Source organism: Phocoena sinus, chromosome 7 (genome assembly GCF_008692025.1).
Source record: "Phocoena sinus isolate mPhoSin1 chromosome 7, mPhoSin1.pri, whole genome shotgun sequence".
Taxonomy (NCBI): Eukaryota; Metazoa; Chordata; class Mammalia; order Artiodactyla; family Phocoenidae; genus Phocoena; species Phocoena sinus.
In genome coordinates this window covers 26,729,631-26,801,719 of record NC_045769.1, presented here as the reverse complement: position 1 = coordinate 26,801,719, position 72,089 = coordinate 26,729,631, and the positions used below count along the sequence as shown (strand labels likewise).

Below are 72,089 nucleotides of genomic sequence, written 5' to 3'. Positions count from 1 at the left end.
GCTAAACAATAAGTTACTAAATCCAAGAGTTCACTGAAGAAATCAAAGAGGAAATCAAAAAATACCAAGAGACAAATGACAATGAAAACACGACGATCCAAAACCTTTGGGATGCAGCAAAAGCATTTCTAAGAGGGAAGTTTATAGCAATAAAATCCTACCTTGAGAAACAACAAACATCTCAAATAAAAAATCTAACCTTACACCTAAAAAAACTAGAGAAAGAAGAAGAAATTAAACCAAAAGTTAGTTGAAGAAAAAAATCACAAAGACCAGAGCAAAAATAAATGAAGTAGAAATAAAGGAAACCATAGCAAAGATCAATAAAACTAAAAGCTGGTTCTTTGAGAATATAAACAAAATTGATAAACCATTAGCCAGACTCATCAAGAAAAAGAGGGAGAGGACTCAAATCAATAAAATTAGAAATGAAAAAGGAGAAGTTACAACAGACACCGCAGAAGTACAAAGCATCCTAAGAGATTACTACAAGTAACTGTATGCCAATAAAATGGACAACCTGGAAGAAATGGACAAATTCTTAGAAAGGTATAACTTTCCAAGCCTGAACCAGGAAGAAATAGAAAATATGAATAGACCAATCACAAGTAATGAATTTGAAACTGTGAATAAAATTCTTCCAACAAACAAAAGTCCAGGACCAGATGGCTTCACAGATGAATTCTATCCAACATTTAGAGAAGAGCTAACACCCTTCCAAGAAATTGTGGAGGAAGATACACTCCCAAACTCATTCTATGAGGCCACCATCACCCTGATACCAATACCAGACAAAGATACTACAAAAAAAGAAAATTACAGACCAATATCACTGATGAATATAGATGCAAAAATCCTCAACAAAATACTAGCAAACAGAATCCAACGATACATTAAAAGGATCATACACCATGATCAAGTGGGATTTATCCCAGGGATGAAAGGATTCTTCAATATATGCAAATTAATCAATGTGATACACCATATTAATAAACTGAAGAATAAAAACCATATGATCATCTCAATAGATTCAGAAAAACCTTATGACAAAATTCAACAGAATTTATGATAAAAACTCTCCAGAAAGTGGGCCTAAAGGGAACCTACCTCAACGTAATAAAGGCCATCTATGACAAACACACAGCAAACGTCATTCTCAATGGTGAAAAATTGAAAGCATTTCCTGTAAGATCAGGAACAAGACAAGGATGTCCACTCTCACCACTTTTATTCAACATAGTTTTGGAAGTCCTAGCCATGGGAATCAGAGAAGAGAAAGAAATAAAATAAATACAAATTATAAAAGAAGTAGTAAAACTGTCACTGTTTGCAGATGACATGATACTATACATAGAGAATCCTAAATAAGTCACCAAAAACTACTAGTGCTAATCAATGAAGTTGGTAAAGTAGCAGGATAGAAAATTAATGCACAGAAATCTCTTGCATTCCTATACACTAATGATGAAAAATCTGAAAGAGAAGTAAAGGAAACACTCCCATATACCATTGCAACAAAAAGAATAAAATACCTAGGAATAAACCTACCTAGGGAGACAAAAGGCCTGTATGCAGAAAACTATAAGACATTGATGAAAGAAATTAAACTTGATACAAACAGATGGAGAGATATACCATGTTCTGGGTTGGAAGAATCAATATTGTGAAAATGACTATACAACCCAAAGCAATCTACAGATTCAATGCAATCCCTATCAAATTACCAATGGCATTTTTTATAGAACTAGAACAAAATATCTTAAAATTTGTATGGAGACAGAAAAGACCCCGAATAGCCGAAGTGGTCTTGAAGGAAAAAAACGTAGCTGGAGCAATCAGGCTCCCTGACTTCAGACTATACTACAAAGTTACAATAATCAAGACAATATGGTACTGGCACAGAAACAGAAATATAGATCAGTAGTACAGGATAGAAAGCCCAGAGATAAACCCCTGCACCTATGGTCAACTAATCTGTGATGAAGGAGGCAAGGATATACAATGGAGAAAAGACAGTCCCTTCAATAAGTGGTGCTGGGAAAACTGGACAGCTACATGGAAAGGAATGAAATTAGAACACTCCCTAACACCATAAACAAAAATAAACTCAAAATCGATTAGAGATCTAAATGTAAGCCCAGACACTATAAAACTCTTAGAGGAAAACATAGGAAAAACACTCTTTGACATAAATCACAGCAAGATATTTTTTTCGTTCATCTCCTAGAGTAATGGAAATAAAAACAAAAATAAACAAATGGGACCTAATGAAACTTAAAAGCTTTTGCACAGCAAAGGAAACTACAAATGACGAAAAGACAACCCTCAGAATGGGAGAAAATATTTGCAAATGAATCAACGGACAAAGGATTAATTTCCAAAATATATAAACAGCTCATGCAGCTCAGTATTAAAAAACAATCAACCCAATCCAAAGATGGGCAGAACACCTAAACAGACATTTCTCCAAAGAAGACATACAGATGGCCAAGAAGCACATGAAAAGCTGCTCAACATCACAAATTATTAGAGAAATGCAAATCAAAACTACAATAAGGTATCACCTCACACCAGTTAGAATGGGCATCATCAGAAAATCTACAAACAACAAATGCTGGAGAGGGTGTAGAGAAAAGGGAACCCTCTTGCACTGTTGGTGGGAATGTAAATCGATACAGCCACTATGGAGAACAGTATGGAGGTTCCTTAAAAAACTAAAAATAGAATTACCATATGACCCAGCAATGCCACTACTGGGCATATACCCAGAGAAAACTATAAGTCAAAAAGACACATGCACCCCAATGTTCATTGCAGCACTATTTACAATAGCCAGGACATGGAAGCAACCTAAATGCCCATTGACAGACGAATGGATAAAGAAGATGTGGTCCATATATACAATGGAATATTACTCAGCCATAAAAAAGAACGAAATTGGGGCATTTGTAGAGACGTGGATGGATCTAGAGACTATCACACAGAGTAAAGTAAGTCGGAAAGAGAAGAACAATTATCGTACATTAACACATGTATGTGGAACCTAGAAAAATGGTACAGATGAACCGGTTTGCGGGCAGAAATTGAGACACAGATGTAGAGAACAAACCTATGGACTCCAAGGGGGAAAGTGGTGGTGGTGGGGTGGTGGTGGGATGAATTGGGCGATTGGGATTGACATATATACACTAATATGTATAAAATGGATAACTAGTAAGAAAAATAAATAAATAAAATACATTTATCTTGAAGCAATTCCACTCCTTAGTATAGATTGTAAAGGAGAGCTGCTCAAAGTGACCAGCAGCTTCAGTGTGACTGCAGGAACTGTTAGAAATGGAAATTATCAGTCCCCATCTCTTAGCAGAAACCCTGTGGGTGGGCCCCATCAACATTTTTTTAACCAGCCCTCCACGTAATTCTGATGGCACACTAACGTTGGAGATCACTACCCTAGAGAAAAATCACTTATGCCTATAAAGAGACTTCTACAAGAATGTTTATTGCAGAATTCTGTATAATAGTAGAAAAATTAGAAGTATCCTAAATGTTCATTATTATAAAATAATGAATAAATAATGTAACATTTTAAAGGATAAATAATGTAAGAGTATATAAATATTCTGTCATAGTCCTACAGTAGAATACAATGCTAGAGTTAAAAGGATGAACTATTATTACATATATTTGTATGTCTTAATATTATATTGAAGAGAGAATAATTTTATATATAAAATGGATTATATGGGGAGATATGGTAGCGACTGAGGCAAACTGGGAATCCATTCCTATCCAAATGGGACAGCCTCTACTCAAGCCTAGCTCCTTGTTACCATGCAGTAACATACACCCCATTGCAGATCTTCCAATTTTTCAAACATTGTTAAAAATTAGAATTTTTATATGAAATGTCCTAATATTTGAATATTTGTAAGTAATTGAAAAGAAACCCACTCTACATATCTAACAAAGTAGGACTGTATTTAGTGGGTTATTAATTTACTTCCTCTTCTATAGTATACATATGCTAACTCTAAGGCATTAAAAGTTTTGATTTCAGATTTGTCTTGTTACTCTATATATACATTCAAGTATATTAGATGGCATTATAGCCATAGTTTTCAGTATGTTTTAAGTGTGATAATGGACAGTGTTCTCCAGCTGTGTGCAGCTGACTATGTTGTTTCAGTAGTGCTGGGCATTAAGTTCAAAGGGAAGAATGGTGGCTATAAGAGTGGAAGGGTGTAGACAAGGGCAAGATGTTGTTTTCATGTATTGCTTTTATGTGACTATTCAAAGAGTACTGAAGTGCTTCACATAACATGTATACATTTATCTTGTGATGTTAAACTCTGGCTACCATATGTCTGTGGAACATCTGGGTGACTTTGAATAAGTCTTTTACTTTCATTAAGGCTCTAGTTTTCCCTGATGGAATGAACCATATCTTGGCCATCCCTATCACAGAGTCCCAGATTCGTTAAATATTTCTTTAATTCATAAATGCTTTAACAAATAAGTAAACTAGGAAATAAAAATGAAGAGCTTAGTCTAAAGTTATGCTGTCTGTTGCAACCTTCAGAATTCATATTCTGTGATACATAATGCTATAAAAATATTTCTCACCTATCTGCACAACAGATTAACATTTATGAATGCATTTTAGAACAAAACCAGAAGATGGCAATAGAGTAACATAAAATCTAAACACTAGAGGCACTTTATGTAGTTTCATGTAACTTTTGGTCCTTCAATATACCTTGTATTGACTACTTCTTAAACCTTTTGTCTCATAATTACTACAAATAAGCTTGTTATGCAAGTGGGCTGGAATGCATACTTTAAAAAAAATTTTCAAAAGTCAACAACAACAAAATCCCACATAGTATCCAGCATTCTCCTTGCTCTGTACAAAAGAATATCCAGAACTCTTTCTCAGCAAGACTGTCCAGAGAAAGAACCACATCCTAGAATAATCAAGAGACTTGCACGTAGTAATTTGCTTTCAGCCTTAATTTCTGAAAGCATCATGGGTAAGTACTTGGGCTTGCTGAAAGATTTGGGTTCAACCCTGATTTTATCATTCACAGGCTCTGTGATCATGGGCAAGTTTTTCTTTCCTGCAACTTATTTCCTCTTCTGTAAAATAGGAATAATAATAGCTGTTACCTTGTGATATTATAAGGAGTAGATGAAATTGTACATTTAGCTCAGTGTCTGACATGTAATAGGAAGCTAAAAATTATTCTTCCCACTAAATGTGGATGAAAGAAATTTGCTTTGTATCAATAATTAGTTTTCAAAGAATACTAACAATTGGATTGTATCAAAATTTTTTTATTGCTTGTTAAGTATGCAATTGAAACAAAATAAAAGAGAAATAAAAATTTCCTTAAACATGTTGGAAGTTTCTATTTATAGTGGACTGACTTCTGCCATTATGTCAGAGCTAAGTAGAGATTGGTGTTTTATTTAGTGTTTCCCTTTTTTTTTTTTTGGCCACAGATACATTATCCTTAACACTACATTCAGTCCTCTTCTAATCAGTAAATACAGGCTCATTTCCATTCACTGATGATGTGAATTAGAGCTTTATCCAGCAGGACTATGTGAAGTGATCTTATTTGTGTCAGTGATGATAGTAAAAAATACAATAATAAACCAAGTTCTTTCCATTGTTCTCTCTGAGCTATCTGGTACTCAACAGGAACATATGATGTTTTTGCATTTTAAGTTGCATAAAATAACAAACTGCATTCAGGCTAGCAGAGGGGCTCCAACCTCTCTCAAGGAGAGAGAGAGACACAGAGATGCCGTCAGGCTTCCCTGGTGGCGTAGTGGTTGAGAGTCCGCCTGCCGATGCAGGGGATACAGATTAGTGCCCCGGTCCGGGAAGATCCCACGTGCCACGGAGTGGCTGGGCCCATGAGCCATGGCCGCTGAGCCTGCGCGACCGGAGTCCAGAGCCTGCGCATCCGGAGCCTGTGCTCCGCAACGGGAGAGGCCACAACAGTGAGAGGCCTGTGTACCACAAAACAAACAAACAAACAAACAAACAAAACATACCACTTTACAAAGTGAAGTGAGCCTGTAGAGAAAAACCAGCACCATAATAGATAATTTCTTTCAAAGTAGTTAGAGCAGAGATGAGAGTCAGTGAACTGTAATATATAGAATTATCCTTCACTGTCTTTATACGACATGCATGTTACCTGTCTACTGTCATTTTTTTTCCCTCTTTGAAATCCAGACAGCACGAATAATTGACGCTCAGCACTTTCTGTTTAAGTACCAAAGTCAGAAATTCTTATTTCACATTAGCAATACATGGGTGTCTTAAAAATGACAAATCCAGGGTCCTCATTCCAGATCTCTTAAATCAAAATTTCTGTAAGCAAGAACATAAATTATGTTTAAATTTTTATTTATTTATTTTTCGGCTGCGCCGTGTGTGTGTGCGGGATCTTAGTTCCCCGACCAGGGATCGAACTCATGCCCTCTGCATTGGCAGCACAGAGTCTTTATTTTTCTCATTTATTTATTTTTGTTTTAACATCTTTATTGGGATATAATTGCTTTACAATGGTGTGTTAGTTTCTGCTTTATAACAAAGTGAATCAGTTATACATATACATATGTTCACGTATCTCTTCCCTTTTGCATCTCCCTCCCTCCCACCCTCCCTATCCCACCCCTCCAGGTGGTCACAGAGCACGGAGCTGATCTCCCTGTGCTATGCAGCTGCTTCCCACTAGCTATCTACCTTACGTTTGGTAGTGTATATATGTCCATGCCTCTCTCTCGCTTTGTCACAGCTCACCCTTCCCCCTCCCCATATCCTCAAGTCCGTTCTCTAGTAGGTCTGCAGAACAGAGTCTTAACCACTGGACCACCAGGGAAGGTCCCCCATAAATTATTATTTTTTAAAATGTTTCCCAGTTGATTCTAATATGCATCCAGGGTTGGGAACAACTGAGGTAAGTATTACGAAGTTAGCACTTCTAGCTTGGCTCTGAACAATTCCCTATCACATCTTTCTCTAACCCTCTGGCAAATGTTTCCTTCCTGCACTGACCTCCTTCTTAACCAGATCTAGTACATCTGACAGGATTTCCTTGGCTTTCCGTCTCTCTACACCCCAATGTGCTTCTACTTCACAGGTCCAGTTTTCATCCCTTGCCTCAAAGGCAGAAGTGTCTTTGTGCTTTGTTTTCAAAGCTTTTTCTCCTCCACCTTAAACTCGCCTACTTCCTTCAGGACCATATGCTCCTTCAATTATCTTCTACTGTCTTGAATTTTCACTTCAAGCTCTACAAACCCTTGAATGTCTCCTATGTGTCAGGTGCTAGGTCTTCAAAGGAGAAAGAGACACTCAAGGAGTTCAGTCAAGAAGGGGAGACAGAAACATAGACCCTAATTATACTGTGGTGTGATTTGGACGATGGGGAACTATGTAAAGAACACGGAAGTAGCAAAAAAGAAGGTGATTGTCAATTTTTCTGTACCCAGTTTCCTCCTATGCCAAAAAAAAAAAGTCAGTTTTTATATATCCTAAATGGCAATGGATTTTCCTTTGTTCTTAAGTTAACTGCCCTTTTTTCCTGTCTTTTCTTACAGTGCCAAGTTTCTTCAAAGGGTAACTGACATTCATGCCACTAGTTCCCGATGCATTTCTTAACCTTTTTCCCATTGTAGCATCGGTTTTTACTGCTAACATTTTCTGGCTCACCAATAACCTGCTTTTCAATAACCTGATTTCTCAACACTATCACATGCACTGATACCTTCACTTCTGCTGGCTTTTGCGACACTACATCCCTCCATTCTCCCCTGACCTCTCTGAGAAATCTTTGCCTATCTCTTATTTAGCTATTCTTCCTCTCATCCATTAATTAGGTGCTCTTAAATAATCTGATATCAAACTTCTGTCTTTTTTCTGTGCACTCCCTCCCTTGAAGATCTAATCAAGGGGCTTCCCTGGTGGCGCAGTAGTTGAGAGTCTGCCTGACGATGCAGGGGACAACGGGTTCGTGCCCCGGTCTGGGAAGATCCCACATGCCGCGGAGCGGCTGGGCCCGTGGGCCATGGCTGCTGAGCCTGCGCCGTCCGGAGGCTATGCTCCGCAACGGGAGAGGCCACAGCAGTGAGAGGCCACAGCAGTGAGAGGTACTTCAAAAATAAATAAATAAATAAGATCTAAATCAAATGATCACTTCCATCTAGAAAAACAATCTAAAAATGAATTTCCAGTCTAATAAACCATTAGCACCTCGAGGGTAGGAACAGTATCTTACTATTCTTTTTTAAAAATCTTGAGTGCTAGTATATTTAAAAAGATCCAATAAGTGTTAGATCAGTTGAAAACAATCTCACAGATTGATTCTCACAATCAATTTGACAATCCCCCAAGGTTCAGGTTCTTTCTTATTGTCTGCTCGTTATCACATTCTCAAAAATTTAATTTGTCCTAAACTGATCTTTTTTTTTTGCGGTACGCGGGCCTCTCACTGTTGTGGCCTCTCCCGCTGCGGAGCACAGGCTCCGGACGTGCAGGCTCAGCGGCCATGGCTCACGGGCCCAGCCGCTCCGCGGCATGTGGGATCTTCCCGGACCGGGGCATGAACCCGTGTCCCCTGCATCGGCAGGCGGACTCTCAACCACTGCGCCACCAGGGAAGCCCTAAACTGATCTTTTAATTCATTATCTGAATCTATTGATTTTTTCAACAAATATGTACTGAATGACCACCAGGTACCATACTAGCCACTAGGGATACATACATTGGTGAACAAAGATGCTGTGGTTCACTTTCTTATCAGATTTCCCTCTAAGGCAGTTCTTAATTACAATATTGTTACCATTTTTTCAATATCTAGGCCTAAAAGGTTAAAATAATAAATGACTTCTCATTCATTGAATAAGTTCTTAATAGTTTACCTTCCCAATGGCTCTAGTACAACTGGATCTCTGTGATATTCTCCCACGTATTTTTCAATTTCTCTTGTTTTAAACATATTCCTAGAGTCCCACTCTAAGCACTGTAAATTTCTGCTGACATATCTTCAGTGTTTTCCATTTCATTTCTCTGCTGGAACACTTTCAGTGTGTTCAGAAACCATAAGCCAATATGCAGGGTCCTTCCCCATCAGGTCCCACGCACCTCTCTTGCCACCATTCTCTTGTGCTGCTCTCTTTCATATACGTTCCCACTCCAACCAGACTGGTTTTCTTGCTGCTCGCTGAGCACACATTTCCCTTTCTTACCTCTGGGGCTTTGCCTTTGCCCTGTGTTCTGGGGAGGTATTCCCTCCTTTTCTTTTCTTATTCATTGGAAGCCAAGCTACCCTTAACACTTAACTCAAATACCTCTTCCTTTCTGAGCCCTTTTATCTCTACTCAGCATAATGTCTTCTACTTGGGAGTTGCTATAAGGACTTGTTATCACTGAAATTTCTTTCCTAGAGCTTTGTGATCATCTCCTGTTATACTTGTTACATATTATCTGTACTTATTTTTTTCTGGTGGCAATATTAATGCATAAGACAAACAGCTCCAATTCAAGTTACCTTTTCTATACAACATATCTTTTTTATTGCCCAAGCTCACCTAGTTATTTTATACTATTAGGTTTTTCTATACACTCTTATGAGAGGAACGATATAAAGAATACAGGTGAGCACATCAAGTAACTGAGTCAGAACTCAGTATATAAAGTCTTTTAATAATATTAATTATTCATAAAGCCAGAAAGAATTGCATTGTGGGCTTATAATGTTCCATGTTAGTCAGCTTATGGCTTTTAAAGTTTACTTATTATTTCCATTTGAAATTGGAAGACAAAGAAGCCAGTATGTACAGAGCACTGTATGCCAGTGTTCAGGAATAAAGGAGCATGATGTCTGCAACTTACTGCCTTGTGTGTGTGCATGAGACAGAATGATAAAGTAAATACAGAAAACGTTAATGGTTATGAGCATAGTGGAGGATAGATGGGAGTTATTTGTACTATTCTTGCAACTTTTCTGTAAGAGTGAAATTGCTTAATGATAAAATTTTTTAAAATTAAAAATCTTTCCTTCCACTCTTTGTGTTGAAAATAACACCTATGGAATTCCCTGGTTGTCTAATGGTTAGGACTCTGTGCTCTCACTGCTGAGGGCCCTGGTTCAATCCCTGGTTGGGGAACTAAGGCGCCACAAGCCGCTTGGTGTGGCAAAAAAAAAAAAATAAAAATATTTATTCATCTTTAAAAGTTATTTGGATAACTAACTATTATATTTTTGTATTAGAAATATTTTCCGACAAATACTGAGAACCTATTTTGTGCTAGGCACTGTTCAAGGTGCTGAACATAGCTCCTGCCCTTATGGAGCTTATAAGCTGTGAGGGAAGGAAAGTGCTGAGAATAGACAAGCGAACATGGGCATATCTGAAGATGATAAGGTCTAACGGGACACATTGAAGCAAAAATGACAGTGGTTAGGGCTGGTATAGCGTTCATCTGAGGAGAGAATCAGGGAAAGTAAATGAGTGAGCAAAGAATGTAGTCAGTGGAAGAGTTGTCTAGGTGGTGGAATAACAGGTTTAAAGGCCTTATGTGCTTATCATGTTTAGGAAGCAGCAAGGGGACTGGAATAGCTAGAAGAGAATGTGAAAGAGGGAGAATGATTAAGGGATAAAGTGAAAGACGTAGTGGATGCCAGATAATATGAGACCTTGTAGGACTTTGTAAGCTTGTTGGCTTTTGCTCCAAGTGAACTAGAAATGGAGGGTTTTGATCAGGGAGTGAGATAATCTCATTTATGAGGATAACTGTGGCTATGTTGTAGAAAACAGATTGTAAGATGGATAAGGCTGAAACCTAGTAGGTGAATTCTGAGGCTATTGCTATAAGCTAGTTGAGTAGCTTGAAAACCAGGTTGCTAGCTGTACAAGTGGAATGAGGAGTGGTTAGAATTTGAGACTCTGCTGAATATAGAGGAGACAGGACTTGTTAATAGACTGCATGTTGGGAGTGAGAAGAAGTGGCAAATCAAGGAAGATTCCAAGGTTTTTCACTGAGATGGGGAATACTGTGTGAGGAAGAGGCATTGGAAAGGGAAATCAGAATTTCATTTTTGGATATGTTATGTTTGAGCTAACTATGAGACATACAAAAGAATAGGTTCACCAGGAACTTAGATATATGAGCTTGGAGTTCAGGGGAGAGAACTATACTACAGAATAGATCTGAGAGTTATCAGTATATAGATGGTATTTAAAGTAATGAGACTGGATGGGATCCTCTAGGAAATGAATGAAGAGAAAAATAGATATCGAAGATTTGGAAAATAAAAGAACTTGCAGGAGATAAAGAAACAACAACAAGAGAATGTAGAGTTCTGAAGAAAGTGTTTGAGGAGAATGTGATCAATTTTGTCAAATGCAACTGATAGGTCAGTTAATTTAAGGACTGAGAATTTAATTGTGAAATGGGGGTGAATTGTTGCTTTGATCAGAGGAGTTTTGGTGGAGTGATGAAAGTGAAAGGCCAGTGGGCTCAAGAAGAAGAATTAGAGGAGAGGAATTGAAGATGGTGAGTGGAAACAATGCTTTCAAAGAGTTTCTCTGAGAAGGAGAGCAGAGGATTGGGGAAGAGCTAGAGGGGGCAGTGAGGTCAAGAGTGTTTTGTTTTGTTTTTTAATACACAGGAGAAACTACAAGTGTGTATATTGATGGAAAGGACCAAGTAGAGAGGGAAAATTAACAGTGCTGGGGGTGGAGGAACTGCAGAAGCTATGTCCTTGAGGAGGCAAGGGGGACTGGAATCCACACACAAGTGAGCAAAGTGGCTACAACCGACTTTTCCATAGTAATTGGAGGGAAGGTGGAGTGTATGAGCACAGAGGCCATGTAAGCCAGTAGAGATGAGGGGAGCATTTATGAAAGCTCTCTTTTAATTTCTTCTATTCTTTCAGTGAAATAGAAAGCAAGGACATCCTCTGAAAGTGAGATAGGCAGGAAGTGTTGGAGATTTGAGAGAAGAAGAGAAAGTGTGAAATAATCATCCACTAGAGTGAAAAAGTAAATGTCTGAGGGAAATGTAATAGTGTACTAGATTAAGGGTGTGTAAGGGCATACATTTAAATTGAGATCAGCCACCGTTTTTTCAGCCACTGTCAGCTGGGCAGGTGTCACACAATAGACTGAACAATGAATTTCACCAAAATTGAGGTTGGCATGTGAGTACTACAGATGATAAAGGGGAAAGGTATAGAGGTGTGATTATCATTATGGACTATGGAAGCTAAGCCAGATAAAGTGTGAAGTAAGGACATGTAAGGGCAGTGGGGAATCAAATGGAACTGGGATCAGAGGTTTGCAGAGATGTCGGATCAAGCTGCTAAAGAGGGTGAGGTAGAAAGTTAGGAAATGCTATGATGTCTGAATTTGAGATTTTGGAGGGTGTGCAGTTACTGAGAATGGCAATGTCCAGGGGCGTGTCTGCGTGAGTAGGTGGCTGGGGTAAGATTAGAGGACATAATCACTGGAGTAGAAAAAGCCATGGTACTGTGAGGTCAGAATGTTGGAAGATCATTTGCATGGATATTTGAATCCTCAGTACTTGTGAGGATGAGTGATCTGGGGATCTGTAGATGATTACAGCAAGGAGAGACAGCAGTTGACATGGCTTGATGGCAGGAAACTTCAAAGCTGGAGTGTTCTAGGGCGGAGGAGAAGAACGTTTCTGGAAGTGACTCAACTCATCTCCAGACCTTGTATATAGGAGGTGGGAAAGTAAACAGGTCCCACTTGCAGGAGAAGCAGAGTTTGCAGGGAGAGGCCAAATTTCACTTAGAGTAAGAAGATGAAGGGAACTTGAAGAGACTGAGGATATACACTTTCTGTTTCTCTGTTCAGTGTATTTTCCTTTAAGAGATTAAGAAGTGTTCCTTCTACCACAAGCTGTCTGTCTTAAGAATGTTGCTGCCCCATCATTGCTATATTAACTGGAGATGAAATGTTTATGAAGTAGTCTGTATTTTCCCTTATGAAGCATCGATTTTTGGTAATAGAAATTGCAGTTGAATGTTCTAATGAACGTAATGTAAGACATGAACTAATTAATCTAGAAGGCTGATATAAGAAGATGATTTTTTTTGGTAGCTAGTCAAATGTTCTCAGCATATTATCTGAACAGATAAGGAACAGTATTACTTAAGATAAGACAGGAACAGTAGGATGACTCTGGATAAATAGTTGCCTTACCTAAAAGTAAATCAGTTATTTTTCTTCCAAATGAGGTTAAGCACTTGTAACTACATGGATTGACTTTTCAAATAAGACTTCTGAAGAATGATGACTTCATTTAGATTTTAAAAAACTCAATTCATACACACAACAACTTGGAGGGATCTCAATGGGAATTATTTTGAGTGAAAAAATATTTTGACTGAAAAATTCCATTTTTATGACATTCTTAAAATAACACAATTACAGAGATGGAGAACAGATTAAGAGTTAGGGGTTGGGGGGAAAGGGTTGAGTATGGCTATAAAGGGTAGCAAGAGGGAAACTTGTGGCTATAAAATAGTTCTCTGTTGATTGTGGTGGTAGTTACATGAAGCTACATATGTGGTAAAATTGCATAGAACCATGCATACACACACACACACACACACGAATGCATGTATAACTGGTGACAGCTGAATAAGCTCTGTGGATTGCACTGATGTCAACTTCCTTGTTTTTGTTATTGTACAGTAGTTATGCAAGATATCAGTATTAGGTGAGGAAGAATGAAGGATTCATGCACTTCCCTGTATATTTATGTGCAACCTCATGTGCAAATACAGAAATTAAAAGTTTACAAAAGTCCTGCTGGCTCTCCAAAAAACACAAAAACAAACAAAAATACTGCAGGAATCAATGGACGCATAATTTAGAAATAAAATAGTGGGTTGTGGGGGAAGAATGGTATGAAATTTGAAAGTAATACTTAAAGAAGACTTCCTATTTTCATGCCTTGTTTTAACACAAACAGTTGACAGGTATTCCAATTGACTTTCCGATATTTAACAGGCTAGGAGATTACTTTTAAAACTGTCCACAATTGTCTTATCAACCCATCATTATCTAGCCTTTTTGCTATGCTCTTAACATGATCTTCCTTAGAAATGGTTTCCATAAATATATGTTTTTATGCAGAAGAATTGCTAATGCTTCTTTTAGCAGATGATGATAGTGATGTGCTCCATTGTTTCTGTTTTTGCCTCGACTCTTTGGAAGTTCAGAGCTAATACATAAGATATACAAAAAGATTTACGCGCAAGAGCAAAAGGAATTACTTTCATACGTAAGTACATAAATAAGATACAGATTTTGAAATGTCATTAGAAGTAAATGAGGAGTACTCTGTCATTTACCCTAACTTTGTTCTTCCGTGGCCCTCTTGGTTAGGTTTTTCAGTAATTAACTTTATCTTTTTACCACCTCCTAATGCGCATTTGACTCGAGTCAGCTTATTTCTGGTTTCCAGAGGAGCCTGCCTCTGCTCAACTCTCTTCCAACTCAGAGTATCTCTTTCATAGAATAATTTCTGTCTCTTTAGTTTCATTAATCACCTAAAGGAAAAATGGGGAAAGATATCTACAGCAGGTCCTAAGAAAGAGCCCAGCTTTTTTTTTTCTTTTTGTTTTGCGGTATGCGGGCCTCTCACTGTTGTGGCCTCTCCCGTTATGGAGCTCCGGAACGCGCAGGCTCAGTGGCCATGGCTCACGGGCCCAGCCGCTCCGCGGCATGTGGGATCTTCCCGGACTGGGGCACGAACCCGTGTCCGCTGCATCAACAGGTGGACTCTCAACCACTGCGCCACCGGGGAAGCCTGAGCCCAGCTTTTCTTAAGGCAATGTATTGCTAATATGTTCACAAGACTACGTGCTAGTGTTTGGGTGAATGTATTTATTTAAATTCTCACAATCATAGGATTCAGAAGGAAAGATCTGAAGAGACAGACTCTGCTCAAATTCGTGCAGCTGGTCAGGAATGGATCCAGGCAGCCAAACCCCTCCTTTAGTGCTTTTTTCAAATATTTCATGAGGTTGGGAGACGAATTGCTCATATACATACACACTGTAAACACTAGCAAGTTGTGTAATTTTTTTTTAATGAAAGGAATAATTATACTTTGAAATTTAATTGTAGTAAAAGTACATCTTGAAAATATGCTGCAATAATGGGGAGATTATATGTAAATCTAAATCTATGTTGTTATCAATATCTATTTTTTTCTATTTGTATACTTTAAAATATCCCATTTAATTAAGCATCACTATATGAAGAATCTTTCACTATAAAATGTTTTCTATGTCCTTGTGGATAGCAGATGATAACAATAATTTACATTATCCAGTGCTTTTATAGTTTCTCAAATATTTTCAATGTTCACAAAAGCCACCTGAAATAAGAAGAATTGGTTTGGCCATCATTTTGTGACTTAGAAAACTGGCCATGGCCAGAACCAGTGGCAATTAGAACCCAAGTTTTCTGATACTGAATTTAGTGCTCCTCTGACTAAATCAAAGTGCTTTTTAAGTCAGCAAATGTTGCTTAACTACCTGTAAAGGAACAGGCTGATCTCCATGCTTTTTGCCACCCCTGCATCAGGACTGGCACATCTTAGGGGTAGGAGACATACAACCCCAAGATGAATGTGGACCCTGGAAGTATATAGTTCATATCTGGCAATATTTATTATTTACTCTTACTTCAATTCTGGAGAAGGGTGTTATTCAAATATAAATTATTATTTCAGAAAGGATATGAAAAATTACCTCAAACATTCAGATACTGCACAGGACTATTAAATGACAGTAGGATTTTAGCTTCTGTCATATCTTAAAGTTAGGTGAGAGGGCTCACCAGAAGCTTCTTTGCATGAAGACCTAGAAGTTTCTGGGGTAACTCATTGAGAAAAATGGGAGTTGTGCACCATACATTTGGCTAAGTAAGAAAAGCCTTGGTTTTTGGTTCAGGGGATGGAGATAAGGATGGTTCTGTATCCTGCATGGTGCCTGTCATTTGATTTGGTTCCTCACTCTAGCCCCATTAAATGAATGAATGTGCCCTAGGGTGCCCTGTGGCACTGTTATGTAACCTAGTACAACTAGGAAAATCACCTCCTTTGGGCAGATGCAGTCCCAGGAGCACAGGGCTTGGTGGCTCAGCAAGATGATGTAGCCTTTGTGGGAAGAAAAAGGCTTTTCCTCCTCCAAGGAGATAAAGTCCCTCACCAATGGGCTGGCCCACAGTGCATGGGCTAACAACTACTCACCTCTTCATTTGGGCACAAATTTTACAGTCAGGCAGTGCCTCATGTGTGCCCTGTTTTGGGGCTGGTATAAAATCATACCTTAACAAAACTTAGTTTCATTTAAACTGTAAAGTATTGACCATATCAGTAGCAGTGTGTAGGAACTCTTCAATAGCATTTAATATAAGGGAAGAATGACACTGACTACTTTTAAAAAGAAAAATGTGTTGCTTTGACAACTTAAGAGACTTCAATGACTCAATAGGGGCAGGAGGTGATGGTGCCCAGCTGACATGGCCAAATGCAGCAGATGCATGGTGACAAACTGTGAGTGTCCACCAGACATGCCGGTGCTTGATGGGTACTTGTGGAAAATGGCAAGTGCACAGCAGATTTGGTAGCATCCAGCAGGTGCCACCAAGCTGAAGTGTAGCGCGGTTTGTACTGGGTGCTCAGTAAGGCCGTTGTGAAGCTCGGCAGGAAGTACATGCATGTGCATCTGAAAAACAACCCTGAGGACCCCCAGAACACTTGCTGAGGGCAGAGTGAGGGGAGTACCCTATGTAGGAGCCTGGAGGTTTTATCTTACGGTGGTGGTAGGGAAACATTTGTGAGATCTGGCTTTTTGCTGTTATTGTCTGTCCATCTGTTCCCACAATCTGGTAGGAAGCCTGGAGTAACTCAGATTACACACATAAAACATTAGAGATACACTACATAATGAAGCCCATTCTTAATATCTGGCTAGAGATAAACATTAAAAAAATTTTAGAAAAAATGTGACTTGGTGTTATTCCTATAGGAATGTTTTAACTTTTTTTCTGAGAAAGAAAATTTGATAGGCTTTTGTACTTTCGTACAAGCCACATCCAAATAATCCTACAATAAATTCTTAATATAAGAAGAAATGATCCTCCACACTCCATAAATAACTTTAATAAAAGTATCCTAGCTGAACAGGTGAAAGTGACAAGGAAGTGATGCGGGGAGGGGTCATTGAGTAAGTGATGCACAAATAGATTTTAGAAATTAACTGGCTGGTCAGTTTCAATGAAGAAGAAAATGACTTTTGAGGAGGTGAGAAAACCCCTTAGAAAAGTTTTTTTGGTATTTGATTTACTGATTAATTTTGCATAAAGATAGTATGCCACAATATAGAGGCAGTGGTATAGCTGCATAGGCATCGTTATCTTTTTACATGATGGAGGCAGGATAACAAGGAATTATAGTCCAAAAATAACTGTGTTTTAAGTGTGCTGGCATTGATGGGATGCAAGCAGGAAACAGCTTGATTCAGTCTCACCACTCTACTTTGGAGAGTCTCTCTGTTGAATATCTTCCTTCCTGGATCAAATCTTCCATCATTTACAATGAATTTTCCAGTCACTCTTATGTGGTAAAAACATTCTTTTTACTTTTAGTCAGCCTATTAAAGCATTTCTTAAAAGCACATACAACATTCTTCCCCAGAAAAGTTCTACTCAATATAGTTTTCTCCATCTCATTACATAAAACACGAGTGGTAGAGTTAAATGGACAGAGAGACTGGAAGTTGTGAAAAATGAGCCTTTAGTTTGTTGACTTTGCCCCCTGTCTGATGGAATATGCATTGGATTAGAGAAGTCTTCCTGACAGAACATCTACAGTAATTAAGTGATTTAATGGCTGTCACTTTGCAAAATAGCACTTATTAAAGGGAAACACCAATGCCTTTGCTTTAGATAATTAGAGCTTGCAAGGTGAGATAATAAGTGTCAGTAATTACGTAAATTGGGGCTTTTTTCTTGGAGGAGCGCTTTTATCCTACTTTTGGAAACACATTAATCCCACTTCCACTCTCCTCCACTTCAAAGGCTTGGGTCATTGCAATGACATTCTCCTCCAGCCGCCTGCTGCTTCCTGCACATCAGCTCTGCTCTCTTTCCACAGGGAGTCACTAGAGACCAACTTGAATTTCTCCTTTGAGGCAGGCCATTTTCACGACTTTCTAGGTATTTGTTAAGAGGCCAATTCTTATATTTTCTTTTCCAGAATCATTTTAGCCCTGTCAATATAGTGACACGCATCTTTAGGATGACAGACAACCAAATAAAAGCCAGGGTCAAAGCTATGATAGTTCACTCCCTAATATCTTTTATATTAGATTCCGAAAGCAAGTTTTAGAAAGAACTCACCACAAATATTTAAAGAAAAGTTAACTGAAGAAATCAGAGATATTTGCTGTCATATATATATATATATATATATATATACACATACATCATAGAAGCTTATATTAATTACTGACAATTATTTGATATATAATTACTGACAATTATTATATATTTCATATACCTATATCTATATATACATCTATCTATCTATCTCTATATACACAGAGAATAACTACTAAATATGGCAAATTCAGGCAAGGCCACCTAGAGTGCAGGCTGTCTAATCCCCACCATACCTGGGAAGGTGTTTTTATTCCCGTTTTTATAGAAAAGGAAAAAGAAATTCAGCAAGATTAAGTGGCTTGCCTATAATCTCATATCTAAATCTTCCTGGCTTTTTAGCCCATAACCTTCTTTCAAAACATTCTGCTCAAAGAGCAAAACAAATGCAAATTACTTTCCTCAGTACTTTATAAAATGGTGAGCCATCATTTATTCAATAAATATTTAATTTATAATTGTATATTCCATCTCATTCCAAAAAGGATGAGGAAGCTTATCAAAACAAATAGAGTAAACTCAACAGGCTATAGAAGAGAAAAGAAAACTTGGTACAGGAAAAATGAAAGCAAAATAGGTGAATCAAGAGAGGTAATACTTTATCGTAATAAAGTATGTAGAAAAGCTGTATTGCAAGTGTGGACCTAAAGACTTACACAATAAGGGGAATCCGTCTCACTTTTTAGTCCCAGTATTTAATTATACATTCCCAGTATTTCATAAATGTTCTTTAATTTTGTTCTTTTACTTCATAATTAAATAGCCAGTCAACCAACACGTGAGTAAAGAATTGAGGCTGATTTGCTGCTTTGGTGTACTTAATAGTTTTCATCCTTGTTGATTTGTTTTGAATTTATGGAAACTATGCTTCTTATCAATATCATAAACACTTTCAGTTCTGAATTCATTTTTATAGAATATGTACAAAATGCAATAAATATTCAAATAATTTTAGAAGGACAGGTGCAATCCATTGCACAAACCCAGATAGTATTGCTGGACAAAGGGGAACTGTTAGTTGGTATGTGTAATGGCACAAAAAGTGTTGGAAGCAGCAATTTGACCGGAGGCCAAAAAAACCCAAAAAGTTTGTATATGAGAATTGGTTAAAGAATGTCACTAAATAGTGTGCAAAAGAATAAGATGTACAAAAGTCAAACCTCAAAGACTCATACATAGACACGCATGTCGTAGAATCCTTCCTACACAGATGCTAGAGGTGGGTTGCAAATGTGTCCAAAAGATCACAGCAAAGAGAAAAAAACATTAGTTATAGGTATTACAATAAGTTGGAAAAGAATATCCATAGTCCAAGACAACTTCTTCTGGTTTGGAGACAGCCTTATTTCAAAGAGAAAACCTATGTGATATGAATACTTAATTTCTCTTCCTTTAAGAATCAAGAGTTTGCCATTTGGAAAAATGTCTTCAATGTGTGTAACTGATCTTTGTTCTCCACAACCTCTCTAATAAAGTACAGAAATTCATCAAATGACAAGATTGACCTCTAAGCCTATCCAAGACTCTGGAAACAAGTTTATGTTAGGTACAAGTTATGTTAGGTTATATTCAAGCTTAGAGAAGTTCAAGAGAAAAATAACATACGTGAGGAAGTGATGGTGCCACAATCAAGGAAAGAAGTGTCATAGGATTTTAATTTCAATTCCGGTTACTTACAGGTTATTATGAAGGAACTTTCAAATGTCAGTTTTTTCTCTGAAGGAAGGAAACTCACAATAAGAGGTCAATTTTATCATCATTACTCCCTTGAGAGTCTTCATATTTTCTATTATATTATTATGACACTTCTCACTTTTGATCTTTTTTTTTCATTTGGAACAGGAAAAAAATGAGAATTTTGACTGTTTAGAAAAGTTTAGCAAATTCTCTTTTTATCTGGGTTTAGCAAACTCAGCAAATAATGAGTTAAACTGTTAGTCTGAAACCATGTGAATTTCAAGGGAAATTAAATCTTTCTGATTTAGTTATATATTACTCATTCAAATATTATTTGGTAGAAAATGCTTGATGTCCAGGACTTCCGGGAAGATGGCGGAAGAGTAAGACGCAGAGATCACCTTCCTCCCCACAGATACACCAGAAATACATCTACGCGTGGAACAACTCCTACGGAGCACCTACTGAATGCTGGCAGAAGACCTCAGACCTCCCAAAAGGCAAGGAACCCCCCACGTACCTGGTTAGGGCAAAAGAAAAAAATAAACAGAGACAAAAGGATAGGGATGGGTCCTGCACCAGCGGGAGGGAGCTGTGAAGGAGGAAAAGTGTCCACACACTAGGAAGCCCCTACGCGGGCAGAGACTGCGGGTGGTGGAGAGGGAAAGCTTTGGAGCCGCGGAGGAGAGCGCAGCAACAGGGGTGCGGAGGGCAAAGAGGAGAGATTCCAGCGCAGAGGATCGGGGCCGACCGGCACTCACCAGCCGAGAGGCTTGTCTCCTTGCCCACCGGGGCGGGCGGGGCTGCGAGCTGAGGCTCCGGCTTCGGTCAGAGCGCCGGGAGAGGACTGGGGTTGATGGCGTGAACATAGCCTGCAGGGCGTTAGTGCACCGCGGCTAGCTGGGTGGGAGTCCGGGGAAAAGTCTGGACCTGATGAAGAGGCAAGAGACTTTTTCTTCCCTCTTTGTTTCCTGGTGCGTGAGGAGAGGGGATTAAGAACGCTGCTTAAGGGAGCTCCAGAGACGGGCGCGAGCCGCGGCTAAAAGTGCGGACCCCAGAGACAGACATGAGACGCTAAGGCCGCTGCTGCCGCCACCAAGAAGCCTGTGTGCGAACACAGGTCACTATCCACACCCCCCCTTCCAGGGAGCCTGTGCAGCCCACCACTGCCAGGGTCCCGGGATCCAGGGACAACTCCCCCGGGAGAACGCACGGCTCACCTCAGGCTGGTGCAATGTCACGTCAGCCTCTGCTGCCGCAGGCCCGCCCCGCACTCCGTGACCCTCCCTACCCCCCCGGCCTGAGTGAGCCAGAGCCTCCAAATCAGCGGCTCCTTTAACCCCGTCCTGTCTGAGCAAAGAACAGACGCCCTCCGGCGACCTACACGCACAGGCGGGGCCAAATCCAAAGCTGAGCCCCTGGGAGCTGTGAGAACAAAGAAGAGAAAGGGAAATCTCTCCCAGCAGCCTCAGAAGCAGCGGATTAAAGCTCGACAATCAACTTGATGTACCCTGCATCTGTGGAATACATGAATAGACAACGAATCATCCCAAATTAAGGAGCCCTGTGGATGAAAGGCTCTTGGTGCTGCAGCCAGGAGTTAGTGCTGTGCCTCTAAGGTGGGAGAGCCAACGTCAGGACACTGGTCCACAAGAGGCCTCCCAGTGCACATAATATCAAACGGCGAAAATCTCCCAGAGATCTCCATCTCAATGCCAGCACCCAGCTTCACTCAACGACCAGCAAGCTATAGTGCTGGACATCCTATGCCAAACAACTAGCAAGACAGGAACACAGCCCCACCATTAGCAGAGAGGCTGCCCAAAATCATAATAAGTCTACAGACACCCCAAAACACACCACCAAACATGCACCTGCCCACCAGAAAGACAAGATCCAGCCTCATCCACCAGAACACAGGCACTAGTACCCTCCACCAGGAAGCCTACACAACCCACTGAACCAACCTTAGCCACTGGAGACAGACACAAAAAACAACAGGAACTACAAACCTTCAGCCTGCAAAAAGGAGACCCCAAACACAGTAAGATAAGCAAAATGAGAAGACAGAAAAACACACAGCAGATGAAGGAGCAAGAAAAAAACCCACCAGACCTAACAAATGAAGAGGAAATAGGCAGTCTACCTGCAAAAGAATTCAGGATAATGATAGTAAAGATGATCCAAAATCTTGGAAATAGAATAGACAAAATGCAAGAAACAGTTAACAAGGACCTAGAAGAACTAAAGATGAAAAACAAACAATGATGAACAACCAATAAATGAAATGAAAAATACTCTAGATGGGATCAATAGCAGAATAACTGAGGCAGAAGAATGGATAAGTGACCTGGAAGATAAAATAGTGGAAATAACTACTGCAGAGCACAATAAAGAAAAAAGAATGAAAAGAACTGAGGACAGTCTCAGAGACCTCTGGGACAACATTAAATGCACCAACATTCGAATTATAGGGGTTCCAGAAGAAGAAGAGAAAAAGAAAGGGACTGAGAAAATATTTGAAGAGATTAGAGTTGAAAACTTCCCTAATATGGGAAAGGAAATAGTTAATCAAGTCCAGGAAGCACAGAGAGTCCCATACAGGATAAATCCAAGGAGAAACACACCAAGACACATATTAATCAAACTGTCAAAAATTAAATACAAAGAAAGCATATTAAAAGCAGCAAGGGAAAAACAACAAATAACACACAAGGGAATCCCCATAAGGTTAACAGCTGATCTTTCAGCAGAAACTCTGCAAGCCAGAAGGGAGTGGCAGGACATATCGAAAGTGTTGAAGGAGAAAAACCTGTAACCAAGATTACTCTACCCAGCAAGGATCTCATTTAGATTTGATGGAGAAATTAAAACCTTTACAGACAAGCAAAAGCTGAGAGAGTTCAGCACCACCAAACCAGCTCTACAACAATTGCTAAAGGAACTTCTCTAGGCAAGAAACACAAAAGAAGGAAAAGACCTACAATAACGAACCCAAAACAATTAAGAAAATGGGAATGGGAACACACATATCGATAATTACCTTAAATGTAAATGGACTAAATGCTCCCGCCAAAAGACACAGATTGGCTGAATGGATACAAAAACAACACGCATATATTTGCTGTCTACAAGAGACCCACTTCAGACCTAGAGACACATACAGACTGAAAGTAAGGGGATGGAAAAAGGTATTTCATGCAAATGGAAACCAAAAGAAAGCTGGAGTAGCAATTCTCATATCAGACAAAATAGACTTTAAAATAAAGACTATTAGAAGAGACAAAGAAGGATACTACATAATGATCAAGGGATCGATCCAAGAAGAAGATATAACAATTGTAAATATTTATGCACCCAACATAGGAGCACCTCAATACATAAGGGAAATACTAACAGCCATAAAAGGGGAATTCGACAGTAACACATTCATAGTAGGGGACTTTAACACCCCACTTTCACTAATGGACAGATCATCCAAAATGAAAATAAAGAAGGAAACACAAGCTTTAAAGGATACATTGAACAAGATGGACTTAATTGATATTTATAGGACATTCCATCCAAAAACAACAGAATACACATTTTTCTCAATTGCTCATGGAACATTCTCCAGGATAGATCATATCTTGGGTCACAAATCAAGCCTTGGTAAATTTAAGAAAATTGGAATTGTATCAAGTATCTTTTCCGACCACAATGCTGTGAGACTAGATATCAATTACAGGAAAAGATATGTAAAAAATACAAACACATGGAGGCTAAACAATACAATACTTAATAACGAAGTGATCACTGAAGAAATCAAAGAGGAAATCAAAAGATACCTAGAAACAAATGACAATGGAGACACGACGACTCAAAATCTATGGGATGCAGCAAAAGCAGTTCTAAGAGGGAAGTTTATAGCAATACAATCCTACCTTAAGAAACAGGAAACATCTCGAATAAACAACCTAACCTTGCACCTAAAGCAATTAGAGAAAGAAGAACAAAAAATCCCCAAAGTTAGCAGAAGGAAAGAAACCATAAAAATCAGATCAGAAATAAATGAAAAAGACATGAAGGAAATGATAGCAAAGATCAATAAAACTGAAAGCTGGTGCTTTGAAAGGATAAACAAAATTGATAAACCATTAGCCAGACTCATCAAGAAAAAAAGGAAGAAGACTCAAATCAATAGAATTAGACACGAAAAAGGAGAAGTAACAACTGACACTGCAGAAATACAAAAGATCATGCGAGATTACTACAAGCAACTCTATGCCAATAAAATGGACAATCGGGAAGAAATGGACAAATTCTTAGAAAGGCACAACCTCCCAAGACTGAATCAGGAAGAAATAGAAAATATGAACAGACCAATCACAAGCACTGAAATTGAAACTGTGATTAAAAATCTTCCAACAAGCAAAAGCCCAGGACCAGATGGCTTCACAGGTGAATTCTATCAAACATTTAGAGAAGAGCTATCACCTACCCTTCTCAAACTCTTCCAAAATATAGCAGAGGGAGGAACACTCCCCAACTCATTCTACGAGGCCACCATCACCCTGATACCAAAACCAGACAAGGATGTCACAAAGAAAGAAAACTACAGGCCAATATCACTGATGAACATAGATGCAAAAATCCTCAACAAAATACTGGCAAACAGAATCCAACAGCACATTAAAAGGATCATACACCATGATCAATTGGGGTTTATTCCAGGAATGCAAGGATTCTTCAATATACGCAAATCAATCAACGTGATACACCATATTAACAAACTGAAGGAGAAAAACCATATGATCATCTCAATAGATGCAGAGAAAGCGTTTGACAAAATTCAACACCCATTTATGATAAAAACCCTGCAGAAAGTAGCCATAGAGGGAACTTTGCTCAACATAATAAAGGCCATATATGACAAACCCACAGCCAACATCGTCCTCAATGGTGAAAAACTGAAAGCATTTCCACTAAGATCAGGAACAAGACAAGTGGTGAGAGTGGTCTCACCACTCTTGTTCAACATAGTTTTGGAAGTTTTAGCCACAGCAATCAGAGAAGAAAAGGAAATACAAGGAATCCAAATCGGAAAAGAAGAAGTAAAGCTGTGACTCTTTGCAGATGACATGATACTATACATAGGGCATCCTAAAGATGCTACCAGAAAACTACTAGAGCTAATCAACAAATTTGGTAAAGTAGCAGGATACAAAATTAATGCACAGAAATCTCTGGCATTCCTATACACTAAGGATGAAAAATCTGAAAGTAAAATCAAGAAAACACTCCCATTTACTATTGCAACAAAAAGAATAAAATAGCTAGGAATAAACCTACCTAAGGAGACAAAAGACCTGTATGCAGAAAATTATAAGACACTGATGAAGGAAATTAAAGATGATACAAATAGATGGAGAGATATACCATGTTCTTGGATGGGAAGAATCAACATTGTGAAAATGACTGTACTACCCAAAGCAATCTACAGATTCAGTGAAATCCCTATCAAACTACCAGTGGCACTTTTCACAGAACTAGAACAAAAAATTTCACAATTTGTATGGAAACACAAAAGACCCCGAATAGCCAAAGCAATCTTGAGAACGAAAAACAGAGCTGGAGGAATCAGGCTTCCTGACTTCAGACTATACTACAAAGCTACAGTAATCAAGACAGTATGGTACTGGCACAATAACAGAAATATAGATCAATGGAACAGGATAGAAAGCCCGGATATAAACCCACGCACATATGGTCACCTTATCTTTGATAAAGGAGGCAGGAATGTACAGTGGAGAAAGGACAGCCTCTTCAATAAGTGGTGCTGGTAAAACTGGACAGCTACATGTAAAAGTATGAGATTAGATCACTCCCTAACACCATACACAAAAATAAGCTCAGAATGGATTAAAGACCTAAATATAAGGCCAGAAACTATCAAACTCTTAGAGGAAAACATAGGCAGGACACTCTATGACTAAATCACAGCAAGGTCCTTTTTGACTCACCTCCTAGAGAAATGGAAATAAAAACAAAAATAAACAAATGGGACCTAATGTAACTTAAAAGCTTTTGCGCAGCAAAGGAAACCATAAAGAAGATCAAAAGACAACACTCAGAATGGGAGAAAATATTTGCAAATGAAGCAAGTGACAAAGGATTAATCTCCAAAATTTATAAGCAGCTCATGCAGCTTAATAACAAAAAAACAACCCAATCCAAAAATGTGCAGAAGACCTAAATAGACACTTTTCCAAAGAAGATATACAGACTGCCAACAAACACATGAAAGAATGCTCAACATCACTAATCATTAGAGAAATGCAAATCAAAACTACAATGAGATATCATCTCACACCAGTCAGAATGGCCATCATCAAAAAATCTAGAAACAATAAATGCTGGAGAGGGTGTGGAGAAAAGGAAACCCTCTTGCACTGTTGGTGGGAATGTAAATTGATACAGCCACTGTGGAGAACAGTATGGAGGTTCCTTAAAAAACTACAAATAGAACTACCATATGACCCAGCAATCCCACTACTGGGCATATACCCCTGAGAAAACCATAATTCAAAAAGAGTCATGTACCAAAATGTTCATTGCAGCTCTATTTACAATAGCCCAGAGATGGAAACAAGCTAAGTGTCCATCATCGGATGAATGGATAAAGAAGATGTGGCACGTATATACAGTGGAATATTACTCAGCCATAAAAAGAAACGAAATTGAGCTATTTGTAATGAGGTGGATAGACCTAGAGTCTGTCATACAGAGTGAAGTAAGTCAGAAAGAGAGAGAAACACCGTATACTAACACATATATATGGAAGTTAAGAAAAAGAAAATGTCGTGAAAAACCTAGGGGTGAAACAGGAATAAAGACACAGACTTACTAGAGAATGGACTTGAGGCTATGGGGTGGGGGAAGGGTAAACTGTGACAAAGCAAGAGAGAGGCATGGACATATATACACTACCAAACGTAAGGTAGATAGCTAGTGGGAAGCAGCCACATAGCACAGGGAGATCAGCTTGGTGCTTTGTGACCGCCTGGAGGGGTGGGATAGGAAGGGTGGGAGGGAGGGAGATGCAAGCGGGAAGCGATATGGGAACATATGTATATATATAACTGATTCATTTTGTTGTGAAGCTGAAACTAACATACCATTGTAAAGCAATTATACTCCAATAAAGATGTTAAAATAAAAAAAAAAAAGAAAATGCTTGATGTCCAGAAACCTTATGAACCATTTTATCATCTTTTTAAAATTTGATTCAGGAAGTTGATTTTCATGGGTAGTAAATAAAGTTTATATCTGGAAAGATGAAACCACAAAGTCTATCAATATGGTTATTATAGTTTATATCACCAATTTTTCCAAACAGGTTTGATATGGCTCACAATAAAAACATTTTCAATAGGGCAGTTAAAAATAAAGGTAAAAATTGAGGTAAAAAGATGTAAAGAAAAAATAAGTATATGGGGAGAATGGTAAAATATATTAAATTTGTTCTGAGCTTTCCGACCACCAAAGCAAAAGGCAAATCAAATCATTTTATTTGGAAGCAATCTGACAGTTGGCTCTATCTTCATCATGGATAGCACAAATATCATGAGAGCAAAAGCTAAACAAAGAAACCAACAAACCAGGACCACCTTGTTTAGCAATAGTTTCCAAAATAAATGAAAACTGGAGCCTTCTTATGAAGTACTTCTTAACAGAAATAGTTTAAATTCTGTTGTTTGAAATCATAGGAGAATTTTTTTTTTTTTACCATAAACAAACTGAATGAAAACTGGGTTATTTGGTAATGGTATGAAAGTTTTCATTAAGTATCTATTTAATTTTTATTTGGATACACATTTGTTTTAAAAGCTAGACTTCTTTGCAAACTTCTTTTTTTTGAAAGCAAAACACTGGTCTTTAAAAAATTTTTTTGTTGTTGTTTATTGCGTCTTCCTTTAGTTGTACTACTATTATGTAATTTAAAAATCAAAAGAAACTTTAATTTTGTTTCTAGTTGCTAATTACAAAAGCAATACATCCCTAATTATGCAAAGTCAAGAATGCCTACATAAAGAAAACATGCAAACAGAGGAAAATCTCATAATTATACCTGTCTATACATAACCATTAATGACATCTTTCTCAACCCTTTGAGTATGTGTGCACATTTTATGGCATAAAGTTTTATTGTGTTTTACTTGTTAAAACTAATGGAACTTGAATTTGGAATACTGATACAAAAATCAACTGCAGAAATGCACTAATTTTACTGGATTAATACTGGTAGATTTTATTTGCCATGTTTTGTTTAGGGACTACAGCTTAAGGAATTTGACAGATAAACTTTGAACTCATATATTAGTAAGGGGAAATAAAGGAATAATTTAGATTACTTAGCTATAGAGAAGAAACTGTTTTTGGAATTAAAAGACATGCAATCACGGGGTTAAATTATTCTGAGTTTTTTTCTCAACTTTCTCTGGCTTTCCCTGGTTTTCCTGCCCCTAGCCCTCCTCCTCCCTTTGGGCTCCCTATTCCATCTTCCTTAATTTATATTTCTTTCTAGCATTATCACTTTCTAACTTCCTATGCTACTTACTTATAAATTTGGTTACTTATTTTTTCCCTATCAACAGAATGTAAATCCATGAGGACTGCTGGTTTTTTAAAATATTTTGTTCACTGATGTGTCTAGATAGAGCAGAGCCCAAATGAATAATTTAAAAAATTGATCAGTTCAATATTGTCTTTATAATATTTAACATTATTGAAATAGACTCATTTGATGAAGAAAACCCCCTAGACCCTCAGGAGCAGCAAGTCCATGTCACGCACGCCACTGCTCCCCCATCCTACCTCATGGCAGACTTCATAACGTTCACAAAATTCTTTCAGTTCTAATCAAGCACAACATTCTTTCCTATTAAACTTGGGCATAGCTACATAATGCTGGCTAAAAAAGTGTTTTAGACAAACACTACCAATTGAAAAGAGTTTGTATCCATTTGCCATCTAGTTCTAGAAGGAAGATACATACTTCAGGGTTATCTTACCTATAATTGTGGGAGTTTTCATTTATTAATACATTTGCAAAACTTTTATTGGGTACCTACTGGTTTTATTACTCACTTAAACATTCAGGATACAAGTGTTAATATTTATTTAGTGCCAACCATGTGTCAGGCACTGCTCTAGGTTCTGGGGATATGGCTATGTTGTGATGTAAACAAATAATTATGCTATATTATAAATATAATAATAGGTACAAGGTGCTATAGGCACACATTGGTGGGTGTTTGTGGGTAGATGAAGTGAGGAAATGTCAGTGGAAGAAATGATACTTGAGCAAAGTCTTGGAAGATGTAAAATAATTTTTCCGAATAGGCATTTTCATAACAATTTCAAGAGGTGATAAAATAAAAGCCATGATTTCATTTATTTAGTCCTTACAATAAACAACCCTTACTCAGGCACTTTATCTGTGTTGTCTCATTTAATTCTTACATCAGGGCTCCCTAAGTATTCTATTTTATATATAGTATAATCAGTTACCCATCTAGGATGTGACAGAACAGACTGAAACCCAAGTCTGCTCTTACCCACTGCACCATTCAGCAGAAGAGTAATTAAGAAGAAATAGCAGGATAAAAAACTGAAAATTTTCCTAAAAGGCCTTATGTGTCTTGATAATCTTTGAACTTTATCCCCTAGGCAGTGGGGAGTTATTAAAGATTTAATCCGATACTTAACTGAAAACCCAGAGGAGAGTAGTAAAGAAACGGAGAAAATATTTGACTGCTTGCTACATGACAAATAATTCACATTCTTAGTTTATTTTAATTCACAAAACAGCCCTTGTAAATGCCATTTTATAGAAGATAGACTTGAGACTTGCAAAGATCAAATAATTGCCCTATGGTCACACAGCTCAGAAGTGGTAGCAGTAGGATTCAAACCTAAGCCTGACTTTACAGCACCTGCTCTTTAAGGTATGCTCTGATTCTTCCTAAGAAAGTCTAACTGATGAAGGTGGAAAAGTAAGCAAGAGTGAGTAAATGTTTGCCATTTGGCCATTTCTGCTGAATTATAGTTCCAATTAAACTTTCCCAGTTGGTATTAAATGATTGCCACTAAGTATGCTTTTATAGATGAGTTGTCATTAATATACTTTTTAAAAGTATAAAAATATTTTCCCCAAATATATTTTTACTTATTGCTTTTAAATTGATTTTTTAAATTGTACCACCAAACATTATTATCTACTACTATTCTTATAGCAGTACATTTTTCTCACCCTATACAATGACTATTACAAGATGAGTTGATTTTTCTCCACAGGTTGGAGAAATAAAATAGGAAAAGACAAACCTTTTCTGTCTTTTCAAGGCTAGAAAGAAAAGCCTAACCTATTTGCTACTTGAATTCTTCTTTGTCACCTATGTGATTATTGACAAAGGAATTTATTATAATTTTAAAATTTCTTTACTGAAATATAGTTGACATAATATTATGTAGCTTCAGATGTACTACATAGTGACTTGACATTTACAACCATTATGAAATAATCACCACCATAAATCTAGTAATCATCTGTCCCGATACAAAGTTATTACAATATTATTGACCATATTCCTTATGATTTATATTACATCCCTGTAATTCATTTATTTTGTAATTGGAGGTTTGTACCTCTTCAGCCCTTTTACCTATTAAGCACCACCACCACCACCACCACCACCCTTCCCCCGCCCCCGACACACACACCCCTCTGGCAACCAATTGTTTGTTCTCTGTATCTGAGTCTGTTTGTTACCGAACTTTCAGTCAGGCCCCAACAAGGGTCCTCCTACCTGGTGTCGTTCGTGCCAATAGATGGAGACCAAGTTCAGTTCAGAAGCAAAGGAAAGCCTTGTTCTTTGATCAGAAAATCGAAAGGTGTGAGGTCGCGCTCTAGAGCACTTGCTCTCGCCCACAGGCCATGGGCAGGGCTGCTTTATACGGATCTCGTGGCCGGGGGCGGGGAGGTGGGAGGGGGCGGGGTTCTTGCAGGGCGGGCACAGCTGCGCTGCTCACCTTCTGGATGGCAGCGCAGAGCACCACGCCTCTGCACGCAGCCCGCGGCCGCCATCTTGAATTGCAGTATCTGTGCAGGCCAGCCAAGCGGAGGCGTCAGGCGCAGCGGCTCTGTGCTGGGGACTCTAATCCAATGTGTGAGGTGCAAGGCCTCTGCACAGGCAAGTGAAACCAGACCATGCACAAAAGAAGAGGTTAGACCTTATCTTATCACCTAGATTCCGTCTTATGTTTCCTGGGAATTGTTAATGGGCTTTGCTGGTGACAAATCCTTCCTCTGCCTTTTGTCCTGCGCCTCATTCTTTTTTTTTTTATTGTGGTACGTGGGCCTCTCACCGCTGCGGCCTCTCCCGTCGCGGAGCACAAGCTCCGGACGCGCAGGCTCAGCGGCCGTGGCTCACGGGCCCAGCTGCTCCGCCGCATGTGGGATCCTCCCGAACCGGGGCACGAACGCGAGTCCCCTGCATCGGCAGGCCGACTCTCAACCACTGCGCCACCAGGGAGGCCCGCGCCTCATTCTTGAGGGGCACTGAGGGTGCAGTTTCAACTTCTGTAACTGCTTCCTGCTGAGTGTGGGCACCGTCATACCCCCAGGGAGAGGAGCAGCACTTCTCCCCAACTGGCTTTAGACATGTTTGATTGTCCCTGGGCCTGAACCCTGATGGTCCGTATCCCTGAGCACGCACCATTGGTAGTTTTATAGATTCTAACCTTTTGGAGAAAAGGACACCACGCAATTTAAGGTACATGGGCCCACATATAGGCAAGAGAACAATGGTTATTAAGCATCCCAGGAAAGGTAGAAACTAAGTGACACAGGAGAGGGCCTGTTTTACCCTGCTCCACATTTTTCGGCCGGGTTGGGCTGGCTGCTTCTGTTAGCCAAGTTGCTTTTTCCAGGAGCCTGTCTGCACTTTCTCCAATCAGGCCACTTGCATTGATGTAAAAGCAACATGATGTATTTTTGGCCAGTGCACAGATTCCTCCCTGGTCAGCTAATAGATCATCTAGGGCAATTCGTTTATCCCCAAATCTCTACTGCTTGGCAAGGCAAAGAGGGTTACTTATCTTTTGTTGTTTTTCGGAAAAGGAGTTTTAGGTCCAAAAGAGATTCACAAGAGTAACCGGGGTGGGGGTGGGTGGGATGCCCATTGCCCCGGGGCCTGGATGCCCTCCTCACTCAAGTATGATATACGCATGGAGTGGTCCCCTGCAACTTTAGGGCAGCATGGGTGGTTAGGATCACCAAGTGGGGTCCGTCCTCCTTAGGAGTGAGCTGATCTTGCGGGCTGCTGGTTTTCCAAGTTTTTAGGTTCCCTCAGTCTCCTGGCCAGAAGGGGTGTGCGGCCAGGTCAGTGGGTGTAGGCGGCACCTGGTTACCGTATTCCGTGAGAGATTTCATGGTTTCTGCTATGTGAAGGGGCATATTTGAGTTGTTCCATTTCAAGGAGGTTAAGGTGTCCCTCCTCTCAGGCTTGGGGAACGGATCTATCATACATGAATTCAAATGCACTTACCTTAAACTTTACCTTTAATGTGCTTACCCTTGGGGCCAAGCGCATGCAGAGCAGGGCAATCAGAAGCAATGTAATCCAGCTTTCTTGAGTTTCCTGACATAGCTTGGTTAAGGCGCATTTCAAGTTCTGATTGGATCTCTCCAGTTTCCCTGAGGATTGGGGTCTCCAGGCTGAGTGCAAGGTCTGTTTTATGCTCAGGGCACTCGTTATCCCCTTCCTCACTTGAGACACAAATGCTGGACCATTATCACTTTCTAGGGATCCAGGGAACCCAAACCTGGGGATTATTTCTTTCAGTAATGCCTTAACCACTTCAGCTGCTGTTTCAGTTCTAGCAGGGAATGCTTCTATTCACCCAGAAATGTGTCCACTAGCAGCAAGAGATACCTGAAATTGTCCAGTACTCTCAGCATGACAGTGAAATCAGTCCGCCAGTCTTCTCCAGGATATGTCCCTCTGGTCTGCATGGGGACATATTATTATTTGAGGGCCTCTGGGGGGTGTGGTTTTGGGGTTGTTCCTTGTGCAGATAGGGCATGTCTCCCATTATCTGACTGATTATACTTTTCATGCCAGGAGTTAACCATAACCTCTACTGACTAATTTTATAGGGCTTTCCTTCCATAGTGAATTCCTTGATGGGTCTCCCTGATGGCTTGGCAAGCTACAGTTTGGGGAAAGAAGTGTTGTCCATGTTCATTAAGTAGCCACCCATAGCTCCCTAAATTTCTAGTGAAGTCCCATTTTGGGTCTTTGTCTAATTCTTCCTTTGTGTAGATTGGGGAATAATTGAATGGATCTAGCCTTTGAGCTATGAGGGGTAGATGCCAAAATCTATGTATAGGTTTTTGTTTTTTGATTACCATGAGATTTACATATAACAACACATTTATTATATATATATATATTTAGGTTGAATACCTTTTAAGTTCAAACACATTCCAACAACCCTACAATTTACCTTCCCCTTTATGTTTAATGTTTTTGATGTCATGTTTTTACATTTTTTTTTGTTTTGTGTATCCCTTAACTATCGTGGATATAGATGATTTTACTACTTTTTTCTTTTAACTGTTCTTTTTACTTGCTTTATAAGTGGTTGATCTATTATCTTTACTGTATGTTTGCCTTTACCAGTGAGATTTTCCCTTTCATAATTTTTATATTTCAAATTGTGGTCTTTTCTTTTATGCTTAGAGAACTCCCTTTAACATTTCTTATAAAGCCGGTTTAGTAATGCTGAACATTTATAACTTTTGCTTGTCTGTGTAACTGTCTGTCCTTCAAATCTGAATAATAATCTTGCCAGATAGAGTATTCTTAGTTGTAGTTTTTTTCTTTCACCATTTTGAATATATTGTTCCATTTCCTTATGACCTGCAAAGTTTATGCTGAAAAATCAGTTAATAACCATATGGGAGTTTCCTTATATGTAATGCTTTTCCCTTGCTGATTTTAAGCTCCTCCATCTTTAATTTTCACCATTTTAATTATAATATATCTTGGTGTGGACCTGTTTGTTTTCATCCTGTTTGGGACTCTTTGTGATTCCTGGACTTGGATGTCTGTTTTCTTCCCCAGGTTAGAGATGTTTTCAGTTATTATTTCTTCAAATAAGTTCTCTGCCACTTTTTCTCTCTCTTCTCCTTCTGGGACGCCTGTGATGTGATCGTTATTATACTTGATGTTGTCCCAGAGGTCTCTTAAACTATCCTCATTTTAAAAAATTGTTTTTACTCTTTTCTGTTCAGCTTGGGTGATTTCCACTACTCTGTCTTCTAGATCACTGATCAATTCCTTTGTATCATCTAATTTACTGTTTATTCTTTCCACTGTATTCAGTTATTGTGTTTTTCACCTCTGGTTCTTCTTTATATCAATATTTTCTAACTTTTTGTTAAACTTTTCACTGTGTTCCTCTATTCTTATCCTGAGTTCAGTGAGCATCTTTTTGATTATTACCTTGAACTCTTTATTGGATAGATTGCTTATTTCCCCTTTGTTTAGTTCTTTTACTGAGGTCGTATCTTATTTCTTCATTTGGAACATATTCCTCTGTCTCCTTATTTTGCCCAATTTTTTGTATCTATTTCTAAGTGTTAGGTCAGTGGGTTACATTTCCTGATCATGGAGAAGTGGCCTTATGTAGGAGAGGTCCTATGGGACCCAGCAGCATGCTCCCCTCTTGTCACCAGAGTTATATGCTCTAGGAGTGCTCTTATGTGGGCTGCATGTGCCCTTCTCTTGTGGTGGGGCCAACTACTGTAGGCACACTGGTTGGCAGGCCTGGCTCCCAGCCCAGCTGACTACAAGAACATGACTTTATAGTGGCTGCAGGTCCATTAGAAGGTGAGGTAGGCTTTCCATGTGATTGGCTGAATGGATGGGCGGGGGGTAGGAGGCGCATGTTCGTGCCAGCCTGCTAGAAGTTTGGGCCAGGTCCCCGTGTGACCTGGGAGGGGTATATGGAGCTGGTGCTAGCTAACTGGTGGGTGGGGTTGGGCCCCTGCATAACTGTCTATGTGGCCCAGAGTGCTCTGGGCTGGTGCCCACTTGCTGGTGGGGTAGGTAAGCTCCTGGTGCTAATTAGGCTAGAGGGAGGATTCCAAAATGATTCTTGCCAGTACCAGTGTTATTGCTGTAGAACGAGCTTCCCAAATTGACTGCTGCCTGCATCTCCGTCCTCAGGGGGTGTCCCAGGTGTCTCCTCTCTTTGGGAGGGTCTCCAAGATGAACAAATGGGTCTGACTGAGGCTCCTTTCAGACTACTTCCCCTGCATCAGGATTCAGAACATGTGAAATTTTGTGCACACCCTTCAAGAGCAGTCTTTGTTTCTTGTAGCTTTCTAGCTCTCCTGAACATAAGCCTCACTGGTTTCAAAGCCAGATGTCTTGTGGGCTTGTCTTCATGGTGAAGGACCCTTATGCTGGGGATTCTAATGTGGGGCTTGGAGCTCTTGCCCCTTGGGGAGGACTTTACAATTGTGATATTCCTCCCATCTGTGGGTTGCTGACTGGGGTCCTGACTATACCACGTGTCTGCCCCTCCTATTCATCTCATTGTGACTATGTCTTTTGTTGTGGAAAATCTTTTCTGTTAGCTTTCAGGTTGTTTTTATAGATAGTTGCTTTGTAAGTAGTTGTAATTTTGGTGTGTCTGTGGGAGAAGGTGTGCTCAGGGTCTTCCTACTCTGCCATCTTGACCTCTGTAACTGTTATTATTTTTTAAAAGTTCAAGGGATTTCTGGTGTTTGTTGGAGTATTTATGGGCCACTTAAAGATCTGTCCCTGAGAAGTCTGAGTTCTATCCTTGCTCAGCAGGTCTACCCCTATGTTTGCAGGCCTGGGGCAAGAGTTCAAATTGAGGTCCACTAATCATAAGTTTAAATACTTAAAAGTTATCAAACTAATACACTGTTACATAATATATACTCTGTAACTCCCTTGACAAATACAGCTTCATAATAGTTTGGAAGGCCAGGTTATAATTCTTGGACTCCTTGGTGATATTGTGGCCTGCCCTCCTTCAGTTCCCACCTCCAGTTCCATCCTACACTGCAGGGACCTTGTGGTTAATTCTATCCTTAGTTTAAACAAAACAAAACAAAAATAGCTGGCTTTGGCCATCTGGTTGGTCTTTGGTTTGTAGTCTTCCTTTAGGAGGATAGCCTAGGAAGAATCCCACCCACGTTCTGCAAGAGAGCTTGGGGTCATTTGGGCAAGGAAATCTGGTGGTTCTGGGTATCCAGAGTGTGTAGGAGTGGGGACATGGGTTCTGGAAGGGGCATACTCTATTTTTGGGTAGATTCCTGGCTCTGGAGGAAGAACCGGAGGTTCTACAGTGTGAGGTCCAGGTTATGGGCCACATCTGCCCTGGCCAAAAGAATGGTTCTGCCTTTCAGTTTTGCATGGCAGTTTTGCATGGCCATGGTAGAAGCAGACTCTGGCCAATCACAGGTGCTGGCAGGTGGGAGGACAAGTAGGGTATAGCTAGTACTTTTTCCTACCCTATATTACTGAATAACTAAAAAAAAAATTATGTCGATATGAGTTTCTGGAAAAAATTCTCAGCAGGTGTTTGGAACCTCATCACCTTTCCTTCGCACTGACTCTCTTAGCCTGGAGCTCACTCATCAACTGTGAAATTGAGGTCATTGCCTGAATTATTCCATTGTTTTGCTCTTCCTTAGCTTCAGTTATCTTGATAATTCAAGAGGATGTAACTCTTAATCTAGATTTCAGATACTTGCTGTTCAATCTCCTCTATTTTTTTTTTTTGACTTGGTTTGTTGAATAAGTCTTTGGATTCATGATTTTCTCTAGACTTAGAATTTAAAGGAAGATATTCTTTCTCCACTTTTTTAAGTTTCAAGGTATATTTGCCACCATGGAAAAAGACATGTAAATACAGTTACAGAAAAATACATCAAGAGTTATTTTGGATATTATGTTGATTGAGAAAAATAAAATTTTATTTCTCTAATAATCATTGTTTATTTCATTCATAGAGGAGAAAAAATTAAGTTCTTGTGTGCTAAGTTTAAATATACTTTAAGGCAAAAAATTAATGTATAATATTACATTATATTAATATATATCAGTCTTTAACTTGAAGATAGTTTAAAAAAACAACTTGAAAATATTTGCTTTGCTGTGGTAGACTTTTCAGCAGTTATTTTTAAAGACTGAGGAATTAAGCACCTGTCATTTTTGCCAGCTGGTGTAGATGTTAAAAATTACTGTCACTCTTCCGCCTGCTACTCTATTTTGCACCTGCTACAACTTGAGTTATGGGCATCTTACACATGGTAATTTAATAAGGGTAGGTCCCATGACAGCGTACTAGATTGTTATCCCATGGGGAGTTAAAGCAGTTTTATGAGATCTTGAGAGAAAAATATTAAATATGGAGCTTGAGAACAAAAATTTAGTGCCTTGTAGACATCACGTTTTTCTAATTGAAAAGTGTTAAAGGAGTGTAGAAGATGGGAAATTTAGCCACATATTCCAAAGCAAAAATGACCCTTTTATGATTGGACTGTTTGTACCAGTCAATTTCTCTACATGCTGACATTTATAATTTTTAAAAACACATTTTATTTCCTGATGTAACAAGCAAATATAAATATGTATTGAGAGCTACTCTGTTCAGTATGGTATGCATGAGCCACATGTGGCTATTTTATATTAATTAAAATGAGATACAATTAAAAATTCAATTCTGCAGTCACACTAGCCACATTTCAGTCAACAAATGTGGTTAGTGATTACCATACAGAACAATGTAGATAGAAATTTCCATTTTTACTGAAGGTTCTATTGCATAGTGCTGTGTGAAATATCCAATTTCTGGTCTTAGGCAAACGTAGCCTTAAAGATCTTGAGGCCATAGTAAATTCTCCTTAAAAGAATGATTGTGATGTCCCAACATCATCTTGGCTACAGAAACTTAGGTCAAAGTTAAAGCTGTTGGCTACTGAAATCTGAGTGACGCTTGCTAAAGATAGGAGCATGATGACCTGAAGTACCTGACATCAGGACAAAATTGTTTCAGGTTCCAAAAATGTATAGGCAGGCAGGTAATTTTCAGAGATTTTGAAATCCCATATATTTTAGGGATATCTTTTTAGAGAGTGGGAGAACTAGTTATCATTTCATCTCTTCTAAATATCCAACTACTAACTTGCAAATTCTGCTTCTATTCTAAAGGAAAAGTGATACATGATAGCAATATGATATGATGAAGTGAGTTTACACGATAAACTTGTCTATCAATTAATCTTATCATTTACAGCACGTATTAAAAGATCGGTGCTTTGTGACCACCTAGAGGGGTAGGATAGGGAGGGTGGGAAGGAGACTCAAGAGGGAGGGGATATGGGGATATATGTATATGTATAGCTAATTCACTTTGTTATACAGCAGAAACTAACACAACAATATAAAGCAATTATATAATAAAGATGTTAAAAAATAAAAAAGATAGAACCAAGGTTTTGGGGACATGGACATGCAAAGTAGAGGAAATCATAGCAGGAGAGAGAATTTTAATAGACAGGATCTTGAGTTCTTGAGTAAGAGTCTCATCCCCAGAGACGTTTTTTTAAGTAACAGCTGAAAGGTCACTTTAAATTTTATCCTTGAAGACATTCGGTGAGACATATCACGGGCTTATTAGAATTTTCTAATAGGCCAGACTGTCACTAGAAGTGAAATAGGTCAAGCTATGTATACAATGATTTACACAAAACTGAAGAAACCTGCTTTCATCTTAAATTGCCGGATAGCTTATATTAAACCATCTCTGATTCTATCTGAATTTCCTCAGTTTTCTATTTTGCATTTTCAATGATATATGATTATCATTATTATTCAGTTATTGTTGTGTAGACTATAATTATTTATTCTCTTAAAATTTTATAATTCATCAATATTCTGTACATTAACAAAAGAATTGGGGTTTTAAAAATAAGTTTCTCTAAGCAAGAAGATAAAAACAGTGCGACTTGAACATTCCAGACTGACCAAAATTATTTATTGATTTATTATTTTAAGGATGTTCTTTGACCCATGGTAGAAAATAAAGAGCAGTGCTTGGATTTGAGATTGTCAGTATTTTATCCTTCTTTTCTAGAGCAGCAGACACTTGGTTTGTGTGATATGAATATAATTCAGAGAGAAATGTAAGGTGTATAAAAATTCAGGGAGTCCTTCAGTCTAAAATGATCCAAATTGTTTTGTTTTTCTGAACAATGGTAAACAGATTTGGACAGTTAGTCATGGGTGTTCTTAGAATAAGGTCCCAGCCAGTCTTCATAAACAATGCTTGATCTGTAAAGGAAAAAGGAAAAAGAGTTAGATATTGATTGCATCTTTTCAGAAAGGAAATGGGGAAGGAAATAGTGTCAAGTGAAATAGAAGAAAAAGCACAAAATGAACCATCACTTCCAAAGTAAGGCATTTCCTTGCTGCAAGAACCTGGTTTCAAGTGCTGCACTTTGGACTGTGATAATATGGTTTTCTAGAGCAGGAATTGTTAAAAACTACTTCAATTTTTCAAAGAATATAGGCTAATGCTTTTATTATTGTTATGTTCCAACTAAATTAATCAGCTATTCTCTGGTTTGTTGAATCTCCACTGCTTAATTATAGTACAAAGATAGGATCTATACATGAAAGCAAAAACCTCAGAAGTTTTTGCTTGTACACTTTTACAAAAATGCTGTATTTCTGAATAACCCATATCAAGGAGATGGGTTAATATAAATAACTTGTTAATATTAATATAATATTAATTATATTAATGTGTTCTGGTTAATATAAATAACTTCATTAAGAAGCAATACTAATTATATCCACAGCATATAAGTGAGGCTGTTACATTAAAAAAATACAATATTGAGAAACCCTTATATATTAAAGAGGAAACAGATAGATACCTTGAGAGCTCCATTTAGACAGACATGATGTGCTTGACAAAAGCTGTAGGGATAATACAGTTTAGAGTTAGAACACAGTCAAATTTAATAAGAGAGCAGTATAGTAAGTTAACTCAATTCTAATTATTCCTAGTTATAACTCTAGAGTTTATTTAAACTCTGTATAGCTTACTGTTCTTAATACTGGATTTATGGCTTTTCCCCGATTTTGTAAGTTTAGCTTTCTGATTACGTGTTATGTTCACATGGTTAAAATTTTTTCTTGAAAGTATGAAAGACTTTATAAAAAAAAATGTTCTTCACCACTGTCTCCCAGCTATCTAGTTCCTCTCTTTATAGCTAAGTTGGTAGAGCTATTATGCATGTATAAGAAAATACAAATATATGTTTGTAAAAATCTTTTTTACACAAATGGTGGCATGTTCTACAAACTCTTTTGCACTTGCTTTTCTCACTTCATAATGTATCTTAGAAATATTACCATAATCATAAACAAGGGTGTCCTTGTTCTTTTTTTAGGTCTGTAGGGAATTTCACTGTGAAAATGTACCAAAATCTATTTGATACATCGTACATTGATGGACATTAAGTTGTTCAAATATTTGGCTATCGCGAGCAACACAGTAATGAATAATGAATATGAATAATCATATATCACTCATTTCACTTGAGTGCAAGTATGTGTAAAGACTACATCCCTTGAAGTAGATTTGCTGGAATTAATAATTAATACCACATCACCACATAGGGATTTTAATGATTTATATTCCCAACAAGAATGCATGAGATCACCTGTTTCCATACACTGTCCTCAACCTAAAGTGTGGTTAAACTTTTAATTTTGGCAATCAGTATATCTAAGTGTAGTGTTAATCTGCATTTCTTTTATTATTAGTGAAGTTCAGCATATTATATTCATATATATTTTTATTTCCTTTCCTATGAATTGTCTGTTCGTGTACTTGTTAATTTTTCTATTGGGTTGTGGTCTTTTTATTAATTTGTAACTTTTTTTAAAATTAGGCAAATGAACTTTCTGATGTTGATTGCAGATTTTTTTTTCTGGTTTGCTATTTGTCTTTTGACTTTGTTTCTGGTGGCTTGCCACTTAGATAAAAAAAATAATGTGGTTGAATTTATTGAAATTTGTAATACCTTCTGGGTTTTGTATCAGTGTTGGAAATGCCTTCCCATTCCAAAAGTTATAAATAATTTTCCATGGGTTTTATACTTTTAGCTTTTACATTCAAATGTTTGACTCATGTGAAATTTATCCTAGTAGGAGATTGAGATCTGCCTTTATTTCCTAAATGACTATACCCTTGTCCAAACAATATTTATTGAATGATTCTTCTTTTATCTAATGTACTTATGGCAGTACCTGAATGTAAAACATAGTTTATAGGAAAAACGTAAAGTTTAACCAAGATTGTCAGTGAAGATATGCTTGGCTTAGTTTTTTCTTTTCTCCTGTTCTCTTTTTTTCTCTCCTTTCTACTTCTCTTTCCGCCCCTCTGCTTTTCTTGTCTTACTTTTTTCCAAGTTGTTAGACTTTATAAGTCCATATTTATACCAAAGCTGTCAACATAGCTTTATTGAGATGTGGTTAGATTAGTTTTTTGGGGGGATGGATAAGTTTTTCAATTTTGTTGCAAAATTTTAAATTTACAAGATATATCATGCAACTTTTTTTTTTTTTTTGGCGGTACTTGGGCCTCTCACTGCTGTGGCCTCTCCCATTGCGGAGCACAGGCTCCGGACGCGCAGGCCCAGCGGCCATGGCTCACAGGCCCAGCCGCTCCGCGGCATGTGGGATCCTCCCAGACTGGGGCACGAACCCGTGTCCCCTCCATCGGCAGGCGGACTCTCAACCGCTGCACCACCAGGGAAGCCCTATATCATGCAACTTTATCTTGCATCTTTATTTTGTGTGGTGTGTTGCTTTTCAGACCCTCTGGGTGAAGCTGCTATAAATTGATGGCAGAAAGACATGTACCACAATGTTCATTGCAGCTCTATTTACAATAACCAGGACATGGAAGCAACCTAAGTGTACATCAACAGATGAACGCATAAAGAAGATGTGGCACATATATACAATGGAATATTACTCAGCCATAAAAAGAAGCGAAATTGAGGTATTTGTAGTGAGATGGATGGACTTAGAGTCTGTCATACAGAGTGAAGTAAATCAGATAGAGAAAAACAAATACCATATGCTAACACATATATATGGAATCTAAAAAAAAAAAAGGTTCTGAAGAACCTAGGGGCAGGACAGGAATAAAGACGCAGACATAGAGAATGAACTTGAGGACACGGGGAGTGGGAACGGTAAGCTGGGACAAAGTGAGAGAATGGCATGGACATATATACACTACCAAATGTAAAATAGATAGCTAGTGGGAAGCAGCTGCATAGCACAGGGAGATCAGCTCAGAGCTTAGTGACCACCTAGAGGGGTGGGATAGGGAGGGTGAGAGGGAGACGCAAGAGGGAGGAGATATGGGGATATATGTATATGTATAGCTGATTCTCTTTGTTATAAAGCAGAAAATAACACATCATTGTAAAGCAATTATACTCCAATAAAGATGTTAAAAAAAATTGGTGGCAGGAAGTAGAGAATTGGCCACTATGAGAAATTTCATTTAAGCAAGAACACTAGAAAAGGAGATATGAATTTTAGCACCAGCTTTGCCATTAGTGATGTGACCTTCACTAAATAGCTAAATATCTTTGGCCTTCGGATTCCTCATTTTCATAACTGCTTGCTGTAAAGGATTTTGAGATCTCTCCAACTGTAATATTAAAGGATATTAGTATTTAATTTTAAAATTTATTCTGACACAAACCCCATCTTACAGAGGTGTTGTGAAGATCTAACAAGAAAAGATAAAAGTGAAAACACATTTTAACCTGTATAATAATGCACAGGAATGTTAAAACCCACTGGAGTAAATCTTATGTATATAGTCAGGTCCTTACAAGATATCTTTTTAGAGTTATTATATAACTGATTGATAATAAGTAACATTTGTATGTTCTCTTATTGAATAAGAAAGGTAGAGAAGATAAGTTGTTTTAAGCTCAAAAGTTGTCCATCGTCAACCCAATCAGTTCAGAGTTGCTGTAACCACCAGAGTATGTGAGATTGTACCTTCATAGTTGATGCAGCCGTTGGAGTCTTCTTGACCTGCCATCAGGGCTTCCACTTCTTCCTCTTTCATCTTTTCACCTGATGAAACAAAACTCTTTCTTCAAAAAGAAAACCAGAGAATATTTTCAACATTCCACTGTAAGTGATCAGTTTTGGACTCCTGGAGACTATAACCTCTTGGAGGATAGAAACTAAGCCCTTCCTGTTCTCTAGCCAGAAGGTTATCAACAAATTGTTTTTGAATAAATGACTTAAATGCACACTATATACCTGATCATCCAAACTCTATCCTGTAAGAGCTACAATGCTGCACATTACTTATTCATTACCAATAATTTAAGTTATCATTTCCCCCAAATAAACTCATTGACATTGAGGTTAATTGATATGGTCATTAACTTTTGACTATTCTTTTTCATTTTCTGTTTGTAGTCTTTCCCCCTACTTATTTTGGTTATAACATGATTGCCCTAATTCATGCTCTTTCCTATATATTCTGTCCTATTAAGTCCACTGAAATGAATATTTCTTACCTAGTGTAGCTAGTACATGACGAAGTTCAGCACCCATAACGGTGCCATTGCCTTCCTTGTCAAAGACACGCAGACCCTCAACAAAGTCTTCATAGGTGCCCTGGTCCTTGTTGTTGGAAATAGATTGCATCATGGGCAGAAATTGTTCAAACTCAATTTTCTTGGCATTCATCTCTGGAAGAAATTGCAATTTGGAGAGTTATTATCTATCATTAAATGCCATCTCTGAGTCACAGATTAAGCTTGAGAGTTCATTCTAGATCATCTGAAAAATCTTCATACAGCTTAAATTTCAGTTGGTAAATGACTGATGACAAAATGTTTGTAATAGATAATAGCATGAGCTCTGGAGTCGTAGTGCTTAAGCTTTAATCCTCAGCCCACCATTTACAACTGTGTGATCATGGGCAAGTTTCTTTTTTTTTAGTGAGCTATTTATTAATTAATTAATTTAATTTATTTATTTTTGGCTGCCTTGGGTCTTCAGTTGCTGTGTATGGGCTTTCTCTAGTTGCGGTGAGCGGGGGCTACTCTTCGTGCAGTATGTGGGCTTCTCATCCTGGTGGCTTCTCTTGTTGCAGAGCACGGGCTCTAGGCATGGGGGCTTCAGTAGTTGCATCACAGGGGCTCAGTATTTGTGGCTCACGGGCTCTAGAGCGCAGGCTTAAGTTGTGGCGCACTGGCTTAGTTGCTCCACAGCATGTGGGATCTTCCTGGACCAGGACTTGAACCCATGTCCCCTGCATTGGCAGGAGGATTCTTAACCACTGCGCCACCAGGGGAAGCCCCATGGGCAAGTTCCTTAACCTCTTTGTGCCTCAACTTTTTCATCTCTCAAAAGAGATACCTTGTAGTGGTAGTGTGAGCATTAAATGAGATAATACATGCAAAGTCTATTACAATATCTGGGACAAACTGAGTGCTTAATCAGTGTTAGCTACTGATTTTATTAGTATTGTCAATTTAATATTTTCTATAAACACTAGGGAAGCAATATAGAAATATACTGATAACAAATCCATTAACATATAAATGTAGCAAAACCTAACTGAACTTTAATATATATTCCACTTTTGTCTGAGCTTTTGTAGAGCCTTCAATTTCTTTAAATTTTAAGTAATTCAGAAAAGAAGCCTGTGAGGAGAGTGTGTGTGTTAAATACTTTGCGATCTTCTGATTTCTCTGCGGTTTTAGAGGCCTGGAGATAAGAACTTTTTTAGTATCTTCTGACAAGATAAACAGTATTCACAGCAAAAGTATAAAACAGACTATCCAGATGTATACAAATGGATAAAGTTATGTACCCCTAAAGTCAAAATTCCCATTCAGCAGTCTTTCCTTATAGTGTAGAAATCTAGTACATTGAGTAATATTAAGAAGATTAAATTTGAATGCTGAATAAATGAACATTTACCTAATAATTCCATTAAAGATTAATGTTTGATAAGTTAGAAAATGGCATTTAAAGATGAATTTGGCTTATTACGCTCTTCCTTTATCTCATGCTCCCAGCTACTTTTTGCATGATTTACTTGGACATTTTCCTTTGAAGAAAATGAAGTTTGAGGAAAATTCCTGCAGACCGATTTAGAGGTAGGTTTTTTGAAATCAAATTTTTTTTCTTTTGTAATAAAGGAAAATGGTCTTTTCTGGGAAAAAAAAAGATTATTTGCCTTCCCCTCCTTATTTTCCTTATGGCAAGGATAAATAGCCCAAATATCTACTTGAAAAAACTTCAGTTTTGTCTTCTTTTTTTTTTGTTCAGAGTGGTAGTTTTCAATAGACTATTATACTTGCCATGAATCATGGGATTGGAAAAAATTTCCTTGTTCCAGACTAATGACTGGATTACTGTATCCAATGACTTCTTCAATTTTGCCTCTTACGTATCAGATCACTGACTTTTGCCTTAGGATTTACCTTGGGGGACTGAATGCAGATTTTGGCTTAGGTTTTTAAGTCTTTTTACAGTTCTTGGAAACAGAAAATAGTTTTATTAAGGTGTCATCTGTGTGTTCTTAAATTAGAAAGCTGAGTTTCCTTTAAGATGGTTTTTTTTTTTTTGGCCACATCCCGCGGCAGGCATATGGGATCTTAGTTCCCCGACCAGGGACTGAACCCATGTCCCCTGCATTGGAAGCGTGCAGTCTTAACCACTGGACCACCAGGGAAGTACTGTAGGGTATGTTTAGATAACATGGTGATGATGATGATGTCAGCATTAGATATCATTTCCTTTCATTAACATGAAATTATGTCATGCTTACAAATTCTAAAGGAAGGTTAACTTATTTTATGAGGATAAAAACTAAGACTCTAGATGGCCAAGAGGCACACTTACCATAAAAAGTAAATTAAACCCTATTCTGTGGAACTTATTTCTCTATAAATCTCTCTCTCACATAAACACACACACACACACACACACAACACACACACACACACACACACACACACACACACACACACACACACTTCCCAACTTCTTGGAAAAACATGTGTTTACCTTCATTGCTGGGGTTTCCCAGAACCGCCTTGACCTCTGCATTGGTGGGATTTGTGCCCAGAGCCCGAAGGACATCACCAACCTGGCTTAAGGTGATCTTGTTATCGCCTGTTCGGTCATATAGGAGAAATGCCTCCTTGAATTCTGAAAGAAGCAAGAAACATTAGGATGCTTTTTTAATACTTCAGACCGATAAATTAATCCAAACTTCATCAGGGATCCAGTTCAAACTCTCCTCTACAGCTTTTGCCAGTCACTTAAGTTTTTATCTTTGGGCTCTCCCTTTTCTAAGCTCAACTGACAACTCCCTTTGGACATTTCTTTTGGGATCTATTTTAAAGCAGGATTTCCAGTTTCAAGTCATATGTTCTTATTCATCAGATATGGAAATTGAAACTGCTAGTCATATTTATTCATATCTCCTTCATCTGCCTTGGACACAGGACTGGGTTAAGAAATTCTGAGGCCTTGAGAAATCTTAAGAATTCCTCATAAAATCCCTTATATAATTAACAACGTTAATAAAATTTCAAGAAAACAAATTTTTCAATCGGGGTTGTGTCATGTGAGGTTAAACCAAACTTCTTAACTTATACAGAAAAACCTGCTCTTGAGGTACAAATTTCCTAGGCTCTTCTCTTAACTAGTTTTCTCCAGGAGTAACTTCATTTTTCAGGAAAAAAGGTAGATGAGGCCAATTTCTAAGTTCTATAGTGTCATTTAACCACTTCAATGTATGACTCTAATAGGCTCCTAGTGTAACTGATTCTGAAGACTTATTTGTTTGAATCTATTGCTATGGTGATCACTTTAAACTTTACTCTTTTTTCATATAATAACATATGATAACATGTTGCTGTATTAGCTTTAGAATGTAAGTACACGTTTTAAATTAAAATTTTATGGAGATAAGTATAGATTCACATGCAATTTTAAGAAAAAAATGCAGAGATCTCTTAAATACTCTGTCTAGTTTCCCCCAATAGTACCATTTTACAGAATTATAGTACACTATCACAACCAGAATATTCACATTGATAGACTCCACCTATTTTACTCAGATTTCCCTAGTTTTACTGGTATTCATATGTGTATGTAAGCACATATTTTAAAAGTGTTGTCTATTTTTATCACAATCACTCTATTGTTTACTTTCCCTAAATTTTGTCATTCTCCTTTGATAGAATTGGTTTTGCCTTTCAGGATTACATTAACAAGGAATTAAGTATACACCAAAAAGACAGAAAGAGGTGCTACTATGGATTTAGGGGCAAGTAAAGATATTTTAATTGAACTTTTAAAACTTAACTAAATTAAATTTTCTGGAGAACCTAAAAGTACCGATGGCAACTTGTTGGAGTAAATACCAACAACATTCAAAAACCCATTTGTGAATGAACTAGTAGAGGTGAAAACATTCTTTTTAGTCCATTAGTGGTCTCAGATCAAGAGATGCTATCTAGATAGATTACTCAGCAAAACATCCTATTTAACTATCCCTTCATCCCCTAATCTAAGATTGCACCAGACATTATGTTAACAATCAACTATAGATCATGTTATCATTCTTTGCTGAAATTTCCACCTCAAGTTCTATGCAAATTGACAGCACAGATCATTTCCCCAACTTAAAAGACATGCGGCAGGGACTGTGGGGTCATTAGTCAAATATTATATTTTATCTTCCTATGGGACATGTGAAACTGAACTATTCTTATTACTGGCTCCAGGCTTTCATGCAGATTGCTCAGAGGGCTCACTATTACCCTGGTCAGATCTTGATGTAGAAATAGGGTTTTATGAGCTGTAATAGAATCTCTCTGACATGAACCCTTTTGTTGATTTAAAGGCCAAGGCCAGAAAAATATTGCTCTTCCTACACCAGATTTTTAAGGCTTAGTTATTCTCTTGAAGAGTCTAAAACATGGGTTAGCAAATGACTGCCTACGGGCTGGCTGCCTGTTTTTGTAAATAAAGTTTTATTGGAATACAGACATGCCCATTCATTTATGTATTGTCTATGGCTGTTTTCATACCTCAGTGACAGAACTAAGTTGTTTTTACAGAGACTGTTCTGCCAACAAAGCCTAACATATTTACTATTTAGCTCTCTAAGAAAAAATTTGCCAGCCCTTAGTCTAGAACAACACTGTTCTAGGGCTTTTTGTGATGATTGAAATGTTCTGTATCTGGGCTGCCCAAAAGGGTAGTAGTTACCTTCCACCTGTGGCTTTTGAGCACTAAAATATGACTGTGCAAAGGAGAAAGTAGACTTTTAAATGCATTTATTTTTACTTAATTACAGGTTAAATTTAAATAGCCACATGTGGCTAGTGGCAACTCTACTGGACAGCACAGGACTTACACCTTTAGAATGCTATAATTTTCTAGTGTTTTTTTCTTTACCCCAAACTTGTGATACATTCAAGTAGAGCAGCCATGAGAAAAACTCTAATCATTGAAGAAGGAAGCAAACAAAGTATGTCTTTATTTATTTCTTAAAATGTAATAGTTCCTTTTAATTTAAAATGCTTACATTTGTTTTCCTGGCACAGGAGAAAACCAGTCCACCACACCGATGTTTACTGAACCTCTATATCTAAAACCTATTTTACATATGGAGTAATACAGTTAATGTTCAGCACCAAGTCCTCTGTCTCTGAAAGGGTTTTTAAGTCTTCTGTTGCTTGGTTCTACCATAGTTTGGCAGTCATAATGACACATAAATTAGATATTTAAGAGGACTAGGGTACAGTAGCAGATAATGTAGCAGCATCATTAGTTAAAATATATTAAAAATCAAACAAATTAGAGTAGAATTACCAACTGTTTTCAATAAGAAAAATTAGTCCTTTGTAGTATAATTTCAAATGATCATGGGTTCTGAGTCATCAGGTCATCTAATTTGTCTGCATGAAGGTATTAACCATGATGTAGATATATATGAATCTGTACAATAGCAAATATCCTTTTTCTTCTTAACTGATTTCCAAACATGAGATATTCCAGACACTGAAACAGGCTGAAAAATGTTAAATCCTTTAGATAGAGAACTGAGTATAATTATAATTATATACCTATGAGTATTATCACAATTATTTATATATTATAAATCATAACATATATACATACTTATCATTATGACCAATATCCAATTTATACAATATTGTATAACTGAAATTTTCTTCCATCCCTTCTATAGATGTATTTTTGTCTCAGTTTATTTAAATATGTGACTCACTTCATAAGACGTCTTATTCTGCCCTACACTTTCCAGTGAAACAATAAGAGTCTTAGGGCACAGGATCTCTTGGATCCAAAGACCTGAAGAAGAAAAAGTGGAAGTCTTAGGGAAACTATTCATATTCTTTTGAATCTCCAGAATTTGAAGTCTTCTAGTTAGAAACTGTTTCTATGAAATAAATTTCTAATTAATTTAAAGTAATATTAGATTTTGACCCTATCACTAATTCTTTGGATCTTTGAGTCAGTCTCAACACCTCTCTGGGAGCCTGTCCTGCATCTCTAAAGATGGACCAGGAGATGGCTAAGGCTCCTCCCACAGTTTTTTGATAAATAATTTTCCCCTCATTTTCTCTGAATGCACATTTTTTTCTATATCCACTTCACCTGCTATTTCTCTCAACTCACTATGGTGCCCACTGAAATTATGTGTATTTGGTAATTGGGCAGTTTTAGAATCAATTTTGTTTTCTAAATTGAATAATTTAGACCTGCCAAATCACTCTTTAGGGATTTGATTAACAAATTAGCCATCCAGAATCCACATATTTTTGGGGGGTATATGTATGGTATTACCTACTGTATCGAATTGGTTCTATTTAGAAATCAGTGAATACAAGAAATTATTTTGTGGTATTTAGCTTTTGTTTGCCTAAACTTTTGATTGCTGATTATACGTGAAGGGTTCATGTTGAGAGAATTTATATTTAGAGTGATTGAGAGCATTTATATTTAGAGTGACAACATCAGTGGGGATAATTAGAAAGAGCTAATCTCATCTCAAGAGAGTTGGTTTTCTTACATGCCATCTTTATGAGTGTGCACATATTATATCGTTTAGACTTACCATCCTGCTGTTGCTGAGAGAACTCGATCTGTTAGAAAGAAATTAACCACAAAGAATATTTTAACCAAACAAAAATGTCCTGATTTTTAAATGTATCCAAGCTCATTCCCTGAGTAATCTTCAAAGTAAGCTGAAAATGTATGCCTACTTTTCAGAGTTCAGGCATAGCTTGGATACTAAGAGGTTGAGCCATGCAGTAACGTGTCTTGGAGATGAGTGATATTTCAGAGGCTAAGAAGCGCTCTGCCTACCTCTGGAATAGAGAAGCTCAATTCACTTACCAGCAATCTGGTCAGCACTGAAGGACTGCAATGGCGAGAGAGAGGAAGAAAGAAAGAAACAACTAGTACTCTTTCAAATGCGTTGACAGAAGAGAGTGCTCTCTGCTCTGAGATTTTTAGGAAGCTATGTAGGTGTCATAGAATAAGAAGGTTGCCTTAGGATACTTTTGAATCTAGGAAAAATAAAAAGCTGTTGCAAAAGATAGTTAGGGAACATCTTTCTATATCTTAATCCATGAGTCAATGATTTAACAAATGCTAAATCAAATTCTTTCTGGAATAATATAATAACCTACGGTGTATTTAACATATGTCTAATACAGACACACTGCATTAAAAAGGTCATTTGAAGTCTTTCTTCTATTTAACCAGTATATTTTTACCCAATGCATGGAAAGTAGTTTATTTAATTTTAGTTATCAGCATCATTGGATTTTTTTTTTAAGGTATAGTATTTTGCTATAGTTGCAGGTTTTTCCCTAAATTTAGATATGATAAAACTTATGTGATATAGAAAGTTGGTGAAGCATAAAGTACTGTTTTTGGGAGTAAGACATATTTTTCCAGTTGGCATAATACCTCGAATTAATCTCTCCTGTCCTCAACCCACTTTAATAAAAACCAAAAGTAGATTCTACACACATACTGAATATGTTCTCTCCTCAATTTTATTCCTATCTACTGTCTATATCTGTCTATAAATTACAAGTAGTTTTCTCACAGGACCCACCATGATGGAGCTTCTGGGCTGCAGACAGCGGCGAAGCTGAAGAGTGAGTTGAGGGCTGCTCCAATCCCTGAGTGGGGGCCTCCCTTGCCGAGGCTGCCTTTTATTTCTGGAGAAGCTGTGACCTCACAGCTAGCATCAGGTTTCAGAGAGAAGTAGCCACTCCCCTTGGAGAGTTTTTTAGCTTTCTTAGGGCAAAGGGAAAGAGGGATCTGTACCCTGAGGTCTATTTTTAGGAAATCAGAACCTAAGAGTGGACAGCCATGGTGAGACCAATGCCTATCAGTACTTTTATGGTCTTTATCCCTGAGATGTTTTCTTGAGCATCTTCCTTTAAGAAGCTTCCTATTTGTTCAGTGGCAGAGGAGCTTAGAATTTCTCTAAAGGCTACAGCTGATCCCTTCTCTTGGTGAATTATGGACTTTGCAAACTTCAAGTCAGCAGTTTTGGTATAAATGGAACTTTCTGGATGGGACTGTTTTGGGGTTTCAAATGGCAACTGCTATAGAAGAAACACTCTCTGCAGCTCTGTCCCTTGTGGTAAAGTTCAGAGGACTTGAAAGGGGTGCATACATTTTGTATGTTTCTTGGGTCTGCCCAAGTGAAAATCTGGTCAGTTTGTGAAATCTCCAATTAAAGACCACTCTTTGTACATTGTACTTTCAGGAGTATAGAGTTTTATCTAAGCCAGGAATGGTTTTAATCTCCATTTTCAGCACTCTCCCTCAGTTTTCTTACATTAGGGCTGGGTATTTGCTTTCCTACCTGTTATCTTTATGGTGGCTGACTAGTCATATTTTTTGAATTTATGAAGTTCTTCTAAGAGGGAAAGCTGATGGACCATTTTGTGTTCTTTTTCTCTCATTCTGTACATGTTCTTTTAAAATTTAAAAATGTTGCTTATGTTCTTACCAGAATGTGCTGATTCCCTTTCTGCCATGTCAAACATTTTATGACTCAGTCACCAGACTGAGAACCAAAAGAATACAAAGCAGGTGTTGTGAAATGCAAAGTTGTACTTTAGAATTTTAAAGGTATCCATGGCATTGGCTGGTAGTAAGTTTTTATGACAGCTTACCTGAAAATAGGGGACAACTCCCTTACTAGAATGGTACTGAGAAGAGACCAGTCTAGTCAGAACTAAAGTTCAGACATGTTTATCAGTTTTCTACATATTTAAAGCAGCTCAAAGGCATAAAGAATGTTAGAGATAAATTCTAATTTAAGTACTGTTTCAGCAACTATTTTTAACGGAATGGTCACAAAAAGCATAATCTCCCTCTGCTAGGCAGATGTATACTTTGCAGCTTTTCCCCATGCCATTTGGAAAGAAATCAGCATTTAAACGCATATCATTTTTTGTCCAAAGTTTGTAAGTAGTGAAAAAGATCTCATGGAGTCTGAGTCCCAAAATTAGAATTGAAAATATAACTTAAAAAATATTAGTAGTTGGGGCTTCCCTGGTAGCGCAGTGGTTGAGAGTCCGCCTGCCGATGCAGGGGACACGGGTTCGTGCCCCGGTCCGGGAAGATCCCACATGCCGCAGAGCGGCTGGGCCCGTGAGCCATGGCTGCTGAGCCTGCGCGTCCGGAGCCTGTGCTCCGCAACGGGAGAGGCCACAACAGTGAGAGGCCCGCATACCGCAAAAAAAAAAAAAAAAAAAAAAAATTAGTAGCCAGGTAGACATATCTTCATGAATAGGTTGACATTTTGAGAGGTTGTTGGGAAATGGAAGTTAATAGAAAAAATTTAAATCCTTTGACTCATTAGGGGAAAATGAGAGGGAGGGACAAAGGTAGAAATTTGTCACCTTTGATAGTTGTATAATTTGGAGTCTCATGATTTCTGATGCAAAAATTAAAGCCATTAGAGCAGACCATGTTTCTTTGTGTTTTACTCTTGTATTTAGGTATTGTGTCATTAAATTTGAATTGCCCTATGATCAGTATTGAGCACTAGCATATATCTTTGGTAGAATTAATAACTATAGATAATACAAAACAAACTCATCAAAGTTGTCTTACATAATGCCCATCCCATCATATAACCTACATAATGCTCATTTTCATTTTTTTCAGATAGAAAAATGTGTCCTTGAATACATATAAAATACAATCAATTTGTGTCAAATCTGTCAAGTAAACTGGAAAGTCGTTTTAATAGCTGTATTTACGTTATAAATAAGCTATTCATAACCACTTGCCTATTATGTAAAGGTTTATTATTTATTAAAATATAATGGAGGCAGTTAAACTATTTCACTCTAGTTTTTACCTGTATCTTTATCACATAGAGAATGAGCGTGTAGTTTTTTTGTGCTTACTGAGGATCAAAGTAAACATTTAAGCAAGCTATTGACAATGGTAGAGAAGGCTACAGTTTAGTCTAGTCTAGACAATAAACTATAGTTTAAAAGTAAGAAGACCTAGATATTGTGCCCATAGAATAAGTGGGAGATGCTATTTATTCTCTGGTACACTTTTACAAATGGCCAAAACATTCTCTTGTATCTCTTCCTGGGTGTTATAATGATGAAGTAATCAACCCTTTGAAGAAAGGCGTGATATGAATACAAAATGTCAGCTGATTTTGGACTCAGTTTGCTATGTCATCATTTGGTTTGTTTTGAAAATTAGATTTTAAGTCTCTTCTATCTGGAATGTTCTCCTGTCATTTCTGCTTCTTAGAAATTAACTATCCTTCAAAGCCCTTGAAAGAACCTTTACTATTTGCCTAGCTCCTAGGATACTATCCTTTCTGCCACTGAAATATGTTTTAACCTTCCTGACTGTAAACTTTTGGGAAGCACAGGCTGTTACTGGAGACCATTTCCCTTGGTCCATGATGTGAACCCAAGTGTGAGCCTCTCCCTCCTGGAATGCTACCCTTGCCTTATACTTAGATTGTATCCCCCATAACTCTATAAAATACCTTGCCTATATTATATGTTCAGCAGAATTTTAATTAAATTAAAATCTTTAGAACAGATGTATAGTAAGTTCCTCCTTCAAACAAGTCTTCTCCTCTAGGATATTATCTTTAAAAAATTTTTTATTTTTATTTAATTTTTTTCTGAAGATTTATTTTTTTAAAATTTATTTATTTATTTAACATCTTTATTGGAGTATAATTGCTTTACAATGGTGTGTTAGTTTCTGCTGTATAACAAAGTGAATCAGCTATACATATACGTATATCCCCATATCTCCTCCTTCTTGCGTCTCCCTCCCACCCTCCCTATCCCACCCCTCTAGGTGGTCACAAAGCACCAAGCGGATCTCCCTGTGCCATGAGGCTGCTTCCCACTAGTTATCTATTTTACATTTGGTAGTGTATATATGTCCATGCCACTCTCTCACTTCGTCCCAGCTTACCCTTCCCCCTCCCTGTGTCCTCAAGTCCATTCTCCACTTCTGCGTCTTTATTCCAGTCCTGCCCCTAGGTTCTTCAGAAACCAGTTTTTTCTTTTTTTTTTTTTTACATTCCATATATATGTGTTAGCATACGGTATTTGTTTTTCTCTTTCTGACTTACTTCACTCTGTACGACAGACTCTAGGTCCATAGGATATTATCTTCCTTGAGAGAACGGACCTTGTCAGTTCCTTCAAAGAGCTTACATTCTAGAGTAGGGGCACACATTCTCCTTTGGTGCTGTATCTCTAGCACCTAGAACTGCCATGCATATAGTAGGCATGCTCATTTTAAGTTATTGATGTATATGCCTTTATATTTCCAGAATCTTTCCTTAGATTTTATATAAATGTTATGATCAGGACTTCTAATTTGCCAACCCCCAATTTGTTTTTTTAAAGGGTGTTTCCATTTTAGCCTAAATACTTATCTTAGACTGTTGGTAAAATAACTACCTTCCACATTTTTACGATTTATGTACTATTTAGTATTGAATTTAGGTGAGTAGTAGTCAGCAAGGTACTGGTACTAAAACAGATTTTTATTGCAATGTTTTCAGATTATTTTTCACTTTGTGAAGTACTTTTCTAATAGTAATCATGAGGTTTCGTTAACTGATTAAGGACAAGATAAAATTTCTGGTATATAGAAGGAATTGATTTATAGAAAAATATTAAAATGCATTTAATCAAACAGGCTCTGGAATTGATGTATCTTAAGCTTTAGTATAACAAGAAGAGCTATAATTAAAGACGATCTGGAAGATATGTGATGTTGAATACTGAGGGCTAATGCCCTAGGAATGAACATAGACTACAGTCTTTAAAGAACTTCATCATCACTGCTAGATATTACAGTAGGGCTAATGACTGGTGAGGCTAAGTAAAGACCTTAATCTAACCAGGGCCAGTTTTCAATCAAGAAAACATTGCTGCATGTTCTTTGATTTAATGCCTGGCAGGGAGAACAAAGACCTGGATGTATGCAAACCCTAACAAAAACTTAATAATTTTCACTCCAGTCTTTGAGTTATGAGGAATCATTGTAAAAGGCTAGCAGAAGTACTATTTTGGAACTCTGAGAGTTTTGTGCTTCAGAACAATTCACTTAATTTAAAGGAAATAGATACTTTTATTGCAGTTTTTTATTTCAACAAAGGATATATTTAGGCTGGTGACTCTAATATGGTATAAAAAGGAGAAATTAAGATCAATGAGAATACAGTAGCAGCCCAGGTTGTCTAATATAAGAGAGAATAGATGGTTATATTGGATAAACTGATCTGAATAGAAGAGGAAATGAGTAATTCTGTGGTTAGGATGCCTGCCTAGACTAGTCAACTGAATTCAGTCACATTAGAACAAAGGCTGAATTATTAAAATAATACAGTTTAGACCCACAGGAATTAACAAAGAGGTTTAAGTGAATTTTAATAAAAATGTAAAAATGTGACCTAAGTCTATACTACTTTGGATTTCTCATCAGCTTTTCCGTGAGTGTTGCACCTGCTCTACTTTGTGCATTTGTTTGTATGCAATTTAATTTAAAAATCCAAGTTGTGTTTATGTTCTTTCCTTCCTCTTTTTATTTTTAAAATAAAAGCATTTGTGAAAAATGCTTTGAAAAAATGCCTTGTGTATGTGTTTTAAGAAATTATAAGTATCTGCTTTTTCCTCCATATCTGGAGTAGAAGTTCTGTTAGTGACAACAGGGATATATGAATATTGATATTACTATTTTGGAGATTTCAGGTCTTTGATATGGTGGAAAGAGACTTAGATGGGGATTGAGGTATTCTGAATTTTGTTCTGGCTCTCCTGTAATAAATCATGTGTCTTTTGATTAAATAACTTCTTTTATCTGGGTTATAGCTTTCTCAAATATGAAATATTAAACTGCATGATTTCTATGGTTGCTTATGGTTCTATAATGTTGTGAGTTTTCCATCCTTTTGTCAGTAGTATCTACAGCAACTCACTTTTTTTTTTAATGGAAAAGGGCAATTTGCCTAAAAATTTGGTAAATGATATTATTTTGAAGTAGTTTAGATAAAGAGGAGTTAAGCAAAATAAAATTTCATAACACTGTGTTCAGATGAGTATTTTCTAGCTCACTTATATCAGGAGATGGTATATCATTGGGTACTTACTAGGTACAAAAAACCTCACTTGCCACAGTGGAAGGAAGAAGATAAAGTTGAATAAGATGTGGTTTTATCTTTAGGAAAAAATTTCTGCTCTGGCTTCAACTCACTATTATTAATTTGTGATCAGAATAACAAAGATTTATCATCCATATAATTTACATTTTAGCCAGTATAACTGAAGCCATTACTACTAGTATATTGCAATTTTTGCCCTCCATGTTCTGATTTGAGGGGAGAAACAAACCGTAGAAGTTGATGCAGAAACAAACTACGGAAAATCTTATTTTCATAAAAAAACTATTCCAGTATGAAGAGAAGCAGAAGAAAGTGTAGTATCAGCAGACTAAATATAATCCTTTCCACAGTTTCCATGAGTCAGATGGTGCTTAATGCCGGGTAATTATGGAAAGGCTTCTAAAGACAACTTGCCAGGGGGTTCATTTCAGCACTAAAATGTCGAGAGGCTAAATTTGGCACTGTCACTTTGTGGTCTCCTTGTCTTGCACAAATTTCATTATCTTTAAAATTAAAAGTGCTATTCACTATTAATTGGTGAACATACCTATTCCTTTCCAAACTGCCTTTTACATTGCAAAGACATTATCCAGTTACATATTACTTAAAATATAATTTTAGACAGAGTTACAGAATGCCCTTTAACATCTTCCCACTCCACTCCACCTGTTCTCTTCTTTTACAGAGTAGATGTTTCAAAGTGGAAACTTGTTACTGATACCTAGTGATAATCTCACATAAATTTTGGTTTGCTTCTGAGGTTATAATCATGCCACAAATGGATGAATATCGCAATTGGTTGACATTTTAGTTGTATTAAAAATTAGTCTGTATTAAAAGGCCAGAGTAAAAGAAGACAAACTCTTAAAATTATATAAAGAAAACTTAGAAACAACTTCTGTCTTCACTTATTTAGACATATCTCTTCACTTCTAATTAGAAGTGAAGACTTATGTCTTCACTTCTAATTAGAAATTGACTATGTCTTCTATTCCTATTTCTTTTCCTCAGATTAGTTAAGATTTAATCATTATACACGTGGCATTATATTTTTATATATGACTCCAAAGAATATTTGTTGAGATTTCCAGTTTAAATCATGCTACTTATTTGTAAACAAAATAGAAACCCATCGCATTCTTAGAATATTAACCTGATGGAAAAACTTGGAGGTCATGTTTGAAATATGTGTATGTTTAATTAAACAAAAGCAAAATTATTTTAAAATACAATAAGTTTAACTACATTTAACAATATTAAAAAATACTTTGGTATAGTTTTTTTCAAGCTTTATTGAGATATAATTTACATATAATATTGTATAAGTTTAGGGGGTACAACATGATGATTTAACACATGATAATTTTGATATGTGAAATGATTACCACAATAAGGTTAGTTGGTTAACATAGCCATCATACTACACGGTTATATATATATATATTTTTTGTGGTGAAAACTTTTAAAATTTATTCTCTTAGCAACTTTCAAGTATGCAATATGGTACTGTTAACTATAGTCACTATGTTGTATTTTAGATCCCAGAACTTATTAATCTTATAACTGCAAGTTTGTACCCTCCGTTCACCTTCACTCTTTTTTCCCATCCCCACCCGACCCTAGCAACTACCAGTCTACTCTCATAATAGCATTTTTAACATCCATGTTCCATTTACAACTTTTTACAGGAAGCTGGAGCAAAGTGACTGGGGGTCTTTCTAGTTTCTTAATATCTCACCTTCCATCTGTAAATGAGAACACCCAACCTGTCAGCAACAGGTGCTAAGATAGGGGGAAGCTGAGGAAAACAAAACAGTAATGAACTGCCAAGGTCAAAAGTCTTGATGAACTAGCTCTGATGTGTGCCTTTCACCCCCTCTTCTGGCTACCGAAGGGCTGTGAAGGGCAATGTGAGAATCACCCTTATATTGACCATTCTTAACCTCATATCCTTAAGAGCAAAAAAGGTTCCTTTTCACATTCTTGGAAACAGCAACTTCCCTTTTATAAACAGGAGGTAGTTTAGGATATGGTTCACACAATTGACTCTGGATTTGGCCTGCTAGGTTATATCCTAGCTCTGTCACATACTTGTTATTTGATCATGGGCCTGACATTGAACCTCATTTAGGCTCAGCTTCTTTTCTTGCAAAATGAGGCTAAAAACAACCTTAGTGTAATGTTTTGTGGATTAAATAAGATAATAAGGCACAGAGTAAATTCATAATAAATATTGATTATTATATTACAAAAAACTTTATAATTTTCAAAGCCTTTCATGAGCCATGACCTCATTTGATTTTTCCAACAATCCTTCTAAGTAGGACTGGGTTTGTATCAGCTTTGTTAGAGATGAGAAAAAATAATTTATAGATTAACACAAAAGGTCCTATACCTGGACAAGGACAAGTCAGGTGTTTCAGTGAATACATAATATTTGCCTCCACTGAATACTCATCAGTAAGTAGATGTATTTATTGGGAATACTATATTTCCACCTTATTAACTGAAAGTTTAAATCTTCCCAAGCATATGGTCAATTGTGCTGTGAGATTTGTTATTTGATGAGTTTCTGTCAATGCATTCCGTACCGTTACCACTTTTTGTAATGTCGCCCGCAGTATCTGGTCAGGGATGACCTGATTGAGTGGTGAATACAACGAGAATTAAAATTTAAGCAGCACAATGACAGACATGATTCAAAGTCCCATCACCTCAGAGCAATCCTGACATATCAGCTAAGGCATGCATCATGCAAAAAATTTGCTTAAACATTGAAGATCTTTTAAAATCTAGGCACATGCTCATCTCATACTTATTTACTTTTGTTATTTCATTTGGTTGCAGTTTGGGGCAACAGGTGTTAATTCTTGTGTTTGTACTTGAAACTAAACTTATGCTGGGTTTTACTTCCCACACTTGGCGATTCTGTCAGGCTTTAGTCTGGGCATTGTTGCTGGAAGTATCAGCTCTCTGAAAGCAAAGAGTGCTTAGAACCACCCAGGATGGTAGATTTAATGTTCAGATGTCAGCAGTATTTGTGTTTTTGAAAAGGATATTCATAGAAAATCCATGGGGCTAGGACATCAGGTAAGCATTCCCTCAGAAAATATAAAAGGTTTTATGTCAGAAGAACCAAAGAAATGTTCTAAAGAAATAACCAATAAAGCAGGAAATCAGGTTGGAAAACACATTTAAAAAATTGATAAAACTCATTCATATTGTTCAGAGTTTATGCAGAGTCAAATATATGGCTAGTAACATAGTATATTATAATATGGAACATAGATATTAACTGGGATAGTATTGACGGATTAAATACTATGATTGTAATGACTATAATATTACACTAAAATAGTCCCACTTAAACGTCAGCCCTACTCAAAGTGTAAAGCACAGCTAGAGATTTCCAATCTTATATGATTTATGAAAGAAAGTGTAAAATTCAATTAAGTTTTGTTCTTTATCGAGTTTTCAGAAAGTTAATGAACACATATAACAGCTCGATTAATTTCTTTAAAGTTCATTTTCTCTGCTTGAAAAACGTTTATAACTTATATGAGGTAATATATCTAGAAATACCATTACATGATTAAAAGCATCATAATATGAAATGTTTTAATGCACATTTTAATTAGTCTTCTTACCTATTGGGATGAAATTAGATTTTATAAAGTTCTCAAGTTGCATCACATTCTTTAGCTATGTTGTAATATCTATAAATATGCACTGATTTCGTATTGTTGAATGCATATCATTAAAGCCATTTAAATTCTTTTGCAAAAATATGCTTCTTTTCTTTGTTCTCTTTCCATTAGGAATGGGCTCTCTGAATGAAAGATAATCTGTTTCTTCTAGATTCATTTAACTTCTCCTTTTTTGGTTTGTGTCCCTTATCAACATCCATCACATCTTTAATTCTACAATGAAATAGTGAAGATGGAGCATATCCCATCTTTACAGAGACTCTCTAGGAGTATTTCCTTCTTTTGCTTAGCTGTACTAGTTCACACTAGCATTAATTCAAGATATAGATGAAAGGATAAACCAATTTTCAAGATACAGAAAAGCATCACTTCTCTGCTATGAAGAAGGAATCAGTTTATTTTTTGGATTTAAAGAGTGATTTTTTGTCTTTTCTTGGAGACTTCTTACCTGCCAAACTAAATTTTTATTTATTTACTTATTCTTACTCTGTTCCTTGGGGAAGAAGATTAATGCCTCTTTTCATTAGTGGGATACTTCTTTTTCTCCTTAAGAAGACACATTTTTTTCCTTTCCAAATGCTTGTAGTCCCAGATACAAAGGGATGATATTGTCTTATAAATCACAGTAAATATAAAGAGGAATAGCTTTGACACTGATTCATATCCCTAGTGTTAATGTAAAATGGGGAGTCAATGAATAGAGGCAATTGGAATTATTGCAGTGGCTATAATCATGCTTATTGTATAATGTAGTCAGTGTGCATCTATAAGATATATTAACTAGTATTGCTGGAGATGAAAAATTTGATTTCCTCATAATGAACTGTATGCATGCAGTCCTCAAGACAGAAAAACATTTACTGGAAGATATGACATTCATTTTTGTCTCCTAAGTGGATATAAATTAAGAATAGTTCCTGATCAATATTAGATTCTACGACTAACTATTTTCCAAATATGACTTCAGTTACCTACTAACTCAAGAGAAAATGTCTGTCAAGATCTACTTCTACTCTGAAACATAAAATTTCATGTTTAATTGGAATGCTGTAAAAATTTGGAATATATTTACTTAATATCATCATATACATCTAAGGGTGATCTGATTCAATATTTATGTCAGGAATATTTTTTTTTTTTGTCAGGAATATTTTTAAGAATCTACAGTTATACTCAAATAGTCAATGAATTATTTATTTATAGGTTAGCTTGGCTGTTGCAAGTAAACAGCATATTAAATGTCAGCAAGTATTAAGTTAGCAAAATTCAGATTTATTAAGCACAGAACTATTGGCTTAAGTGAAATGATCACCTCCTAGGAACTTTCACCCACTAGTTTTCCATATAAGGCAGGGTTCCCTAGATGAAGCTTTTCAAACTGTCATTCAGACCAATCAAAGCCCAATGAATGAGGAGATGGTGCACATTTGATGGGTCACATTGCCGAGAGGAAACAGGCACATCCATGGCGTCATTCTTCCAAAAGCGGATAATCTTTTGGCAGTGGAGAACTTTGATCACAGCAAAGTGTTGACATGAAAATCAATCACATTCTCTTTAGTTCAAGATCAGTATGCAAGAGGTCAAAGACATAAGCTCAAAGCTGTATAACTAGCAAGTTTTACCATATTTGGGGGGGGTTAGTTTCATTTAGAAGCAACTCACATTCTGAATTAAATAATGTATATATAAATAAACAAGATGACAGTTATAGTCACTGAAACACTTGAGTGCGTAGTTGTCTGCACTGGGATGTCATTTAGTGTGGTATCAAATTTTATTAAGCAAAGCTGGAGGGGGAATTGCAAAAATCTCTTTTTCAGATGAAATAAAGCAGATGTCAAATAAATACATCTCGGACAACTGGGTCATCAGCTGTTTTTAAACTTTTGGAAACAAGTAGGGACTAAAACTTTCCTTTTGATGTAGCTTTAAGGAAGAGATCCAGTTTCCATAGAGATTTATTAAAAAAAAAGAAACCACTGGTTTAAATGTTTGTAAAATTATACATTTTGCACTTTGACAATTTAGGGAAAAAAGGAAACAGAAACAAAAGGTAGAGCAAATACAGGTTCCAAATATAATGCCATACTCATAATAATTTTAGTGAAATTATATGCTACAGTTTATTTACTTTTTAAATCAAGATTCTCTTCTACCCAAATCCACCAGTTTGCTTAGTAACTCCATTCCTCTCAATGAAAAATATGTCCCTCTGAAAGTTCCTAGTGTTCCCTACTGTTGAAGATGTTTCAGTGACCAAACAGTTCACCCTTTTCATTACCTTAATGGCAGAGAGGTCAATCTTTGCTTCTTTGGGTGGGGCAGGTGCAGGTGCAGGTGCCGGGGCAGGGGCAGGGGCTGGGGCAGCAGCGGCAGCAGGTTTCTTCACGTCCTTCTTTGGTGCCATTGTGTTTAAAAGGATGGGTTTAAAAAAAAAAAGAGAAGGAGAACCTCCTAAAGAACCTGTCAAACTGATTCTTGGAAGAGGAGTGGTGGTTCGCCTGATCCACAGACTGGTGTCTTGAAGGTGGACCCAGAGCATTAAATGGTTGTAAGGGCATGCATATATAGTTCACTTAGTGCCTAACAGCATCTTGACACTTGAGGCTGGATTGGACAGTTTGCTAGTCCAGGGGGATGGCATTCCGGCCCAGACTATAAATGGAAACTAAAGGGTCAGGGCTTCATCAATTTTTTTTAACTCCTCGTGCGCTTTTCTTCCCCCCTCCCTCTACCTCCATGTATAAGGGAGAAAGAAGTATGACAAAGCCAGCCAGATTCAGATCCTTTGGTGAAAGTAAAGTAGATGACTGATCCTTTCTCTTGGTAGAATGACAGTTCTGCTGAAGTTGTAAATCTTTTTTTTTCCCCCTATGCCTAAGAAACTTTACTGAAGGATTTGATTTCAACTTGGAATTTTGGCAGAGGGAGTATCACCAGCTTTCACGCAGCTTATTTTCTCATGCCCCTCCTCCCTTGCCATAATTTGCAAGAAATGTTTGTCAGCAAAGAGGTGGTGGTGTTTAAAATAAAAAGCAGACGTATAAGAAAGCCCATTAAGTCTTAAAGTGGCTTCCCTTCTAGGGAGTACAAACTCTGACTCTTTCTCTCTCTTAAATGGTGGTGAATTGTTATGCTAAGAAAAATAATTAAAAACCCCTTCCTGTCACTTAACTTTTTTCTGTAATGAAAAAATATCAAATGGGATGGAAATAACAGGAAGGTTTACCCTCTTGCCAAACACTTTTTCTAAGAGTTAAGTAACTTTCAATCACAGTAGATATTTATCTACTTTACTTCCTAAATGGAACTCAGTCTAATTATTTATCACCTAAATTTTTTATCCATACTAGGGAGATAAGATAAAATTTTAAATTTACCTAAGTGGCCAGAGAGATAAAGAGAGAAAAGGACTTTATCAGTAGGTGGAAATTTTGGTGAGTAACTTGAAAGTTTTTCCTTTTTCTGTCCTTGGCTTTCTCAGTTTGCAAGACTAGACTTTCATATGAAGAAACACGTGATTAGCCAATGTGCTAATCCTGTGATTAGCCAATGCACAACCCTCACTTCTGTTAACTTGTGAGATATATAATTACTGAGTAGTCATTAATCAGTAAAAAACCAACCAACAAAAACAAAACCAAAAAACCCAGTAGCAAGTTTGGGATTTCTTTTTTTTTTTTTTTTTTTTTGCGGTACACGGGCCTCTCACTGTTGTGGCCTCTCCTGTTGCGGAGCACAGGCTCCGAACACGGACACGCTGGCTCAGCGGCCATGGCTTACAGGCCCAGCCGCTCCGCGGCATGTGGGATCCTCCCAGACGGGGCACGAACCCGCAGTCCCTGCATCGGCAGGCGGACTCCCAACCACTGCGCCACCAGGGAAGCCCAAGTTTCGGATTTTAAAGGAGCAATATTACACATTACATATATGAGAATATATAAACATTATATGTATGTTTACTTTATACATATAAAGTAAACATATATAAGTGTATATGTGTAAACACACACATTATATATTCTAATGGTTAAATATAAGTGTGTTTAAAGATATAGATTTATTAGCCATTTTCTTTTGGTCTGATATAAAAGCATTCCACAACTGGGGAAGGTCACTATTCCTCTCCATATATGCTATAGATTAAGAGGGATTAAGACTCATATGAGCAATCATTCATTAAGTCACCACTGACCCGCAGTTAGTCTGATCTCACATAGTGGCCTGATCTACTGGGATTATGTTATCCACATAGGTTCAGGAGAAGCTTTTTTATTAGCTCCCTCCCCCATGCTACCCCAACATCAAGGGCTCAATCATTACCTAAATTAGCTGCTCATACTCATTTCTGACATGTAAGACAGTCATGAGAATCAGAACATATTTCACCTAAGCATATTCCTTGTCTCAAATTAAATAATTAGAATTTAAAAAATAATGCAGTGTTTATAATAGAAACTATTTTTGTAAATAGCAGAAATTTGTCCACCAGTTTGTTTTCCTTTGGATTATCAAATGAATTACTGAGTGATGGCTATGCTCTAACTTTAACTCACAGCCTATATTAATACTTTGCTCCATGTGCAGACATCCCTTAATATCTGTGACAGGCTTACAAGTAAAAGAGCTTTATGTCTTCTGAGCAAAACGATTTGAAATTGGAACACTTTATTTCATATTGAGGGGGGGAATGGCTTGATCTCACTATATGTCTAAATCCTTTGTGTTAGGAAATATGTATCATAGGTTTATAAATTCACAGAGGAAAAATATATTGGTACAAAGTTTTCTTCTTGAAAAGTGGAAATCACAAAGGTACAGTGCCATTCATATCTTATCGAGGGTACATGCTATCAACATGACATTACTCTTGGTATTAACCTTGACCATGAGGCTGAGGTGGTGTTTGACAGGCTCCTCTTCAAAACCCACAACATAGTCTAATCATGTGAAAAACACCAAACTGAAATTGAGGGACATTTTACAAAATTCCTGAGGAGCACTTTAAAAAATAGTCAAGATTATCAAAAACAAGGAAAGTCTAAGAAACTTTCACAGCCTAGAGGAGCCTAAGGAAACATGACGAGTAAATGTGGTATCCCAGTTGGAATCCTAGAATAAAAAAGGGACATTAGGTAGAAACTAAGGAAATTTGAATAAAGCATGGACTTCAGCTAATATTAGTGTATCAATATTGGTTCATTAATTATGACAAATGTACCACATTAAAGTAAGATGATAAGAATAGAGGAAACTGGGTGTGGAGTACATGGGATCTCCCCTCAACTTTTCTATAAATCTACAACTATCCTGAAAGAAATAATTTATTTTAAAAACCCATGAACTAAAAGAAGTAAAACTAATTCACCCTGAAACTTCAAAGAAAGGAGGTGTAAGATCTCATTCCTACTTAGTCAACAATCTTTATGTTTTGGCCAGGCATATTATAGAAGGAAGGTCTAAAGGTGTACACAATTCATAGCACTGAGGCCTTTTTTGAAATGGTTAGTCCTATTGGACATGATATATCACTAAATGTTATTTTGTTAGGTGTTACTAGTTACACACAGAAATTATATGCAGAGAAAGAAGAATTTAGAGCCTATCTGCAACTATGATCCTAAGTAATTTAATATAATAATCAGAATCAAAGTGAAATTTCTCTCTTGACCCTTCCTTTTTGTAGGCCCATGTGACAAGTCTTACTTGTGAGGAGAAAGAAGGGTAACAGCTGAGGAATCATGTTCTCGGTGGCAGCTGATTTGCCCTGTGCTCAGATCTCCAAGTGTTTCTCATGCTTAACTGTACCATTTACTGTACACATTTTTTAGAGTCTTATCAAAGTGCAGGGGAATGGCAGAGAAAGGACAAATTCACTACTGAAGGTGGTTCATCACATTCTACCTTCTAATCCCTTTGTATTTTTTTTTTTTCCTACATGGTCAAGATTCAACACACATCAGTCTTTTTCTTAAAGGATTGTGTAGGTTTTTAGGTTCTTTTTGGCTAAGATAAAATATTTGTTTTCTATTTGGAAAGTTTGGGCCTGGAAAATGAGAGCAGACAGTATTTCCCCTTCACTTCCTTATCACAACCTAACATGACTATCCACTGACCAGGCAACCACAGGGATTTACTTATCACACATATTGACCACCTATAATACGCTAGGCCCTGTTATAATAGCATTAGGCTTACTGGGTGAACGATATGGATTTGGTTCCTGTTCTCTTGGAGTTCTGCTGAAGATTGGGGGCTGTGAAAGACAGTAATCAACAAAGTGAAATGATGGCAAATTGTCACAACTGATAAAGAAAGCAAACCAAGTGCTGTGAAAATATTTATTTGAGATGGGGTGGACACCCACTTTAGATCTCTGGGGAGCTACCATTTTAGCTGAAAAGGAGACCCTTTCCTAGTACTTGGTTTATACTTTTAGATTTTCTGAGACTTAGAGCAGAAGAAGTAATGATAGTACAAAACTTGCAATTATATGGAATTTAACCATTTGTAAAATGAGTTCAAAATGTAAAATGTATATATCCTTCAAGTCAGCAATTCGAATTCTTGACAATTAGTAATGACTCTCTACGCTGGTTGGATATTAAAATTACTTAGGGAGATTTTACTAAATCCCTATGCTTGGGTTCCACTTTCAGAAATTCTGATCTAACTGGTCAGGTTGGGGAGGGGCTGGGGAGCATGGGCAGCAGTATTTTTTTTTTTTTTTTTTGCGGCACGTGCGCCTCTCACTGCTGTGGCCCCTCCCGTGCGCAGCACAGGCTCCGGACGCGCAGGCTCAGCGGCCATGGCTCACGGGCCCAGCCGCTCCACGGCATGTGGGATCTTCCCGGACCGGGACACGAACCCGTGTCCCCTGCATCGGCAGGCGGACACTCAACCACTGCGCCACCAGGGAAGTCCGAGCAGCAGTATTTTTAAAAGCTCCACAGATGATTCTTATGTAAAGCCAGTTTTGGGAAACATTAGCCATAATGAAACACTCATGCCTATGAGACAGGATCCTGTACAAGGGTGTTACTACAGCATTTTTTCTAATAGGCATTTTTGTTGTGATCTTTTTCCTATCAATGAATGCTGGTTAAAATGACACGGTACACGTGTTTTTTCTATGCAATTCCATGGAATAATGAGGTAGGTAAAAATATACTGATATGGAAAAATCTCTAAGACATGAAAACAGCAAGTTGCAGAATATGATATATAGTATGACACCATGTATATAAATATACCCACAAAAATCTACATAATTCCATATGCATGTATGAATACAAGTCTAAGTTGGCTACTGTTCAGACAGGCGAGAAAGGAGTTATGGGAACTTCAGAAAGATCCAAGCTGAGTGTCGATCGAGAGATCATAGGGAAAGATTAGGAAAACTACCTCCCATGCTGCCTCAGAACACTGAAGCATTATATCATGATTTAGGATATGAATTTGAAAGATGATGTTACTGTGCTTCTCAAAATGCCCATGGCTGTGTATGTTGCAACAGAAAGGTGATAGTATAAAGGGGCTTGGGATTTGGAAAAAGAAGCTATCAGGACTCACTTGTGGTGAGGACTCACTACATTCTCACTTGTGGTGCTGTCTTTGATGGCACTGTCCCTTCCTCTCCACTCTTTCTTATTTGTGCCCGAGCTGTGGATCTCTGGGACACATACCCAACACACACACACACACCCCCCTATAATGACACACAGACTCACTGACACACACACATACACACCCCCCCACACACACCTTTTTTCAATAACCAAGTTACTGAAGAATTAGATCATGCTAAGAGCTTCTTACTATTTATCAAAGGAGATGAGTTTTGAGTGCTTATAAACTATAATATTCTCTAGGAGTGAAAGAGAGAGAGGGAGAGACTTGGGAATTTTGAAGTACTAGAGAATGAGATGATAAAAAAAATTGTAATAAAGGTTGTAGTGAACTAAGTTCTTGGACTCTTGATGTTTTAGAGAAAGAGAAGTGAATGAAATGTAGAAACTGTTGTCTAGGCTGGATTTTTTTAATTGTGTCAACACTCAGTGTTGTGGCTGATTTACATTAGATGCTCAAAGTTTATAATGAATAGATAATTTTGGATAATAACGTGTAATTGTATTAATTAAATGAGTTTTATTTGAAACCACAAGGAAAAGCAAGATGATTTTTATAAAGTCAGTTTAAATTAAAAATGTGTCAACTAGCAAGTGAATAAATGGCAACAACTTTTTTTTTTTTTTTTTTTTGCTGTACACGGACCTTTCACTGTTGTGGCCTCTCCCGTTGCGGAGCACAGGCTCCGGATGCGCAGGCTCAGCGGCCATGGCTCACGGGCCCAGCCACTCCGCTGCATGTGGGATCTTCCCGGACTGGGGCACGAACCTGTGTCCCCTGCATCGACAGGCGGATTCTCAACCACTGCGCCACCAGGGAAGCCCTGGCAACAACTTTTAATAGAATTTTTAGATTCCTCTTTTATATCAGGGCTGTGAGCTAATTTGGTACTCCTATTTCTTAGGTATAAGATAAATCATTGCTAAATTCAGAGTCAGATCTTTCCATAAGCCATGGACAGAGAGTAAAGATTTACTCTATTCCTGTTTTGGTGATAATACAGGATACAGAGCCTATTGTATGTACTGCTATGACTGAACCAGGTTTAGAGCAAACTGTTCTTGTTAAAAAGGGATTACTCACTTTAGATGTAGAATGGGTAAAAAGATATTACTTATGAATTTTGAAAAATTATAGTAATGCAAATGTGTAGTAGTTCCTTAGTGTCGACTTACTGAAAGCCATGCATTTAGCATATGCTACATCTACCTTATAGACAGCACTGAATAAAGATTGGGGATGCAATCAAATTAGGTAAAAAAAAAGTATCTGTTGTCTCAGGAAATTTTATCAAACAAACATTTGTTAAATATTTCCATGTCCTGTGCACTGCGCTGGGCACTGCGAATACAGTTGTGACCAAAAACTTGAGCATATAGTCTGGTGAGGGAGAAAAGCACTAGTGAATCATCACCCAAATAAATCTAAAATTACACTGAGATGAGAATTTGAGAGAGTGTATAAATGGGGCTATGAGACCATGAAGTTGGAAAATCTTGAGGGCATAAACAAAGTTCTCCCTGAGGAAAGGATAATTGGGTTCAGAACAGGAAGACAGGAGGTAATAGGTGAAGGAGAGGGGATGAGGATTCTAGCCAATGGGTGCAGCAGTGCATAGGACATCTTAACAAGGGTTGCCATATATAATAAAACAAATAAATATGAAAGCAAATTAGAAAAAAATTAAAGGGAGGTTAAAATTAAAAAGGAATTGAAAGTGGCTGCATCAATTGCCCTTCATGACAAATCAAAAAGACATTTAAAAGGTAAATATTTGCCTTCTTGGTTGAGTCTGTATCTGCAAAATAACTTAGAAATCCCATCTGTCCAGCAAACTGGAATAAAAAGTAGGTGATAGAAAACTCAGAAAAATCTTGAGAATGCAAAGTGTGTAATGGATTTTACACACTATCTTTCCTCTTGTGAGGAAAGGAGGAGAAGGTAGTAGTATTCCAACTTCATAGCTAAGACTTTGAAAAAGATGGACATTGACCTCGTCAGCTCCAGAAACTCAATGTGTTTTTCTTGCCCCTTACCAATTATTCTGCCCAAATAATTGAGGTTTGTGTGTGTGTGTGTGTGTGTGTGTGTGTGTGTTCCCTGCACATATATTTCCTCAAAAGCATAGACACTTATTTTGTATTTCCCCACACTAAAAAGTTTTTAGTAAAGTCTTACTGAATTAGAATGGAATTTGTTGTCATAACCCCTTTATACATTCCTGAAGAAAAGGAGTTGTTAATCAATTGAGTACAGTTGGCTCTCCATATCCATGGGTTATGAATCCTCGGATTCAACCGTGGATCAAAAATGTTTGAAAAAATATTCCAGAAAGTTCCAAAAAGCAAAAGTTGAATTTGCTGCATTCCAGCAACAATTTACATAGCATTTACATTGAATTAGGTATTATAAGTAATCTAGAGATGATTTAAAGTATACAAGAGCATGCACATAGATTACAGGCAAATAACTACATCATTTTATAAGAGGGGATTGAGCATCTGCAGATTTTGGTATCTTTGGAGAAGGAGGGGTTCCTGAACCAGTCTCCCTTGGAGACTGAGGGATGACTATGTAGTAAACAATAACTGTGAAAATTTGAAGTTCTCCATATGAAATGTGTTTTTCATTTGTGATAATTATTTTTTTTTGGTGTAACAAAGTATTAGGTTTAGAAATTTGTCTCAATTTCCTTTGATATATCTCTTTAGGTAAAATAAGAATTAACTTGAATGTGTGAATAATTAATGTGTATATGTGTGTGGGTAAAGAGCATGATGTTAATAATCGTTCTTTCTGAGTGGGAAAATTATGAATATACTATACTTTCTGTTTTTCTTCTGTGGTTGCCGTTTGCTTATGTAATAAATAAATAATAAAATAATTTTAAAAGCCAGCAATAAGGATTAGATATGGGTACAATACTCAGAGTTCATGTAAAAGCCCACTTGTTAAACTTTCATTAAAGGTTCAGGATTTTTTCCCTTAACGCTTATATAGCTAAATTCATGTCTGTGTGATAACTATGTGAAAGCTTGCCAGTGACAGGCACTTGGAATAAGTGGGCTTCACACAATTCCATGCCCCAACAGCTACTTCTCTAGATGTTAGCCCTTAGTTGACATATCCACAAAGCCCCAATATTTGCTTACTGCAGCTCTTCTATCGCCTACAATTTATTTCCTTGTCTGAGTTTTGTCTATAAATTACAGTCCACATTTGGTGGGTAAGATCTGTATGGAAATCACATCTTCTTATTGTCTTTTCCCACTTAACAAATTGAATAAAAAGTAGAGTTCATGTTTCTGAGTCTCTCAAGCTTTAATGAGTAGCATTTATTAAATCATACACTACTCCAATCACAGTTTGCCCCATCAGGAATAAGACTGTATCTGTGATTTATTTAAGTAATGACTGTGTAGTTCCTATAGCCCAACCTCAAAGCTAAAGCCAGCAGTGAATAGTTGAATTATTTCTCCATGAGAATATTGGCTAGGGAAATCTGGTTTACTTCTAAGGAAGGAAGGAAGGAAAGAAGGAAGGAAGTTACCACTGACAGTTATTTTAGTTTCAGAAAGGCTTAAATACAAAATGAGAGAAATTGATAAGGTAAGATCCATCATCTCTTTTTACTGCAAAGTTCTATGGTTTTTGCTTGTTGAACAGCAT

At 37.4% G+C, this 72,089-nt stretch overlaps 1 protein-coding gene across 4 annotated transcripts; it reads right to left on the bottom strand.

Annotated features, from left to right (window-relative positions):
• Nucleotides 1-39,277: 39,277 nt before the first annotated feature.
• Nucleotides 39,278-63,494, bottom strand: MYL1 (myosin light chain 1). Of its 4 annotated transcripts, XM_032637304.1 has the most exons (8): nucleotides 51,511-51,584; nucleotides 50,781-50,805; nucleotides 50,500-50,527; nucleotides 46,410-46,553; nucleotides 43,904-44,077; nucleotides 43,371-43,448; nucleotides 40,211-40,253; nucleotides 39,278-39,602 (listed from the first exon to the last, which is right to left on the bottom strand). In XM_032637304.1, exons 5-7 carry the CDS (start codon nucleotides 44,073-44,075, stop codon nucleotides 40,225-40,227), a joined length of 279 nt encoding a protein of 92 aa, XP_032493195.1. In that variant the 5' UTR covers nucleotides 44,076-44,077; nucleotides 46,410-46,553; nucleotides 50,500-50,527; nucleotides 50,781-50,805; nucleotides 51,511-51,584; the 3' UTR covers nucleotides 39,278-39,602; nucleotides 40,211-40,224. The 4 variants fall into 4 exon arrangements, with proteins under 4 accessions (XP_032493195.1, XP_032493192.1, XP_032493193.1 ...); XM_032637301.1 differs by lacking the exons at nucleotides 50,781-50,805; nucleotides 51,511-51,584 and adding an exon at nucleotides 63,073-63,494; XM_032637302.1 differs by lacking the exon at nucleotides 50,500-50,527 and having other exon boundaries at nucleotides 51,511-51,599.
• Between the last annotated feature and the right edge of the window lie 8,595 nt (nucleotides 63,495-72,089).

Bases quoted from the DNA above. Each gene is read 5' to 3' on its own strand.
- MYL1 (XM_032637301.1), bottom strand. From the start codon at position 63,333: ATGCTCTGGGTCCACCTTCAAGACACCAGTCTGTGGATCAGGCGAACC. The intron at 50,528-63,072 runs GTAATGAAAAGG...TCTTTCTAACAG, and splicing joins TTGACCTCTCTGCCATTAAG to ATCGAGTTCTCTCAGCAACA. The intron at 46,554-50,499 runs GTAAGTCTAAAC...TGCTTCTTTCAG, and splicing joins CTCTCAGCAACAGCAGGATG to AATTCAAGGAGGCATTTCTC.